Source organism: Python bivittatus, unplaced genomic scaffold (assembly GCF_059951505.1).
Source record: "Python bivittatus isolate LINGU-HERP-01145 unplaced genomic scaffold, Pbiv_v1 ctg000350_np1212, whole genome shotgun sequence".
Classification (NCBI taxonomy): Eukaryota; Metazoa; Chordata; class Lepidosauria; order Squamata; family Pythonidae; genus Python; species Python bivittatus.
The window spans coordinates 10,372,769-10,444,857 of record NW_028277074.1 but is presented as its reverse complement, the minus strand read 5'-3'; positions in this window follow the sequence as shown (position 1 = coordinate 10,444,857).

Here is a 72,089-nt window from a genome sequence, read left to right as displayed (position 1 = left end):
TGCAAATGGAGGAAGATCTACCTGATTGGCCCCCAGTAACAGCGCACAAAATTAAGATGCTTATAGGTCAACAGAATGGGGAAAGCCCCGGGAGCTGATCTTATACCCCCAGAACTATTAAAGAACAATTTAGAATGGTGGACCCCAATCTTAGTATCACTCTTTACCTTCATTGACTCCACCGGACTGATACCTGAGGATTGGGGTGTGGCAATTATAGTCCCAATCTTCAAAAAGGGTAAAAGAGATGACCCCACAAATTTTAGGCCAATAAGTCTACTAAGTATAATCAGCAAGCTCTATGCCAAGCACCTGTATGAAAAACTGAAGGTCTGGATGGATCAGGGAAACCTGACAGCAGACAAACAGGCCAGGTTTAGAGAGGGTAGAGGCACCATTGAACAATTTGTGATCCTACAGCATTTAATAGAAAAATATTTGTCAAATAAAGTAACAGCACTGTATGCCACCTTCATAGATTTGAAGGCAACCTTTGATTCAATATCCAGAGATAGACTGTGGGAGAAGCTGAAGCAATATCAATCGACCACAGGCTCCTCCATATGATTCGTGCCCTATATACCAACACAACCCTCAGGATCAGGTGCAACAGACAAGGGGCTCTCTCAAAGCTGATAAGAGTTCAAAAGGGGGTGAGACGGGTGTATTTTGGCTCCCCTACTCTTCAATTTTTATATTAATAATCTGGTGAATTGCCTTGATAAGCCAGAATTCCATCCCCCCAAAGTAGGAGAATGCAGAATTGCTACGCTACTCTATGCTGATGATGCAGTTGTTCTATCTAGAATCCCGATAGGATTTAAAAGAGCTTTGACATCCTTGGTTCACTATTGTGATAGCGAAAAGCTCGAAATAAACTATCAGAAAACCAAGATAATGGTTTGCTCAAAAAGACCAAAAAGTATTTCATGGAATATCCAGGAGCACAAAATAGAGAAAGTGGCTAGTTTTAAGTACTTAGGCATAGTTGTTCATGCTACAGGCTCGAGGACAACACACTGCGAGTAAGCTGCATCCACTGGACAACAATCAGCTAACGGTATTCTAAAATTCTCCAGATCTAAGGGGGGATCCTATGTTCCAGCAGCACTAAAATTATTCCGGGCCAAGTCATTAGTCCAACTCCTTTATGGGATCTTGGTGGGTCCCTCCTCTTCCTGTTTCACACCACTGGAAAAAGTGTAAGCCAAATTTATTAGAGCACTTCTTCAGATGCCTAGATGCATGTCAAATGTTCATCTTCAACTTGAAACTGGTACGATTAGGGTTGCAGCTAGAGTGTGTTTAGCCTCTCTAACCCTTTGGTTAAAGTTTAAATTGCATCCCCAGGGCATTATACTTTGTATCTTTCAAGATAATTTCCAGTCGTCATGGATTAAGGCCATTAATGCAAATCTTTTAAAATTAGGATATTCTCCAGCTACTCTCCTGGAGATGGATTTTAATCGAGCGAAGCAAGAATTAAAACAAAGAATAAAGGATATTGAGAGACAAGAAGATATTGGAAAGACACCACTCTTCCTGACCCCTCCATCTAAAAAATACACAGTTTCGGCCGCTAGTTATCTTGACCACCTTGAAATCACCTGCCATCGAAGAGCTTACTCCTTAGCATGCTGCCATGCCCCCCTCTGCTGTTTTAGAGGGAAGGTATAAAAAAATTCCACTGGCCGCTAGATTATGTCCATGTAACTCAAGGGAGGTTGAATCTATAGAACACGTCCTCCTGCACTGCGCCTTTTATGAAGACCCCCGTGCTAAATTTATTACACCATGGATTGCTAAACATCCTGGATGCACAGATCATGAGCACATGCAATTGCTGCTCATAGATGAATACCCTACAGTAACAGAGCAGGGAGCAAGATTTTGCGCAGCAGCAATCCGCCTCATCAAGAGACCAAAAGCTAAGAAAGGCTATCTTCTGTAATGGCCTGTATATTATAGTAATTTTTTTTATAATTTTGCCTATATATACTTTTACATATAGCATAGTCACAATGAAGATTTTTAAGTTTTATACTTCACATTTAATATACTTTTAATCAGCACATAGTTAGGATAGATAATATACTATAGGCTACATCCTAGACCTCATTTGTTGAGTTGAATAGGTAACAAGTGTATTTTTGTACTGGTCTAATTGACTGTAATAAAGATAATGATAATAATAATAATAATAATAATAATAATAATAATAATAATAATAAAAAGTGTATTTTAATATATATGCCTGCTACTACAAGTTGTCAATATTTTAAGTATGACTATGTTTGTTTTATAAATTCATGTCTTTGTACTGGTCTATGACTGTAATAAAGATTGAACTGAACTGTATTTCCACTTTAACTATCATCTGTCCTATAATCCATTTTTAAAAATTTTTCCAGTATTTCAACAATTTCTTAATATTCTAACTTTTCTGCATCAGATGTGGCTTGTTTCAGATCTTTATCCTGTAGATTTTCCAAAGTATTCTCTTTTTCATCAGCCATTTCTTCTTTAACATCTTTTGGACATAGTCTATCCATAGAAGCAGACATCATTGCTGACATTGTAGCTGCTAGTTTCTGTCCTCATTCTCCAAATATCTCCTGGAGTTTTTCAAATGTCATACCATTTTCTGTCATTTTGTCTCAATGCTGACCATAGAAAAAAAGACAAGTCTGTCTGTCTGCCTCTCTCTTTTTCTTTTCTTTTTTCCTCTTATGCCTGGAATCTTTAGTCCCCTCTGGGGTCCAATTTCTGAAATCATAAAGTTTCAAATTTTTTCTTATGACTTAAGGTAGACAATTTAGTTCCCACAAAGGTGCTGTTTATTCATATAATTATTTCCAAAATCTAATAGCAGAAGTCCTAATATTTCAAATCCATCTGGTCCCTTAATTTGTTTATAACTTTTTTTGGATTAAAATGCTATTTAGCCTTTTGCCATTTATTTCAAATTCTTTAAATTCTTAAGCTTATAGCTAATTTTTATTTTATTCTGGAATGAAGGTAAACTCACCAGGTGGCTTTGCAAACTTTCATTTTGAAGCTCTCTAATAGCCTTAAGATAGTTAAGTCAGTAATTTCTGAAAGTGATTAGAAAGTGAGGTTAGTGAACCCAGTGTCCTTTAAAAGACTCTGCCGTGGTTGATAGCGTGATGGCTTCCCTTTGTCTCCTGGTATTCAAACCTGCAGGAAACCACTATCATATGGTCTCCTCACAAGGAGCAGCTGTCTGGAGCATAAGTGTCTAGAGCATCTCTTGTCCTTTCCTTATCCTTCAGTCATGGTGGTGACATCATTTTCATTCATTCAGAGACATGCTAGCTCCCCATTCCTCATCCAGAAGTCAAGATATCTCTTAATGTTAAATTACTAATTGATCAACAACAACAACAACAACGGGCAGTAGTAATCTCATTGAATGTAATATAGACTTTCAATATAGAACTTGTAACATGTTTTGGCCAAATATGGATTCCTTCTTTTTTAAATTAATTGGACTAAAATGTAGCATTCTAATGTCTTATACACTTATCTTATCCTTATGCTATAATATATTAAAATAATAATAATAATAATAATAATAATAATAATAATAATAATAATACGCTTCTGTCAGACATCTGCATGATATTTAGTAGGACTATAGTAGCTGGGAAATACAATACAATACAATTCAAATCAATACAATACAGTTATTTATTTTTCTTCCCTCTACAAATTTTGAATATTCAAATTTACTATATTTCTAGTGGAGTTTAAATTTCCAGTATTACCTAACTACAGAATTTTTTTTCCACTGTAGCTGGAATGCAAGATGAATTACAAAACTGCTTGTAGTATGAATCTGTTTTCACTCAGCATGAAACACCACAAGTATTGTGTGAAATTTTTGAAATCTATAATAAAGGATCATATTTTTCATTTTTTTTGGATAAGCAAAAGAAGATAGTGATACTTATTTTTCCAGATCTAGAGTGTGACAGGCAGTGGTTGGGTCTATGCCAAGGTAATGGATTTTTTTACGGAAAGCAGATGAATCAGACCAAGACCAAGAGCACAAAGTCAGAAAAAGGGGGAAATGCTAGAATGCACCTGTAAAGTGGGACATACATATGTTAGATATGGAATATAAAAAGAAAAAGAGAAAGCAGAGAAAGAGAGGGATCCATATTTCAGAAGCTGCAGGACATGCTGCTGGAGAGGACATGACCTCATTAATGTGGAGTGGAATAATGATCCAGGTTGCCAAGTCCAGAGATTCAGTCTTGGGATGTGGTAGAAAACTAGGAGAAAAAGTCTAGAGTGGCTTGTGAGAGTAACTGAGATATGGAGGGATAGAAGAAGCCATAATAACTTACATGTGGAAAGTGAGGGAAAGAGACTTGAGAAGGAGGAAATTAAGTAGGTTAAAACTGATTTCTTATATTTCTTACCCTATTCTGTACATACATAGAAAAGCATACTGGTTTTGTAAATAATGCTTTCATATACAGTACAGTGCAAAAGTTTTAGGCAGGTGTGAAAAAATCCTGTAAAGTAAGAATGCTTTCAAAAATATATATTGTAATTGTTTATGTTTATCAATTTACAAAATGCAAAGTGAGCGAACAGAAGAGAAATCTAAATCAAATCAATATTTGGTGTGACTACCCTTTGGCTTCAAAACAGCATCAATTCTAACACTTGCACACTTTGTACACTTGCACAAAGTTAGGGATCTTGTAGGATTAGAATCAGGTGTATGATTAACCAGTTATACCAAGCAGGTGCTAATGATAATCAATTTCATATGTAGGTTGAAACACAGTCATTAACAGAAACAGAAACTGCTGTGTAGGAGGCTTAAAACTGGCTGAGGAACAGCCAAACTCTGCTACTAAGGTGAGGTTGTGGAAGACAGTTTCATGTCACAGGTCATACACCATGGCAAGACTGAGAACAGCAACAAGACATAAGGTAATTGTACTGCATCAGCAAGGTCTCTCCCAGGCAAAAATTTCAAAGCAGACTGGGGTTTCAAGATGTGCTGTTCAAGCTCTTTTGAAGAAGCACAAAGAAATGGGCAACTCTGAGGACTGTAGACGCAGTGGTCGTCCAAGGAAACTTAATGCAGCAGATGAAAGACACATCATGCTTACTTCCCTTTGACACTGGAAGATGTCCAGCAGTGCCATCAGCACAGAACTGGTGGAAACCAGTGGGACCCAGGTAAACCCACCTACTGCCTGGAGACGTCTGGCCAGAAGTGGTCTTCATGGAAGAATTACAGCCAAAAAGCCATACTTCCGATGAGGAAACAAGGCTAAGCGACTTAACTATGCATGAAAACATAGGAACTGGGGTGCAGAAAAATGGCAGCAAGTGCTCTGGACTGATGAGTCAAAATCTGAAATATTTGGCTGTAGTAGGAGGCAGTTTGTTTGCCAAAGGGCTGGAGAGTGGTACAATAAGGAGTGTCTGCAGGCAACAAGTGAAGCACGGTGGAGGTTCCTTGCAAGTTTGGGACTGCATTTCTGCCAATGGAGTTTACGATTTGGTCAGGATCAGTGGTGTCCTCAATGCTGAGAAATACAGGCAGATACTTATCCATCATGCCATACCATCAGGAAGATGTGTGATTGGCCACAAATTTATTCTGCAGCAGGACAACGACCCCAAACATACAGTCAAAGTCATTAAGACTATCTTCAGCATCAAGAAGAACAAGGAGTCCTGGAAGGGATGGTTTGGCCCCCACAGAGTCTTGATCTCAACATCATTGAGTCTGTCTGGGATTACATGAAGAGACAGAAGGATTTGAGGCAGCCTACATCCACAGGAGATCTCTGGTTAGTTCTCCAAGATGTTTGGAACAACCTACCTGCTGACTTCCTTCAAAACCTGTGTGCAAGTGTACCTAGAATAATTGATGCTGTTTTGAAGGTAAAGGGTGGTCATACTAAATATTGATTTGATCTGGGTTTTTCTTCTGTTTGCTCACTTTGCATTTTGTAAATTGATGAACATAAACAATTACAATATATATTTTTGAAAGCATTCTTACTTTACAGCATTTTTTCACACCTGCCTAAAACTTTTGCATATATATATATCAATCAATCAATCAATCAGTCATACTACTTCATTAGTATAGGTATGCTTTCCAGAATAAAATTCCTCAGTTCTTTAACTAAACTCTCTCTCTCTCTTTCTCACACACGCATTTCTGCTTATTTCAGCTTATTTCAGTGTGACTACTGAAGTTTTTCCACACTCATTCACCCTATATGAAATGTTTGAATGGTTTCTATGTGTCTACTGAAAAAGAAGCCCCAATTAATTTCTGATAAATAAGTATAGGACTGTAGCCATTAAGATTTCATTACCTTTAGGTCTACCAGAGGTTATTAATATGGTTTTATAAGATGTACAGTACCAAACATTTCTGAACTTACAGGAAAAAAAAATCATTATAATAGCCATCCTTTAGCTTGATAAAATGTTATACACAAATTGAATCTTTACTTTAGTATCCTTATTATCAGAACTGTTTCAATCTTATTCAGTTTAAGAATCTAACATTATAGTCTGTAAATGCATAAATAGGTTTTAAAATAAGAGAGCTATGTAAAAATTCAATATTTCATAATTCTCAGATGGAATGATTAGTATAACTTGGAATAGATCCCCATCTTTTTTTATCAATTATGCATTTATCTCCATGTTGCATTATTTAATATTCTGCATCAAGCAGTCCCATAATCATATTTTGCTCAGTTTTGTTTACTTCCTTTTGTGTGTGTGTTTGTGTGCATTAACTTACCTTTCCAATATAATTGACATCAAATGCAAAAACTGTACCTATTAATTCACTTAATGAACTCTAGCCAATTTTACAATTTTTTTCAGAGCCTGTTCTAGAGACTGATTCTTTTTTGCTGCAGCTGATTCCAATGTTGAAGCTTCATTCTGTTTCTGTATCTCAAAACTCTAATTCTAATTACAGCCTCCTAATCATGTCACAGACAATGAGTGGAAGAACAGAAAGCTGAGTGGTGAAAGAGGACTAGGTTGCAAAGCTAGGTTCTCTAGAACAGATAACCTTTGGGAGTCACTCAGAGGAAAGCCATCTACTGTATGTATGGGAATGGTTTCCTATTGGGATCTTCTAAGCATTATCAGAGGCTAGGGCAGTTGCTGAAGGCAATATGTAGTTTCTTCTCATGCTGTACTCTCAGAACCCTGACTTGGATTGCTTTCTTGTACACCTCGATCCTTGTCTGTATGCCTTTAGCTCAACCCCTTTTAAGCTAAATAAACACCCTTTTATGGTGCCTATTTCTTGGCTTTTGACGTATGAATATGAATTAGGTTTTTCTTGTAAGACTATGTGCATAGTATTAAATCCCCTTATACTTTCTTACTCTATCTTTAGGCAAGAAAGAACAATATAAAACTGCACAAATACTTCCATTGCACCATAACAACATAGTAGTACACATATTTGATTAGTCTACAAATTAGATGTCTGATGCAGCATTCCTCAACTGCTTGTTCATTGTTTTAACAATAATTCTTTATGCGAGTGCTGCAATTCAATTATGTTTCTAGAATTCATTCTGTGTATACATACATGTGCACATATATACATACGTATGCATGTGACATAACGAAGGCAATATTTTTGGCTAATAATATTGTACAGTATATGTTTTCCAGAATTAAACTTTGCATTTTACCCTAAAAATGTATCAAATGGCAAATGCAGCTACATAATTAATCTGTATTTTAAAAATTGAAATAAATGTATTTCAGTTTATTGTGAAGTTAAACCGGGACTAGGCTAAAAGGAAGATTGACTAAATATGAAGCTTTGCCCTCAAGAATAAAAAGGAAGAAGAACCAGAGACTGCAAGATGTTAAACTAAGGAATATTGTATTGATTATTTATTTAGAGAAGCAATCTAGATGATTATGCTGATATTTTTTTCAGTCTAGTATTTTGATAAAAAAAGATCAAGATGGGGGGAAGCTGTGTATGTTTTAAAAATGATTAAGAAGATGTGCTTTGGAGTTTAACCAATTGCAGCACATCTTTGTATCCTTTAAAGTAGTGCTGGAATTTTGGACAATATTTATTCCTATGTAAGGCTTACCAAATGTAATTAGAACTCTTTAACAAAATGAACAATTGTTTCTTGAATCTTACTAGAAAATTAAAGTTCCTAAGGATTACTAAAATAAGGAAATTAAAATGTAATTTAGGATGCTGAGATTAATTTTAGATTTAGAATATTGAGTTTGTACAAATATGAGTTTGATTAATGCAATGTTTGAATTACAGGCTTTCAAAAAGTCTTTCAATTATAATTATTAATATTAATACTTTTACAGTATAAATTTTTCCATTTTTTTTGCCCTAAGGAAAATGTATGAATTGTTATTGAGTTTTGTGACCTCTTCATTATTGATTGTAATTCCTGGTTTATAGTTTATCGCTATTAATGCATTCATTAATCATTGTTGAATAATCTGTGGTTAAATAAGCCAAAACTTAGTTTGACTCAGAATGGTCGCATTAAAATTTGGAGAAAAACCCTTTGGACTAGACAGGGGAAAAAAAAAAAGGAAATACACATAGTTTTCTTTAAAATCTCCCTCTCTCACACACATATTTCCATATATAGGTCCTTATTTCCCACCAAATTAACAAAAAGCATTGATATGTTTTTCTATCTTTTTTTTTTTTTTTTTTAGTCCCATCATTCTATCACTATTTTTCAGGGCAAAGCTCTCCTGAGACTGCCTGCATGCTTTAATGAAGATGATAAAACAGCAGGTCAGTAAAACATTTTTAAACCAATACAGCAATGGTATAAGCAATAATTTTCCCAAGAAACTTGTTCACAGTCTAGAAATTGTGGCATTTATATACATATCTATCCATACAGAGAGCTACACATGACACACACACACACATACATATAGTACTCAAATGCTTTTTTTCATTAACCATTGAAATGAACTGTAAGAGTGTCTTTTGTTACAGCTTGGTATCAGATAAGCTGATATATTAATATTTTGTATGTTAGTTCTAAATTTCAATGGTCAGCAGTGAATTGCATTGAAAAATGTTTTTAAAAACCCATATTTTTCTTCTATTAAAGCTCAACTTTTCTACCTCTTTACCCCTTCTTAAGGAAGCTAAAGTTAGTAAGTTATAATAATTTAGATAATTACTTTAAAAAAGGAAAGAGAGAGTCAAGCTCTTTTTCTTGGGTGTGTTTTCAAAAGCATCTCATCTCAAATCTCATAGATAAATAGTTTCAAAAGAACATATCAGACATGGAACATAAAATTATGGTATCTTCTTTGGATTAAATATTGCCTGTAAAATGCCATCAATAGGATAATTGCACAAAAAAAGTTTAATAAATACAGCTTGCACAGAATCATTTTATGAGCACTGCATTGTAGATATAATTATTCTTGAACTGATATTTAAAAATTAGCCCCACTTCCCTACTCTTCATATGTATCAGAGTGATATCTTTCTTGTAAGTCTATTTTTATCCTTATTGATTTTATTAGCAGCATTTTTCAATCGCTTTTTTACTTCCTCTTGGATCAGTCACATTTTTGAGTCTAAAAGCACAGTTCTGGCTTGCATAGACTATTGCAATATATGAACCTTGTATCATCGACCCTGAAGATAATTCATGTATTCTTGATATACAGCTGGAAATATGTTAGCCTTTGGGTTGGCTGAATAGAGATCTTGAATTGTACTTTGCCTTCAAGGAGAAAACCAATGGGAAAGTAGAAAAATATAGTCAGATGGTTAATGACTTTCAGATGCTTTTTCATGTTACTCTGATTTTGAGCAGGAGAACATTTGGCTTCCTGTGAAGCAGGATATTGATTTTTAAACCTAGCATTTGCAGACCAAGCAATATGTGGCTCAGGTCCAGGCTTTTAGAAATACTTAAAAAAAAAAAACATTCCTACACAATCTATTTATTTTCAGAAAATCCTCTATTCCACTAGCCTTCTATGGTTACTTCCTGGGGCTGATGTTCTCTCTTTTATCTTCACATCTCTTTTCTTTTCAAATGGACCCAAAATAAGAACTGTTATGTTCCCATTTATGCTGAAATGGATATATTAGGGAATAAAGCCATTACCATTTGGGGTGATAAACAACCATGAACATGAATAGATTATGCATCATTTTAATTCTCGTGCCATTAAGCAACTACTTCTCTGGGAAGATTGGTTGCACTGATGGATTTGTTATGAAACATGGGACATCCAATTGTTCACAGGCACACAAGAAAGCTTCCAACATTTGACTGCTTGCATAAATTTCAAAGGTATGGGTAATGTATTCTTTAAGTAATGCTAACCTTGAGGATAAATTGATTTTCCAGCTACCACAATTAATAGGTGATGATATTGCCTTAATATTGTGAATAACAGATTTGCTCTGCAAAATTGCATCTTAGTAGTTCTTGTCCCCTTTCCTTGTCCCTCTATTAGTACCGCACATAGCATTGTTGGGGCTTCCTGCTGATCTTTTTCTTTATACATCCATACCTCATTTTTCTAATCGTATTTTTAGTTTTTATTTGGCTCCCCTCTATCTTTTCTTTCCCAGTTCATTTAGATCTCATCTATACTTGCCAACCCATTAGCAACCCATGAATCTGGTGAAATAGACTCTAGTCCAGGAAATATAATCTATTATGCATTTGCTAGTCCTTTAAATGACAGGAAATTCTTTGTAGTTTTTTTTTTTTTTTGCAACTGACTATCATGAATAGTGCAACTGGAGCTTTTAATAACATATTAGATCTCTATAACATGAACATATTCATTTTATTATTGAATTAAAATGGGTATTGCTTATTTTGTCATTTGCAGGCAGCAAAATTATGTTGACATTTTGTGATTTTCAAAATAATACTAAATTTGTTTGTGGGGATGATTGGAATTCTGTTTGTTGTTACTAAAAGTCAACTAACCATTTTTAGAACCAGAAATTTTGGAGAATGAATCTACTGTTGCTCTGATAGAGGCTTCTGAGTTAAACACATAATGCTTGACTGGTCTTTGAAAGTTGTTCTTGAACCTCTGCAAGTTATTCAAATTACTTACTAATTAGTAAAACAATTTAATTAAGAAACAGCACTGCAGAAGATTGGTATATATAAAGTGGAAGTGGCATAAAAACCTTTGTAATCACTTATCAGTCCTTCAATATCTTGAAGGTTTTTTAGCATAAGCATCCCTCTAAAATGTCTTTAAAATTAATAATTCTTAAGAAGTGAGATGCCTAGGGCTTGGGCTTAGAGTTTGATCCTGTGATGCCTGAGGAAGTGTCAAGGCCCTCCAAACTGGGAGTTCAATCACCTGTTTATTAAATCCATGTCCTTCCTGGGTTGTGAAGAAGGCTTGGGATGTGACCTGTAGTTGCATCCATGCAATGGTGTCAGCCTCTCTAAAGAAGAGTGGTCCCTCCAGGCCTGAAGGAGGTGGTGGTATGGGTGAAGTCATTTGTCAGTTTGTGGTCTGGTTTCATCAGTATACTGATGATATCCAGTTAATGCTCTCATCCCTAGATGCCCAGGTGATGCTGTCAATGTCCTGAACCAGTGTCTGGACATTGTTCAGGTCTGAATGGGGAGGAACAGAGTCAGGCTTAATCCTGCCAAGACTGAGTGGCTGTGGCTGTTCAGAGCCCTGGACCTGGGAATTCATATTTGGTCTTAGATGGGATGGAACTTCCCCATTCAAGACTAGTCCACAACTTGTGGGTTCTCTTGGACTCACAGCTACTGGTGGAAGAGCAAGTGGCGACTGTTGCTAAGTGAACTCTTGCACAGGTCCATCTTGTGTGCCAGTTTTGCCCATCCCTAGACAGGAAGCCTTTGAGAAGATTACTTGTGATCTACTTACCTCACAACCAGACTATTGTAATTTGGTCTTGAAGACCATACAGAAACTATAGCTCATCTTAAATGTAGTGATATGGGCAACGATGGATGCTGATATACCTTGATACACCTTTGTGTCATCAATGCTCCATAAGATGCATTGGTTGCCAGTTTGCTTCCTGATGCAATTCAAGGTGCTGGTTGTCACCTATAAAGCCCTTCATGGCATAGGGCCTGATTATTTGAGGTACCACTTGTCTACAATGATTTCTATCCATCCAGTAAGCAGAATGAGGGCACTCCTGGTCTGTTCTATGAAGCAATGTCATCTAGTGGCACCCTGGAAGTTCACCTTTTCTGTCATGGTGCCCTCTCAAGAGAATTCCCCCAGAGATTTACACAGTTCCACAAGTCTGAAAACATGGCTATGTTCACCAGGCCTGGGACTAGGATGATTATTTAGCCCCTGGTAGATTTTTTTGCCATGTAATATATGTTTTGTTTCTTTTTAATTGCTTTCCTTTCTTTTAATTATGTAAGCTATCCAGAGTTATTTGGAAGTTTAGAGGGTGGCCCTCTAAATCTAAATAAAGAAACAAACAAACATAATTAGCATTCATTGATCCGATGAACTTTAGATAAATGGAGTATATTCTTATGATGGAAAGACATACAACTGTAGGGGGTGGGAAAAGGGAATGAAGAACAAGAAGGTAGGTGAGAATGATATTTGTAAGGCCAGACTAATATCAGAACAATCTTGGATGCAGCATTTAGAGCAGATCAGTAGTCTCTGCACTCTTCTAGTATTAATGAATCTCTTTATGCTAAATCACACTTTTTTCCCTCTCATTTCAATTCCCCTGTCCTTCCTCTGCTTTTTGTTTGGATGTTTGGATGTAGGATGTTTGGACCCTTTTTATGGCTGTTCATATGCTCCTCATGTCACTTGTCTTCTCTCCTTTTCAACAGCATGCAATTCTTTCCTTTTTTTTTAGTGCCCCCCCCCTCCCAATTTCTTCGGCTTCTCTTAGGAGGACAGCTGCATTGCTTGACTTTTCAAGTCACGATTAGCTGGTAGCTGTATATCAGCTACAGAGCTCCCTTCATACCCTGGAATACATTATTTCATGTACATCCATCAACCAGAAAAACCTTAAGGGAGCATCTGTGGTTTAATGAAACTTTGACAACAACTGAAATGCCTTGAATGGTACATTATTTTATATCACTTAAAGCCTAAAGAAATACATGTCTTAATGAATTTCCAACATTTAAATATACTGTGTCCAATTCAGATTTAAACATATAGAGAGTAGACTAAGAAGTTCCACTGATTTCACTGCATCTGTTCTAAAAATAAATATAGACTTAGCATATGTTTTTGTTTTGTTTTTGTTTTTAAATCTGCATGATTTTTAATTAGACTATTAGTTTTTATTACTTTTTTTTCTTTTAATGACTACTGGAATTTGCCAACTTCAGAAACATGAATTCTCACATAAACTTTTTCAGTGAAGTAGCATGACCAAGTGAAAAAGAAGACAATTTCTATCTGCTACAATTCCATTGTTTATATAACTTTTAGTGTAGGAACCATTTTCCATTTGCTTCACTGTTCTAGTATGAGATTGGTTCTGGGTAAGAAACAGAGTTAAGTTCTGTTGACTTTTTAATTTAAAATCTCTCTCTCTTTTTATACAATCTGTAAGGCTGTCATCTCCCAAACAGCAGCTTAACAAAAACCAAATGCCTGAGGACATAAACAATCCAGCTCATAAAGAATAACATTAACCAGCAGACCTCACCTAACTACACAGCCCAAATACCTAGGGAAACAGTGAGGTCTTTAATACCTTATGAAAGGCTAACAAAGTCAGGGCCATCCTGATACCTGAGGGATAGTATTTTGTAGGGCAAGTTCTACCACAGAAAAGGCATGACTCTTGGATCCAACTAGATGATATTATTTGATTGAAGGGATTCAGAGCCCTCCCTGCTAGATCTGGTGGGGTGAGCAGGGACAATTGGAGATAGGCAGTCCCACAAATAACCTGGCCCTATGGCATGTAGGATTTTATAGGAAACAACCAGCAACTTGGATCACACCTGGAAGCCCATTGGAAGCCAGTGCAGCTGCAGCTTCTCAATGTTCTTCAAGAGCAGCCCTATGTAGAACACATTACAGTAATCCATATTAGAGGTGACTGAGGCAAGAGTCATCATGTGCAAGGTCCCCAGTCCAGAAAGGTGCACAAGATGAGCCTGTGTGAAGGTCTCTCTAGATTCAATTGCCACGTCTCTTCCAACAGGAGTCATGAGTTCATGAGGATCTCCAAGTTGCACACCAACTATGATTGGGAAAATGCCCCTTAAGCAGAGTTAAAAATACAAAATCTCTGCATCCTTAAAACCTACAACCACTCAGTTGAGCTGATGCCTTTGTCCCCCATCCAGTGCTATTTCACTGAAATCACTAGAGGTTACAATTGATATTAATATAGCTGGATTGAATCCTTAGCTTCCTAATGAAGCATAATATTTGCATAGATATATTAAGAAAAAATATTACTGTAGAATTACTTTTTAATATTCTGCATCAGAGGAGATCTTGTAACCTTTCAGAGGTTGATAGAACTATATTAGTCAATTGCCAAGGATGATGGGAACTGTAGTCTAACAATATCTGGAGAGTTCAATCAGCCATCTTGAACTACATGATTAATGATAACCCTTTCTTATTTTTAAAAATAATTTTAAAACAGTGTTTCTATTTTCTGTGTTTAGCATTGCATTTTCTCTATTGTCCTGAAATTCCTTGTTATGTATCCAAAATCTCATTTCATTTTATTCCTGTCTCATGTTCACCTGTCTCACAAACTGCTTCTAGATTTTATTAAACTAATTACTTTTTTTTCTTGTTAATTTTTTACATGTATTTGTATTTCTGACTGTCACTCATTATCTGATCTGATTCTCTGTGACATTTTTTTGTTTGTTTGTTTGTTTCTTTTTTATACTATCTTTCAAAACAAGCCAAAGTATATTCTGCCAGACATCATGGATAGCAACATTAGAAGCAACCCTAGCACAATTTTAGATACAGTCCCAGCATGCCATTTTCTCATGCATAGTTATGTGTCACAACATTCTAGATACACTGATGATTATATGGCTCTCTCTGTGGTGCCATTCCATTTCTATGGCAACATTGCCTCTGTACCATTTTAGCCTGATAAAACTCATTGCACACTAGTGGTAACTGAATACCTTCATTATATCAAAGAAATTGTAACATACAGCATACTTAAAAGAAATTACATAGTAGAAGTTAGATATCAGTATCATTGCAAATGTTGCATTTTTTGTTGACCATGTTGATTACTAGTTATATTAAAATATAGTCATATGTTTTATTCATAGCAGTGTATAACCAAACTAATAATACTAGTAGAGTACCCTAATCACTGAGGATAATTAATAACAGTGTGGCCACTGTCTCTATAGAGCATATCACTTATATGATTATGGGCAATTAGACTACTTTACTAGTATTACTATGTGAAGGATAGGATTGCAAGACTTTGGATGTTAACCTTTATGTCATAAGATTTTAGTGGTTTTATTTTCTTTTCACGTCAGTAAAGAAAGTTTCATTTTTTCCCCAATGAAATTTACTTTAAAATTTGGTTTATTTATTTGAAACCTTGTTTATGTTGCTTCAAAAAAGGGAAATGAACATCAGGCACACAATGCACAGATTACAGAGATAAAATTCTTCTCATAGACAGTAACACAGAAATGCTATACAGTCAACCATATATTAGTAATGCATTTTGCTTTGGCAAAAGAGATGTCCTCTGATATTAAACTACAGAGAAATGCAATGAAAATATGAAAAAAGATCAAACTATTTAGTAGTAATTGATGGGAAGACAAGCCTAATTTCCAATGAATTCACAGCATGACTATTTTGATGTAAGTCCTATTAAAATTAATATTATTTATTTCTAAATAGATGTATATAGGCTTTCAGAACCTCAGTCATATTTCTTTCAGGGGAAAGAATTCAGTCTGTGGAAGCATCTCATACACAAATACACATACAGACAAATACGCAGATACACTATAGCTAAGTACTTGGAATCAAACTTTTCTTGCTGTACAATGTGGAAAATAGGCATGGAAAAAGACATAAATTACCATAACTGGAGACAAGGGAAAAGTACAGCTTCCTGTAGAGCTTTTATTCACATGATGCAGTGATGGTAATCTGGACTGAGAATCAGAGATCAGTTACAAATGCATTGCCAAAGTCCTTAACTAGCCAGCAAATGAGTTCTCATATGAACAGTTGGATAATGCATAATGCACAAGTCATATGTGTATAGAAGTGTTGTTAAAAACAAAACAACAACAGCAAAAAAGAAGCACCAAACCAATCATGTTCCCTGATGACTGTGAAAGAGAAGATGATTTATGTATTCTTACTTATTGCAATATGAATAAAGGCTAAACAGTTGCCATGGAGATACAGTCTTTGTAAGTTTTAAAATGGTTATTTTCCACATTTGTGCAATGAACATTTGTTTTCTGTCTCTCTGATTATTCTGTCACAGCTAAATCACATTTTCAAGGTCTTTAGATTTATTTATTTTTTAAAATATTTGGTCACAATTCCCTTACTTAATGTTATATCCTCACCTCCCCAACACTTTAGTGGCCTACAAGGCTTCTAAGGATCGAGGACATCATTCAAATGTTTAGGCAAATCATTGGGGAATAGGAAAGCACAGATCTGTAACTAATGAGTGAGTAAGTAAGTAAGTAAATAAATAAATAAATAAAATCTCTACATAAAAGGTTGGTCTTCCTGACTCTGTATGGTTGCTAATGGTTGACACCAGCTTGATGGCATATAATCAATCAATCAATTCCTGACTAGCTTTTTTAAAAAGGAAATTCTATTAAACAAATGTAAGAGTTGCTTAGCTTTTGACATTTACAATATGGATGAAAGACTGTTAATCTTTTTTTTTTTTTACCTATAAGTAGTGCAGGGTTCTTTTCTGACAGGCCCATTTGATCATGCAAAGCTTTAAAGGACCTGCATATTTCAGACAATGCTTATAAGGCAGAAATCTCCCCAAATTTGAAGACCTCTTGGTCACCTCATGAACAGCTTATGTATAAAGAAATACGAACCATGTACCTGCCTTCCTCAGTAGTTTAAAACAAAACAAAACAAGAACAAAAAACTGGAAATGGCAATTACCAGCCAGACTCACTTGATGCTAGTGTCTATCCTACTGCATAGTCTAGTAGGAATAGAAAATCCAAATTCACCTCCACCAAGAGTTTGCAATTAAATTGTTTTATTTCTCTTCTCTTGCATATTTGTTTGCTAGTAGGATGTAATCATACTAAGCATTTAAACAGTCTTAAAATTATCCTTCTCTTCTTCTTTATTTTTCCTATGCCGTCTCCTTCTCCTGGCTGTGGTTGTAAAACAGCCCTTCACTACATATCTAAAGTGGCACCTTCTAAGTAATTTGCTCAGGAAATAAAGGTTTTAGAAATACTGACTCAGCTACAAACAAGAGATTTTGGCTTGGCCATGAATTTCATGCCCATTAAAACAACCAGCCTTCCAAAGCCAGAAAATTGCTGAGCTATAATTTTCTGGCTGTCTTGTTCATAGTACAACTTTCCTAAAGATTAACAGCCCTTTCCAACATTGGACTAAGTGAAGCTATGCTTTTCAGAGAAACCTTAACTAATTTACAAATAATAGATATTGAGCCAGTGATATATAGTTAAGTCAGACATTACCCCAATAAAGCACAAGAGGGTGAAAACCTGAACACTCAAGCTTGTTTCTAATGGAATTCCTGAGAAGCTATGTGAGAAATCTATATAAATATCCCAATTTTAGTGATGACCATAATAATTTCATTAGGGATAAATGTAGAGCATATAGCCACCCCCCCCCCCAAAAAAGTAAATTAATGTTACTAGTGTTATTCTTCCCCTTGACAATGGAAAAAAAACTGAAATTCCTTTTGAGGTATAGATTTTATTCTAAATTTATAATTAATTTATATTAAATTCATCAACATTTAATGTATATTTCTTGGAACAAGAATGCAATACAATGCACTTGGCATGTAAGCCTTTTTATAGCAGCCAAGGGTGAAGCAAGATATATGCCTTATTAATGGAATCACAGCATTAGAGAACTTGCCAAATTCTGTTTCTGCTGCACAAGTTAAACTGACCTCTGATGTTCTTTCCTTCACACTTGAATGCTTGAGTTTCCCTTTTTAAAATTGGAAAGAATATTTTGTTTCTGACAAATATGGAAATATTTTGTTTCCACTTTCCTAAATGTTACAAAGTCAGGGAAGAGCCTAACAGTAACCTTAGGTATTTTTTATTTCTGTTTTGAAACCCAATTTTGAGGAATATTTGAGTCATAATAGTTAGAAATGGCATGAAGCCTAACAGCATTCTCAGTAAAGAATCTAAGTTAAAGCATTACTGACAAATGGTTGTCTAGGCTCCACTTGAATATGAAAGAGAATACACTGCTTCTTTGGGTAATTGATTCCAATCAAACACATCTTGAGTCCCCTCCCCCTTATCATTCAGTAAAATTCTGCCTTCCTATAATTGTAATCTATTATTTTATGCTCTAGGAAACTCTGAAACAGTGGAAAACTTTAGGATACCTTCCATTTTCTGGCAGAAGTTTGTCAAATGAACTTGGAACAAAATGAGGCAATTTAAAACGTTATGTTGGAATATTCTGACACAGCAAAACTGAAAACATTTTCAATGTTCTGGCCATAGAAAACAGTGGAAACCTTCACTAGTACAAGCCCAGCAAAAAGCAACAGTCTATATTTTGTGCCTGCAAGGGGGGGGGGAGGGGGGACAAAGGAAAAAAATTGCTTAACACTTGCACGAATATTAACGTAACTGCTACAATAGTCAATGTTTACATTACAGTTATAACAGCATTATTGTCCTAAGTTCTACAAAGCTTCAAAACCTGCATTGCAATGTATTCTGAACCAAGGCACAAGAGCTTGCAGAAATGCACATAGATGTAGCAAACCTCAAAAATCCAGCCCATGCCATCTCTTCATAGTATGAGTGGTGATTGCGGTGTTTAGTTAGTCTTTCGTTAGTGTTTGTTTGTTTTGTTTTAATATAATTCTCTTTGTTTGTTTACCACCCAGAGTTGTTCCTTCTCCTTCTCCTTCTCCTTCTCCTTCTCCTTCTCCTTCTCCTTCTCCTTCTCCTTCTCCTTCTCCTTCTCCTTCTCCTTCTCCTTCTCCTTCTCCTTCTCCTTCTCCTTCTCCTTCTTTGGATAGACAAATATTAAACTCTTTGGCACTGAACATACATAATACTGCATATATTCCCTTCATTTTGGTATATTGTTTTTTTTTCTTTTAAAATATGGCAATGATCCTGTGATATTCAAGTTGAGAATTGACTGCACAAGCTCCATACTAGTGTCCAGAAGAAAATCAGTATGTGACATTACTGCACTATGTGATACTGGGAGAGGAGGAAACTTCCTGAAACCTTGTGATAAACAAGAATGTATTTTTTAATGTTGAGAAAACTTGAATTAAGATCTCTGGGGACATATCGCCAGAAGCAGCAATATCAACCTTGGTTAGTAAAGCCTATTAGGTAGATGGTATCATGCATGAAAAACAGTGATCAAGCTGAGAGAAAGAAGGCCAATCTTCTTATTGTGATAATTAGAAAAGAAAGAGCCTCAGAGGAACAGAAAGGTAGTAAAATACATAATCACAGCTAGGAAGCCAGTGAACATGGTAATGTGAATCCAAGAGAGGTCAGAGTACCATAGCATAAATGAAGGACTATGAAATGAAAAGTCACAACTTTAAAAATATTTGATATCACACTTCAGGAATTAATTTTGCTCTCTGTATGTTTGATCAGTAAGATGTTTATTTAGTTGGCTTTTTATTTTAAAACTTAAACTGTTATCCAAACATAGTTTAGTGGAATAGTACACCTATTAAAATCATCATAATACATACTTTATATCATCCTAAAATACATCATTAGTGGCCAAGAAAAAAAATGAATAAAAATGATGTACTACAAATGCAAGTAAATAATGTGACAAAGCCCTGCTGAAGTATGGAACTAAATGTAGTCATGTAAATTTGGGTAGTACAAATAGCCCCTTTCCCTCTGATATGTTTCTCTTGTAGAGAGTGATATCTATCAATGGAAGTGTCTCCAGAATAAAAACGTTCACACTGTACATACATTGGCTTTCACATAATCCAGGACTAGGTTAATTTGGCTCTTGATTCATATGAAAGCCTACATATATCCATTGACAAAAAGGCTTTCCTCCTAGAAGCATTTATGCGTGTTGAATGAGCAGCTGATTGTATGATACTAACATATTTTAATGTTATTATCAGAAGGTAAAACTTAGTGCTACCCTAAATTCTCCTATATCTAGTAGAGAGAATGGCTGAATATGGCTTACCTTATTGGCACATTCAACTATTGGAATCTTCCTTCCTTCCTTCCTTCCTTCCTTCCTTCCTTCCTTCCTTCCTTCCTTCCTTCCTTCCTTCCTTCCTTCCTTCTTTCTTTCTTTCTTTCTTTCTTTCTTTCTTTCTTTCTTTCTTTCTTTCTTTCTTTCATTCTTGGGGCAAATAAAATCTGTTTTAACTCAAAACTAAACAAAATCAGTATGGGAATCATCATCATCATCATCATCATCATCATCATCATCATCATCATCATCATCATCATCCCCAGTAAGTAACTACCTTGATGTGGTTGTGGGGCTTGCGTGCTCCAAGAAGAATGAGAGCTATGCCAGTGGTTCAACCATACTGGACAGGTCTCATCAGAGGAGCCAGATGAAGTGTGTCTCTCACATAAACAACATGGTGAGATGTAATTTACAGAAACTCATACCGCATCAGTCATCGGCCAGGTCAACAAGGACTGTGCTAGGTGTTCTAGTTCCTGGACATCTGGTGACTGGGGGCTACAGGACTCAGAACTGTTGGCTGAAAAAACAGGGCCAGCAGCTGCAGAACAACTAGAAGAATAGTTGCTTACCCAGTGCAAATATACAAAGACTGAAAACAAAGAAATAGTGATTTGCTATTACAAATCAAGTCCAACATGAAGAGGATATCTGAAAAGAATGCAGCAGTTCTGGAAAGAACAACACCCAGAATCAGAAATAACAGAACAGAGGCTAGCAGATCAATGTTAATTTATAACATGAAATAAAGTATTCAGAGAAGTAGAATTGGAAGAACTGCAAATGTATCCCAGGGCAAAGAAATCAAAGCCTTGCCAGATGTAGCTCAGCCAATAGAGACTTCTCCTCAGAAAGAACAAAGCCCTCTAACTAAAAAGCAAGAATAACTGAGCATCTAGAACAGCACAAAAACAACAGAATAAGGTTGCCTGCATTGAAGCTCGTTACTACATTAAAGCTAGCACATACCAAAGCACGCCCGTTGCTGCTTGCACCATGGCATTCTGAACTAGTTGAAGCTTCCAGGTAGTCTTCAAGGTCAGTCCCGTGTAGAGTGTGTTGCAGTAGTGAAGCTGCAAGCTGACTAGGCCATGAGTGACTGTCTGAAGGGCCCCTCTATCTGGAAAAGGGCACAACTGGCACACCAGATGAGCTGTGCAAAGGCCTTCCTGGCCACAGCTGACACCTGCTCTTCAAGCAGGAGTTGAAAATCCAGGAAGAGTCCCAGATTGAAGAGGGAAGTGCTACCTCATCCAAGATCAAAGACGGAATTTCCTCAGATATGGATGGTCCAAACACCTACAGCCACTCAGTCTTGGTATGACTAAATTGGAAATGGTTCCTCCCCATCCAAACCCACACAGCCTTCAAGGCACTGGGACAGAACCTTGACAGCCTCTCTTTGCTGGCTCTGGGTCAAAAGATATAATAAAATTATAACCCTAAAGTGGCAGATGACCTCACCCAATGGTTTCATGTAGATGTTGAAGGGGGGGAGTAGAACCCTGCAACACCCCACACAGGAAGGGACCTAGGGTGTGTTCTCTTCCTCCAACCAACACTGAGTGCTGGTATAATTGTGTGTGTGTGTGTGTGTGTGTGTGTATTCATTCATTCATTCTGATGCATTTTAGTGATTCAGATCTTACTGTTCTACTCCAGTAAGAAAGAAGCTGTTCCCAAGTTTTCTTAATAGTCCTTAAATCTACAACTTAACTGTACAACTTTAATACCCCAAAGTTAGCATATATATGTGAAGAATGAGTTGCAGGAGCCATGACCCAAATTCTTTCAATTTTATACTGTGCATTTTCCAATGCTCCCATGTTTTTACATTACAGTTCAAGGAAACCTACACACACACACACACACACACTTATTTATTTATTTATTTATTCATTCATTCATTCATATTCAAAGTTGTTATAGTGAACAGTTGCTGATGTAGGCAGTCACCTAAAGTTGAGATTATCACCAGTTCTGAATAGCACAGTTGTTTTAAAATAATTGAACCAGTTCTCAGTAACAGATGCAAGAAGCACAAATGGCAGAATCATAATGAGGGTGTCCAAAGCATTTAAAGAGATGCTTCACAAAGTGTGTTGGTGTCGCAATGTACTTGCTTCACATTGAAACCAAAAGACAGCTGTGTCCTCACTAAAGTTTTGCATGGCTGCTTTCAGGGCCTTTCTCAGTTATCTTCTTGAGCTTCTGAATGCTCCGCTGCTTCCCTATACAGGGAAAGGCCTATATAGGCATGTGCTCACCCACCCGTTTAATCTGATCAGAACCACGCAGATGTGCACCTAGAAAACCTTAAATATCTCTTGAAGTAGCTGCACCATGAAATCTCATCCATCTGGACAAATGACTTCCTTAACATTTCAAGGAGTGGTGGTGAAATTGCTCTTTCAAATGCTTTACCTAGTCTAGATGTTATTGCCCTTAAGTCATACTTATGGGTTTTGCAAAGCATCTGATTTGTTATTCTGGAAAAATAACACTGGATTTGAACTGATGCAACACTGCTGTCTTTATATTCTCCGACCTGACAGACTTGAGTTTGCTAAAACTCCACTTGGAGCTGTCCTGGGTCCTGTAGCTCCTTGATTTGCATAAATCATTACTATTTGTACTCTGTTTTTGAATTCTGTCCATTGTTTTTAACTGAAACTTTTAACAGCCACTGCACAATTAATTAGTAGTCTATAATTTCTCCTTGCTCTGGCTCTCCTATGAAATAATTAGAATTTCCTTTCATTCCAGTACATGTCAATATGTTTGTACATTGTGGATTTTTCTTGTTTCATATACCTGACCTGACTCCTACATTTCATTCAGAAAGTACTAATATTTTTAATTTATGATTCTTGTGACTTTGTCTCTCATTTCTTTTATTCTTTGTACTAATGTATTATTGCGGTCATAGATATGCCAATTAAAAAAAAAATATTACAGTTCAGATATCTGCATTTTCCCTCCTCTGGCTAGCACATATAATCTTGCCCATAAATTTAAATGTTTATACATTACAATCCTTTCCCAACTTTTCAAATCCATCATGCTTTTTTGTATTCGGTTGTCTTTGCCATCCATTCACTCTCAGGGGATAGATTTTCAAAGTGCTTCTCAACAATTTAAGAAATAGTGATTTTCTGATTACTATTAGTTTCTTTTCATATCACTATTTATTCCTATGACTTTAACCAGTGTTCTAGCATTCTCTTGTTGTGCTCTGAAAATTTCCCTTCCATTTTCTGTAAGTTTACAGGTACACTTATTAACTCATTTACTGGAATCTGACATGATTCTATTGAAGCCTTCATGATTAGTGATTGTACATTACTCTATCAACCGAACATTTGCTGTTCACATTGCCTACTACTAAATAATCCATAATTTATCAGCATACCACTTGTTTCCTTTGATTAGGATCTATATGCAAACACAAGGGATTCAAAACACTTATTATTCTAATAGATGCAAGTTACCTACCTGATATAATTTGTTATTAGAATAGTTAGTTCAACATATACAAATGATGAGATTAGTCACCTGTTAGGTTGCAAAAGTTGTTTTTGTAGTAGACAGGCCGGAAATAATGGAGCAAAACTGACAACTTCAACTATTGTGGGATATACATAAATAGATGTTTATCTATTTTAATTAATATTTATTTTGTTTTTACTCTAAACTACCGAGAGTCACTCTGTAGTGAGATGGGTGGCAACAAATTTGAAATATAAATACATAAATATAAGCTTTATTTTAATAGACAATGTTAAGTAAAAGGAATTCTTAGAAAAACATCATGCTTTTATTTTCATGATCTACATATAACATTTGCATGAATTAGAATTAGGATTTTTGGCCAGTTACTGTCTCTCAGCCCAGCCTATCACACAAGTTTAAAATGAAGGGAGAATCTCATGAAAGTTACTTGAGTTCATAGAGAAAAGGCAAGATGTAAATACTGAGAATGATACAGATAATAATTCCTTAAGTGAAGTATTCCCGCCCCTCCCCCCTTTTTTTGCATAGTTACTGGTTAAGCAGTTAAAATAATCTACACCTGAGTTTTATTAATGTTTATCACAATGTGGAATGGGCAATCAGACTCCACCTTTTGACTCCACTCCCAATGTCGTTCACTGCATAATTCTCATTTATGATAATATCAAAGAAGATGAATATAATGTGTATAAACTGCATATTTTTTATATAAACCTATATTTGTGTAAGTATTCTATATGTGATTACCTTATTGTCTGACACATTGTATTGGGACAAGCAATGTAGTACCACTCTATCCCTTCTCCATATGCTTATTTGATGCATGGGGGAAAAAAGTGAAGAGTGAAGTGGCTGTGCATACAAATGCATGTGGAGACAGCTGGGAGTATAATTTTGAAGGCAAGGTCAGACAGAATGCAGCTTAAGAAAACTACACAAAACAGTCCACTTTAAGTCCATACATTAAAAATGTTAGGAGTCAGCAACACATAAAGAAATAAAAAATTAATAACAAAAGAGTGATTTTTATCCAAGTGACAAAGACTTTGGAGCAGAAAAGAACTGTAATGCCTTAGAAATTTCAGACAATTGAGGAAAAGTGAACTTCCAGTAGTCACTGAGTCTAAATATTTATAACAAAAGATTTATCCGCATTTGTCTTATATTGCTCAGGCAACAGTTTATATGAATGAGATAGGAGAAATAGATATTTTCAACACTGAGGGCATACAATTTAGTCCAGCTATACCATATTGATCTTGCTTTTCTCTTTCTCTTTCTCTTTCTCTTTCTCTTTCTCTTTCTCTTTCTCTTTCTCTTTCTCTTTCTCTTTCTCTCTCTCTCTCTCTCTCTTTCTTTCTTTCCTTCTTTCTTTCTTTCTTTTTGTGGCCTTTAATACATATAACAATTAAGTATTGCAGTTGCAGCAGGGACATCTGGCATAAAATAATTAGATTGGTTACTGCTAATCATCAAACACCCTTGGACTGAAATATTTCTCCTGTAAGGTGCACATTCTTTAAAATATTATAATACATAAAATTGATGTATTTATGAATTTTATAGCATATGTATATTTGAAGTTCTGAATCACATTGATAGCTAACTAGAAGAGGTGTGGAATAAACTTAAAGAAGTCATTATGGATAAAAACAGACTGCCAAAGATGAAGAAACAGAAGGAATCAACTGGATGTCAGAAAAAAACATGGAAATTACCAAGAAGAGAAGGGAAGCCAAAGCCAAGAAATATTAAAAAAAAAAAAAATCTCAGAAAGGAACTTAATAAAGAGTTGAGAGAGCTGTTAGAAAAGCAAGAAGCAGTATTGAAACAACATCTGTAAAGAAACTGAAGATGGAAACAGACATGGAAAAACAAGGCAAGTCTTCTAAAAGATCTCTGACCTCAGAAAGAGATTTCAACTAAAGGGCTACCAAAGGACAAATGGTAACTCCTTCAAAGCAGATCAAGGAAATATGGATGTAGTATACTGAAATACTGTACAGAATTGTCAGCCTTGTGAGGTAGCCCAGACAAGAAGGAGTACTAGCTATATCTTTTTAGTAAAGTTAACAGAATCTTGCAAGTCTGAAAGTACATCTGTGCCCCCTTGCCTTTACAAACCAAGAAACTAGGGAGGGTCCCTTATGTGGTATTTGCCATGCCCCCATTCCTTTTGTGGGCTCAGCTGCCTCTTCTCTAACCATTGCTAGGTTCTAGGTTCTTCTAGTCTAAGGTCCTTCCTCCTGTGTCTCAAGGTCATTCCCTCATACCATCACATGAGGAGGTGTCAATATCCAAGGCACCTAAGAAAATGTACCCTATTTACCTCTAGTACTAGAAGAAGTTATAACAGCACTCCAGCCTTTACAAGTATGTGGTTGCTAACAATTAATATGAACTTGATGGCACATAATCAATCAAATCTATGAATGAATATACCACTATAAAATAGTCCAGTCATGTACAACCCCTTCAGAAGTGTCTCTCACACATACATAGTAATATCAGCACTAGCAAAATGTATGACAAATAGATATATGCTTTGAAGTAGCATGCACATAATGATGCATTCTTATGAGTGTTCTTATTAAATGATGTCATTTATTATTAATGAATACTGTACATTTGAGAAGATCATAGTACATGAAACATCTGTTAAATGTCTAAATAGCAGTATATTTTAAACTGTTATGGCTTATTTGTATTCTGTATGTGTGCATGTGCATATTTATATTTATTTATTATTTATTAAACCAATTTAAATAGCTGCCCATCTCACCACAGGTGACTCTGGGCAGCATACAACAAAGCTAAAAACAGTCAATAAATACATTAAACATATAAAAAGCAAAATAAAACAGAGAATAAAAGGATGTTAAAAATAAAGGAGCCACCTCACTAATTCCCCTGTCCCCTGGGGTCCCCAGGCCTGCTGGCATAACCAAGTCTTAAGTGGCCTCCGAAAGGTCAACAATGACAAGGCCAACTTCACCTCAAGGGGGAGAAGATTCCACAGTGCAGGCACCATAGCAGAAAAGGCCGTCCACCTGGGAACTGCCAAATGTAGCTCCCTAGGCAACGGAACCCATAATATGCCTTCTCTGCTGGATCTGGTAGGATGGACAGATGAAATCAGGGAGAGGCAGTCCCTTAGATAGCCCAGCCCCATGTCATGAAGGGCTTTAAAGGTCAACACCAGCACCTTGAATTGGACCTGGAAACAAACTGATAACCAATGCAGCTCGTGAAGCAGAGGTATAACATGTCTTCTAGTAGAAACATACATAACTGCTCGCGCTGCTGCATTTTGCACCAACTGAAATTTCCAGATACTCCTCAAGGGCAGCCCCATATAGAGTGCATTGCTGTAGTCTAACAGGGAGGTGACCAGGGCATGAGTGACCGTGAGTAGGTCCCTTTGATCTAGGAATGGGTGCAACTGGTGCACAAAATGAAGTTGTGTGAAGGCCCTCCTAGCCACAACTGCCACCTGCTGTTTGAGCAGGAGTCATGAGTCTAGAAGGAGCTCCAGATTGTGCATAAGGTCTGTTTGGGACTGTGTGACCCCATCCAGTACTAAAGATGGTAAAATCCTAGAACCAGAGGGGCTCAAAACCCAAAGCAACTCAGTCTTGCCAGGGTTCAGTTGAAGCCTGTTGTTCTCCATCCAGACCTCACAGCCTCCAGACACTGAGATAGGATGCCCACAGCATCGCTTAAGTCACCAGAGGCAGAGATATACAATTGAGTATCATCAGCATACTGATGATACCTCACCCCATGGTGATGGATGACCTCATCCAGTGGTCTCATGTAGATGTTAAATAGGAGAGGTGAGAGCACCAACCCCTGAGGCACCCCACATGACAAGGGTCTGGGACGGGATCTCTCCTCCCCAATCACCACTGATTGGAACCAACCCTGGAGGAAGGAGGTGAACCAGCACAGTACTATGTCACCCACCCCCAATTCTCTGAATCAGTCCAGAAGGATACCATGAGCAATGATATTGAAGGCCACCGAGAGGTCAAGTAAGGCAAGGATGGATGCACAACTGCCATTCTGCCCACACCAGAGATCATCCAAAAGCATAACCAATGCTGTTTCTGTACCATACCCAGGTCTGAAGCCTGACTGAAAAGGATCCAGATATTCCACTTCATCCAAGGTCCTCTGAAGCTGCTGTGCAACCACCTTCTCAATCACCTTCCCCAAAAAAGAGAAGTTGGATACTGGATGAAAATTGTCCAATATTGTGGGGGCCAGCTATGGCTTCTTGAGGAGGGGGTGAACCAAAACCTCCTTAAGAGGTGCAGAAACAACCCCCTCACTCAAAAAATAATTCACCATCACCAGAATACACCCACACGACACCCCCCAGGCTGCTTTCACAAGCCAGAAGGGGCATGGATCTAGAGAACAGGTGGTAGAACTCACAATCCTAAGGACCCTGTCCACTTCCTCATGTCCAACAGGTTCAAACCATTCTCAAATAACCAGGTAAGACTCCACCCTAGGCATCTCCCACAGACCTGCAGCAAAGTGCAAATGAATCTGAACAATTTTATCTGACAGTGCTGAGCAAATTCCTCCGCATGACCCTGCAAAAGGTTGTCCAGGCCCTCTGTACCCAAGAAGGCCTTTATCTCCTAAAACAGGGCTGCAGGGCAGCAATCTGTGGATGCAGTAAGGGCAGAGGAGATGTATGTGTGTGCGTGTGTGTGCGTGCGTGTGTGCATGCATGTGTGTGTGTGCATATTCATTCTCCACAACCTTCTGTGGAATCTGGTGATGGATGTAGCAGTGCCAAGTGACAGCAGCATCAGGAAGGATTATGAGAAGCTAGAGAAGTACTAGGGCCTGAAGGAAGATAGAGAGGATGTAGAAAGTAAAGGCCAAAATGGTCTTAGTGGTCATAGGAACACTCGGGCCTATGCCCCCTAAGTTGAGACAGTGGCTCCAACAGATCCCAGGAACAACATCAGAGGTCTCTGTCCAGAGAATGCAGTGCTAGGAACACCTAAGATACTACACAGAACCCTCAAACTCCTAGGTCTCTGGTAGAGGACCTGAGATTGAGGAGGACATATACCACCCATAGGGGTGAGAGGGGAATTTTTATTTTTTATATTACTGAATATGTTCATGAGGAAAGCACCATGGATGAAGCATCCTTTAAACAGCCACTTACATATATTTAAATAAATATTTTCATTAGTTATATTTTATGCTTGTTACTCTAACCACTGTGTGAACTTCCCACTATGTTCGTAGTGGTAATGTAGATGAAAAAAATTGAGCATGTGCATCTTTCCTGTCATATTCTTTTTTAATCTCATTCCCCATTGGATAAAGTGAAGAAGGCAACATCACTCAATTAATTGTTATTAGAATCATTTTGTTCTCTGAAAATTGATTAGAGAGAGTCACCAAATGTACATCTAATCTGGTAGTATAACAAATTCACCCTCATGGTATAATATGACTTCGTTTGTAAAAAAAAAAGAAGGGTTTTTCAGTTTTCAGGGGGAAAAAGAATACATTTGGAAAGTTATTTAATTAGCCCAAACAAAACAGCAAATCTACCCCATTAACAGTGGAGTAAAGCTGTTGTGTTCCCTTGGTCTTAAAGAAAGTATATTAGTAATACTTCTAAATCTGCACATATCAGTGTCACACATATTTATATGTGTACAAATGCCTTGTACTGGGCTCTGGGCTGTTGATAAGGGGAAACTTATTAAATTTGAAGATGGCACAAAGTGGGGAGGGTAGCAAACTCCCACCCTGATGATAATGAGGGAGCTATTAAAGACCCGGCTATTGTCCCAGGTTCACGGGCAGAATGAAGGTTGAGCCTTTGTTGTGGTGGGTTTTCTTTTGTTAGAAGTTGTTTTGGGGGCTGTTCATGATATTTGTGTGTTGTATATGTTGTTATCCACCCAGAGTTGTTGGGAGTCAGGTGGCCTATAAATTGTATGTGTGTATGTATGTATATAAATACGCATTAGCTGAAAGAGAGAAGATTAAAAAAAAATATTGCAGTAGATTTGAGCTGAAATGGATAGTATGGAATTTAATGGGAAAAGTATAAAGTTCTCCATCTGCATAGGAAATCATTGAGTAGACCACTTCCAATTATATGATTCTATAACTCTCAGGAAGACCCAATAATAAAATCCTCCAAACTGTTGTGCCTACTGAAACTAGTCCCACCTACAATAAGCAAAAATGTATTGTGAAGAAGATAGCGTGGTTCTCATAAGAAATGCATGTCTCACATGTCATATACAGTATGTCTCATACACAGAAGTCAGTATTCTAAAAACAAACATTCATCTTAATTAATGCCAGGTTTTTGGAAATACAATTACCAATTCATGGACCAGCAAAGGCAGTAAATCAGAAGCCAAAGACTGAATGGATGTGAATGATCCTCTTACCAATAAGCTAAAGGATGAATCACAAGTTGTAAATGAGATAGCTGATGATATCCATATTGGGGAGCTAACTAATCCAAGGAGAAGAAGACTTCTATAACTACTGTATATGACAATTTGTGCTTCATCCTATGTTGTGTCACCTTCAGGTTTCAATCAATCAAAATTTATTTATGGTTCAAGACCAAACACACCTTCAGTTTTAGCTAATTATTCGAAGTGTAGTGATGCAAGAAAGGAACAAATGAATTAATAAATGTGGACTTGTTGCCATTTAAAAAGCTCCATATTTTGTGTCATCTAATTTATAATAAAATTATTTTGCATCAAATTGGGTGTTGCTTTAATATTTGGACTGCTTCAGTATCCCTCTCTGTCAGTTCCTAGAAAAGATTTTATTATCTTGCTTTTGGATACAATAAAATCAATTAAATGGTGTTGTATATTTCTTACTGTATTCATAACTTTATTTGTCCAGTTATCAACATACATAGATGTGTGTGTGTGTATTATATAGAATCAATTTGGGAAGCAAAATTAGATGCAATCTATACATAGCATAACACTAAGTCTGTAGAATAGAAAAGAAGAAAGTTCTATTTACTTTGTTTGCTATTATGCTGTATCTCTTAATGAGGTTCTGGTCTCATTGTCATGCATCTTCCCTGTGGTGAGAATCCAATAACAGCCCTCAAAGCCTTGAAGAAGATGACCTCATTGTTTCAATAGTGATTAGAAAAAGCTCTGAGGAATTTAAGTTAAAGTAAATTAATGTGCAAAGCAAACACATGCTTTACATGTTTAAAATGATAATATACATAGTACTTAATACATGCTTTTTTCTTTCTGGTTTATGTGTATACAAAATATTCTTCTTTGATGTTACTGGCTTACTGAATATCTTTTTGTACTGCTGCATTTATACTTGAATTTTGACTCAAATGTCATGAAATATTAATAGGCAGATAGGGAGAGATTAGTTCATTAACTATAAATTAAAACATAACATCCATTATTTAGTAGGGTAGTTCAGGCTTCCAGTTGATACCATTTATATTGCTTTAATTATTACTCTGTTTTGCTAGTTGTGTGATAGAGATCAACTGAGAAGAAATGCAGTTGGGGAAAGTTTAATATCTTAGTTTATTTTATGAGGGTTGAACAGTTACATGATGGTTGATTCTTTGGGGAGGGAAGGAAGGAAGGAAGGAAGGAAGGAAGGAAGGAAGGAAGGAAGGAAGGAAGGAAGGAAGGAAGGAAGGAAGGAAGGAAGGAAGGAGGGAGGGAGGGAGGGAGGGAGGGAGGGAGGGAGGGAGGGAAAATTCTTCACATGATGAAATTTATTTTGCCAGGGAATGACACACACCAGTCAAAGCTCCTACGAACCAATTTTAGTTATAGCTACAGCTACTCCATGAGCATCCAGTAACAGAACCTAATTAAAAGATTGCCCCAGGCTGCCAGTTTCCATGGTACAAATAAATGTACATCTTTGTAACACATCTCTACTATTTATGGGATTACTATCCAAAGTATTGCAATTAGCAGCACTAAGGTGCAAAAAGTTGCATAGAAAGAATGCAGTTTCTGAAGGAAACTGCCATCCAGTGGAGACTAGATATATAAAGGCAAATAAACGTAGACTTGGTGCAGATATAGTGTATGTCATCACAATAAATATAGCAACAGTTAGGTTAAATTATAACTGACGTTTTAAAGAATTTTTGTTCTCCAATGTCACTTTGGAATTAATAGAAAATGTTATAGCTGTTATGATTTCCTCAAAAAGTCCCAGAGAACCATTTTTCACTAGAAATAATTTATTCTCCTTGCCTTTTGTTTGTTTGTTTGTTTTTTAGTTCTGTTACTTGCTGGGACTGCCAAGGTACAATTTATATTTTGGAATGTAAAACATTCTCTAAATATATGTAGAAAAGGTTATGGAGATTAAAATTTTCATCCATCTTTCTCTTTCAGTACTCCAGGAACTCAAATTTCCTCAAGGGAAAAGAGAAGAATCTCTTATGAGATATTCAATCCTTGGAGGGTGAACAGATATTGTCTTGCACTAAGAATATGTTTCCAGGTGAAGGGGATTTTCATATGTATGATTCACTCTGAACAGGCCTACCAGGCAGGAATCTTCAGATGCAATAAGCACAGAGAAGAACATACATTAATAGCTCAGTGGCAAAACCCGGTAATACCTAATATACTAAGCATGTTCAACAATGCTTTTTATTGGCTTTACACCATCATCACTTTAGGCATTTTTAAAATTTGCTTGATTTTCAGAGCTTCTTGGTAAACCAGGGAACTGGCTGAGATTGGAAACTAGCTGAGGCCTGATAGGAGCAGTCTTGTCCAACACTCTGTTCATCTCCATATTACAGTGACTGAGCAGAGGCAAGCTGGAACTCTCCTCCACTTTTTTTCTTCAGGAAAATGTCTAATAGCCTACTGGAAACTGAGTCATTCTATCAGGTGCCTTAACTAGACCATGTTAATAGGTACTCTACTATAACAGAAGTTTGGGTTGCCAGTAATTCAGTCTAGCTAGAAAGTGGCCTAAGCATGAAAATGTCAAATGTCAGTGTTCCCCATATTCTGAAATGAAAACCAGATTAAGTATAGTGGTACCTCGGGTTACGAACGCCTCTGCTAATGAACTTTTCAGGTTGTGACCAGCTCCAGCCGCAAAAATTTACCTCGGGTTACGAACCGGATCCGCGGCCATTTTCCACTGTGACACGTGGTCCGCAGCCATTTTCCACCCGTTCCACGTGGTCCGCGGCCGTTTTTCCGCCCCTGCCGCATGGTCCGTGGCCGTTTTTACGCCCCTGACACGTGGTCCACGGACGCCGGAATGGATTAACGGTAATTACATTGAACCTTATTGGAAAATTTGCTTCAGGTTGCGACCAAATCGGGTTGCGACCAGAGTCACGGAACAGATTAAGATCGTAACCTGAGGTACCACTGTATGTGCCCTTATACTTGAGTCAGGACTATCATTATTTGCAACAAGCCCATGACCACCATGGAAAAAATAAACTTACGAGCAACTCAAACTCCTTCATTAGGCACATAGCCTTGAGATGCCAACAGAGCCTTGAGATGGCATCCAGCAGCTCATGAAGCCCTACAACTGGACAGCTGTGTGGTTGGGATGCCAGCAGCACCTCTAGTTTGTCTGTGCACCCCAACTTCACAGACAAACACCTGCAATTGATAATCTCAGTGGCAGTACTACTGGTCACTGCAATTGTATTTTATATGATTGTGGTTGCCATCCTCCCCAACTGTGGAACTACATAGAAGGGCGGATTTTCAACAAGACCAGAATACTATTACTGTTTAACCAGGCCTCACTAATGTGTGACATGTCTGCATATCCATCCACCACCATATCATGGATGATTGTGGTTTTATTACACATAGATCTGGCCCTTATCAGCAGCATCCTGGGTTTGTGGTGTTTAAGAATATGGCTGAGCCAAATTATTAAGCCAAAAGAGGGATCTTTGTGTGGGATGTGGGGGTGTGCATGTGAAAGTAAAAGGAACACATCAATTTTTAAGGCAATGTTTCAAATATGTTTCAATGTTTCTGTTTCTTAAATGTTTTAAAAAATTATTAATTATTATTAATTATTATTAATTTGTTTAAAAAAATTAAAAAGTAAGACAATTAATTAGTAATTCTAGTGTTCATATTAGTCATGTCCCACTGGTTTTGCTAAATCCAATCACTTCTATGAAACCCTTTATTTAGAATAATGTGTCTTATCTATCAGCAGTGATTATTGGTAAAGCATCGCAACTTCTTTTTTCATATTTCTTTAGCCACAGAAGGATTAAAAAAAAAACTTCCTTCCTTCCTTCCTTCCTTCCTTCCTTCCTTCCTTCCTTCCTTCCTTCCTTCCTTCCTTCCTTCCTTCCTTCCTTCCTTCCTTCCTTCCTTCCTTCCTTCCCTCCCTCCCTCCCTCCCAGGACCAACTCTTTTCTATTTCTGTATATATCTCTGTCCCTTTTGTTTTATTTAAAAGGCCTTAGCCAATTTTATCACATATAAGCCAGCAGGCAAGATCAAGTAACTGATTTTCTAGTTGATCAAGAAACTAAGTAGGTGTTTCTTTGTATCTTTTTAAATTAAAAATTTCTCATTAATTTAACTTCTGCAAAAATTGCTTCCTTCTCTTAAGCCTGATTTACCCACTTCTCATTCTGTTTTTCTTATATTCAGTCTATGGCACTGAACACTATAGCTGAAGATTTCTATGTTGACCTTCATGCTGCTAGCTAATTAAGATCCTTGAGTTAGCCTTGAGATTGTTAGAGATCTCTGTGTAACCCTAAAAACATATCATTAGCCTCAAATAGCATTTCACTGTACTTATTGGTTATTAATTGTATTTTATTTTTTGACTTCCTGAAGATATGCTTCATAACCTACAGTCTCAGTCCTGGTAGAATTGGCATTGTGGGAGCTTCAGTTCATTATACCCCACTTGGAGTATTACGTGTTCACTTCACCTTGAAAAGCATATTACAGAGATGCAAAAAAAAAAAAAAGTAATTAAATTATTAGAGAGCTGGAGCAGCTAGCCATGACTATATGTTTAGCTTAGAACAAAGGAGGGTAAGAGAACACATGATAGAGGTTTATAAAATCGTGCATGGCATAAACAGAGTGGAAAGGGTAGAAAGCAATTTTCCCTTCTCTTTCCCAATGATAGCACTTGAGATTATAGAAACTAAATCTATATTCTGATAGCTGGAAAACAACAGTGGAAGGGTGCTACTGTTCTCTAGTCCAGGCTTGTGAAGTTCTCAGATATAACAAAGTACTCTCTGTGCGACACAGAATGCAGCACTAGGTCAGCTCCAGCAGCACTTACTTTAAGTTCTTACTTTAACTAGCATAATGTCCTCATCCTGAAGCAATCAAACACAATCATCACATTAAATAAAAGAAGATCAATAGGACTGACCATAGCTATTCTTTTCTTCAAATCTTCTCATAGGAGCTAGGAACATTTTCTGTACTCGGACATGCCAGAGTGCAGCAGTGGCTCTAAATATCAACATCCCTCTTTTATTTTATGCTAATTACATTTTATCCAGCTTTGTTAAAAATAAAAAAATAAAACACCTATCAGCAGAGGCAGCATTGCTCATGCATGACCACCTAATTTTTCCTGCATCAGCAGGTAGACTTTGAAATATCCTAGAGCACAAAAGGTTAGAATCACTGTTACTTTATTTGCTGGTAGAATTGCATGTCGTATATTTGGGGCATGCTACTGGCTCTGGATATAATTATTCACCTAATTTGTTAATGTGGATTTGTAAATAACAGTATATTAGATTTCAGCTGCTTCTGCTTTCATAACAAAAGCATTTCTAAAACCTAGTGCATAGATCATCAATGTAGCACGCACATTCTTGTCTGATTAATGTTTTAGTAGCATAGTCTGCCTTTTCTGTAAAACCTAAACTTTCAATTGCTACTTCATTATTGATTACTGAATAATGAAGCTAATTAGATTACATACATTTAAAGTGTAGCCCTTTTACCTTAATTTATGAAAAGAAAATATATATCTCCATCTTTTTTTTTTTTTAATAATACCCGATGAGAAAATTATGTTGACTAAAAATTTTCATGTGAGCATACTTGGGGTAAAACTAGGCTTTTGTTGCACTTATGGCATGCTGGCTAAAATGTGCCCAAACTGTTCAGCATTATATCCTTACTGGTAGCAGGGAATGCATGTATAGACATTATCATGCTGTGTGAAGGAGATTTAGTAAAATTATAAATCTTAGTGAATGATGTGGGGGTAATTCCATGAACCAACATGAAAATAATGCACAGTGGAAAAAATTTTTTAGATTTTTTATCCCACCTTTGGGGGACGCGGTGGCGCAGCGGCTTAATGACGCTGAAAGTTGCTGGCCAGAAATGGCTGACGCTTCGGCGGTTCGAGTCCAGCCTTCGCGCTAAACAGGGTGAGCTCCTGTTTCCTCCCCAGTTCCTGTCAACCCAACAGGTCGAAAACTCATGTGAGTAGATAAATGGGTACTCTCACTCCGGTGGGAGGAAAAATATTGGCAGCACCTTGCACAGGAGTCGGGAGCAGTTGCCGGTAAGCGCGAAACCACGCTCGCCCGAAAAGGGCGCAAAGCAACGGAAACCCCGCCTCCTGCGCTCGCCAGCTGGGCTCTGCTCTAGGAAGGAGTCTCTGGCAAACCACTTCCGAAACAATTGCCTTGAAAACTGCAAGGACTCATCCAAGCAGTCACTGCAGGGTCAGTAATGACTGAGCGCAGACCAAAAAAATAAAAATAAATCCCACCTTTATTATTCTTTTATAAATAACTCGAGACAGCGAACATACCTAGTACTCCTTCCTCCTCCTATTTTCCCCACAACAATAACTGAGATGAGTTGGGCTGAGAGAGACTGACTGGCCCAAAGTCACCCAGCCAGCTTGGCCAGAAGATAATTATAACAATTTAATTCATCTTTTTAAAGGGACCTTACTGCTGCAGTTACATTCAGAGTTAGAGTTGCTCACATTGCAATATGTTGACAAGCATCAACATGTTAAGTCTCACGGTGTTTCTTATGGATGTTTTGACTGAGTTTATGTAGCTGAAGCTTCATTCATAATGGCATGTGTGAGGGCTCATTCTCAGTAAAAGGAAAGAAAGCTTTTCCACCTTTCTAGCCATTCTTCTTCCTTGATTTAAACAGGAGACATGAAGAATTGATGATGTCACAACCACAATAGTCTGAGATGAAAAGTGCTCTAGCTGTACCATCTTCACGGTATAATTTATATAGCATGTCAAACACGTTTGAGTCAATATGCTTTTTATTTGTTCCTCAAAGTTCTTGAATTTCTTAGAGTAGCATTTTTGGTTGAGGTTTCTAAATAAAGCATGCATTTTACCAAGTCTTTTTCAGGAAAACTGGCTTTGAAAGCCTTTCCAAGTCTATTTACATATTCAATGAATGTTACTTTCACCTGAGCTACCTCCAGTTCTGCCAATAGTAATATCCTTCCTTCCTTCCTTCCTTCCTTCCTTCCTTCCTTCCTTCCTTCCTTCCTTCCTTCCTTCCTTCCTTCCTTCCTTCCTTCCTTCCTTTTTTTTTTTGGTATAATTTTTTATTAAATATTTTTTAAAAAGAAGATAAAAACTAATACAAACTAATATAAAGTGAGAAAAAGAAAAGAAAAAAGTAAATCAAAGAGAAAGAAACATAAAAGAAACATGTACAAGAAACATAAAAAAAGTAAAAGAAAAATAGAAAAGAAAGAAATAAGATACAAAGAAGTAGCTTCTGATTTTCTTTACAGCAATTATAAATACAACTATACATTTACCTCTTACTCTATGGTTAAAACATACTGTAACTCTCTTCTTTCTATAATCTATTCTGTCTAATCATCAAAACCATAAATCATAAGTTCATTTTTGTTCTGTTTCATGCAAAATATATAAGGGGTTTCCAGTCAGCAATGAACATAGATAATGTCTTTTCTCTGATCAAATAAGTCAATTTAGCCATCTCAGCAAGTTCCATCATTTTCACCAACCATTCCTCCATTGTGGGTAGTGCCAAATCTTTCCATTGGTGTGCATACAAAAATATTGCTGCATTATCATATACAACAACAAAGTTCCATGACTTTTTTTTCCCAACTGTTTGTCTATCAATCCCAAAGGAAAAACATCTGGTTTCAATTGTATATTAATTTTTAAAATCCTCTAAATCAGTGTATCCAATACTAATGTTCTTCCAAACTCCCTGAGCATCTCTGTGATTTTGGGACAAGACAGACAATTAGTTGGAAAAAACAAAGATTGAAGTGTGTAATTTTAATTTAAAATTTCTTCAAATGATTTTAAAATGACCTTGCAATATTTGCTGTAAAGACCACAGTTCACTGTTGCAAATTAATTTCTGTGAGAAGCAGCAAAATCCAAGTCATGCAACAAAGTCTGTCTTCCCCAAAATTGGAATGACTAATTTAGCATCTGTAGCCATTAAGACTTGGTGATGGGTCATTCAGTGCTGAATGAATAAATCATTGTAGTGATATTTCAATCTCTGTGAAATACTTTGACAAGCAGCTTCCATTACAGACTCCTGGTGTGATATTAATCCCACAATTTTCTCCACTGGGTATTCATTTGTTTGCTTGTTTTTCAGAAGCAACTATGGCAGCCACCGTATTTTTCAGCATTACAACATTTAAATTTTAAAACATCATTGAATATCCCTGGTATCAATATTCACAAAGCAAAGATAAATAATAGCCTTGACACCATGGTCAGAACTCCAACTGCACATTAATTTAACAAACTGAGCATTTCCTACTCCTTTAATGATGTCTCTATTCTAAAGTTAGCTATCCATAGTTTTATTATTTCTTACATTTCTAGCACTATACAGCAATATTTTAAAGATAAGTTAATATTTAAGACAATTTCTTAATTCTCTACTATCCATTGCAGTTTGACGTTTGCTAAATAGTAAGCACCCCTTCATGGATCACTGCCTTGTCGTGGTGAAGGGGCTTGCGTAATTCAATGAAGCCATGAGCTATGCCATGCAGGGCCATCCAAGATGGACAGATCATGGCGGACAGTTCTGATAAAACGTGGTCCACTGGAGAAGGAAATGGCAACCCACTCCAGTATCCTTGCCAAGAAAACCCCATGGACAATATCAAAAGGCTAAAAGTTATGACGCTGGAAGATGAGCCCCTCAGGTCAGAAGGTGTCCAATATGCTACTGGGAAAGAGGGGAAAGCAATCCCAAGTAACTCCAGAAAGAGTGAAGCAGCTGGGCCAAAGTTGAAAGGACACTCAGTTGTGGATGTATCTGGAAGTAGAAAGACAATCTGATGCTGTAAAGAACAATATTACATAGGAACCTGGAATGTAAGATTTATGAATCAAGGCAAGCTGGATGTGATCAAATATGAGATGACAAGATTGAACATGGACATCTTGGGAATCAGCAAATTAAAATGGAAAGGAATGGCTGAATTTAATTCAGGTGACCATTATATCTACTACTGTGGGCAAGAAACCCTTAGAAGAAATGGAGTAGCTCTCATAGTCAATAAGAAAGTGGGAAAGACAGTAATGGGGTACAACCTCAAAAAGGACAGAATGATCTCAGTGCGAATTCAAGGCAAACCATTCAACATCACAGTAATCCAAGTCTATGCCCCAACCACTGATACCAAAGAAGCTTAAGTTGACTGGTTCTATGAAGACCTACAACATCTTCTAGAACTAGCACCAAAAAAAAAAAAAAGATGTACTTTTCATCATAGGAGATAGGAATGCTAAAGTAGGAAGTCAAGAAATAATCAGAATAACAGGCAAGCTTGGCCTTGGAGTACAAAATGAAGCAGGGCAAAGGCTAATAGAGTTTTGTCAAGAGAACAAGCTGGTCATAGCAAACATAGCAAACTCTTTTCCAACAATAAAGAGACAACTCTACACATGGGCATCACCAGATGATCAATACCGAAACCAGATTGATTATATACTTTGCAGCCAAAGATGGAGAAGTTCTGTACAGTTAGTAAAAACAAGACTGGGAGCTGACCGTGGCTCAGATCATGAGCTTCTTATTACAAAATTTAGGCTTAAATTGAAGAAGCTAAGGAAAACCACTAGACCATTCAGGTATGACTTAACTCATATTCCTTGTGAGTACACAGTGAGGGTGATGAATAGATTTAGGGTATTAGATTTGGTAGACAGAGTGCCTGAAGAACTATGGATGGAAGTTCATAACATTGTACAGCAGGCAGCAACTAAAACCATCCCAAATAAAAATACAAGAAAGCAAAATGGCTGCCTGATGAGGCTTTACAAATAGCTGTGGAAAGAAGGAATATGAAAAACAAGGGTGAAAGGGAAAGATATAAGCAACTGAATGCAGATTTCCAGAGAATAGCAAGGAGAGATAAGAAGGCCTTCTTAGATGAACAATGCAAAGACATCGAGGAAAACAATAGAATGGGGAAGACTAGAGATCTCTTCAAGAAAATTGGAGATGTTAAGGGAATGTTTTGTGCAAGGATGGACATGATAAAGGACAAAAAAGGCAGGGACCTAACAGAAGCAGAAGAGGTTAAGAAGAGGTGGCAAAAATACATAGAAGAACTATACAAGAAAGATCTTAAAGTCCCTGATGTCCACGCTGGTGTGGTCCCTGACCTTGGGCCAGACATGCTAGAGAGCGGAGTCAAGTGGGCCTTAGGAAGCATTACTAACAACAAGGCTAGTGGAGATGATGGTATTCCAGCTGAGCTATTTAAAATACTAAAAGATAATGCTGTTAAAGTGCTGCACTCAATATGCCAACAAGTTTGGAAAATGCAACAGTGGCCACGGGATTGGAAAAGGTCAGTTTATGTTCCAATTCCAAAGAAGGGCAATGCCAAAGAATGCTCAAACTACATCATAAGTGCACTCATTTCACATGCTAGCAAGGTTATGCTCAAAATCCTACAAGCTAGGTTTCAGCAGTATGTGAACTGAGAACTACTGGATGTACAAGCTGGGTTTTGAAGAGGCAGAGGAACTAGAGATCAAACTGCCAACATTCGCTGGATCATGGAGAAAGCACGAGAGTTCCAGAAAAACATCTACTTCTGTTTCATTGACTATGCAAACGCCTTTGATTGTGTGGAACACAACAAACTGTGGCAAATTCTTAAAGAGATGGAGGTACGAGACCACCTTACTTGTCTCCTGTGAAATCTGTATGGAGGCCAAGAAACAACACTTAGAACCGGTCACGGAACAGCCGATTTGTTCAAAATAGGGAAAGGAGTACGACAAGGCTGTATATTGTCACCCTGCTTATTTAACTTATATGCAGAGTACATCATGAGAAATGCCAGGCTGGAAGAATCACAAGCCAGAATTAAGATTGCAAGGAGAAATATCAACAGCCTCAGATATGCAAATGATACCACCCTAATGGCAGAAAGTGAAGAAGAACTAAAGAGCCTCTTGATGAGGGTGAAAGAGGAGAGTGCAAAAGCTGACTTGAAACAACATTGAAAAAAAACCCCTAAGATCATGGCATCTGGACCCATCAATTCCTGGCAAATAGAAGGGGTAGAAATGGAAGCAGTAACAGACTTTACTTATTTGGGCTCCAAGATCATTGTAGACGGAGACTGTATCCATGAAATTAAAAGATGCTTGCTCCTTGGGAGGAAAGCTATGGCAAACCTAGACAGCATATTAAAAAGCAAAGATATCACCTTGCCGACAAAGACCTGCATAATCAAAGCTATGGTTTTTCCAGTAGTAATGTATGGCTGTGAGAGCTGAACCCTAAAGAAGGCTGAGCACTGAAGAATTGATGCCTGTGAACTGTGGTGCTGGAGAAGACCCTTAAGAGTCCCTTGGATTGCTAGGAGGTTAAACCAGCCAGTCCTACAGGAAATCAACCCTGACTGCTCATTGGAAGGATTGATACTGAAGGTCAAGCTCAGATACTTTGGCCACCTAATGCGAAGAGAGGACTCTTTGGAAAAGACCCTGATGCTGGGAAAGATCAAAGGCAAAAGGAGAAAGTGACGGCAGAAGATGAGATGGTTAGATAGCATCACTGAAGCAATGAACATGAAATTCAGCAAACTCCAGGAGGCAGTGAAGGACAGTAAGGCCTGGTGCAATATGGTTCATGGGGTCATGAAGAGTCGGACATGACTTAATGACTGCACAACAACAACAACAAAAATGGTAAGCAAGGCAAAGTTCATTCTAGGAATCTTGATATTTGTTTGTATGTTTGTTAAATTTATAAGTCTCATATCTCCCCCATTCATGTCAATTAAACACAGGGGCAAACCATGATAATTCCCAACATACTGACATGGCAGTGATGTCATCACACAAATGTTATGGTAATATACTTGCATTTGTACATATGTCACAACATTTGTGTAATGATGCCATCATGCATGTACCCAGCCTTTGACTTTAACTTTATGTAGTTTACTGTTTGCTTTGGCCTCAATAAATTTCTATGTTAGCTGTGTTTAAAGTCTTGGACATATTTTGCATGACCTCTCAGAATGGTTTTGAGGTGTAGTTGGCTTTAACTATGTAATTACTTTATCATACGTTGCACCTTCCAGACACAAAGTATTCCCTTTTCCAAGCAATATGGAATTCAGTATTTTCTATGAATCATTCAGTGCCATATTGTTTGCATTATTAAAAATGCAACTCTCTGTGCCACACACTAGGACAATGACCAGAATACCTTTCACATGATTTCCTATTACTTGTTTGGGCTCAGTTTAAGGAGAGGAAGGAAGCTGAGCTTAATCCTGGTTCTCTCTCTGCTGCAGTAGTCTGGTCACTTTCTTCCACTTATGGATAATAAATAACAAGCAACCAAACATATCCCATGTAGTCACAACAAGCTGCCATTTCCTCTATTGAAAAAACCACACAATCTCTGCTAGCCTGGTGAGGAATCATCTTTTAAAATAGTTAATCTTAATAGGGGAAGGCCAAAACCTGTTCACACTTACAGTTCATCTTTACCACCAGATGGTGATTCTCTGTCTCTTTTTCTTTTATCACTCTCGTGGGAAATGAACATACAGATTTTTTATTATTATTATCAGAAATGTACCAAATAGCTATTTTATTATTACTTTTTTTCTAGGTAAACTATTGACAACTGTTTATTATAAGAAGAGATACATAAAAAATAATTCCAATAAATATTTTACTATTCACCTTGGGACATAGTATATCAAAATTCACTGTTCCTGTATAGTTTCTCTCCCACCCCCCTGCCTAATTATAATTATAGCCATTGGGGACTTTATGGGGGGGGGGGTTAAATTAATTTTGTTGCATACCTACTGAGATACCTGTGACCTCCATCCTGTCATTGTTTAAAAGCACCCTGAAAACCTGGCTCTCTCCAGGTATTGTTATGGATGTTTTTCTTTCAATGTTTGGGTTTTTAAATTGTATTTTATATTTGCTTTTACTCCATTCTGCTAGGGTCATTGTACAGTTAGGCAGCCTTATACATTTCTAAAAGAAAGAAAGAAAGAAAGAAAGAAAGAAAGAAAGAAAGAAAGAAAGAAAGAAAGAAAGAAAGAAAGAAAGAAAGAAAGAAAGAAAGAAAGATTGTTAAAAAAAAGAAGGAAAAAAGAAAGACTTTGAATTTAAACTAAGAGATAAGGCATAATGAAATATGTGCAAAAAGTGCCACTTAAACTGATTGCTGTTTGTTTACCTTACCTTTCTATTTAAAAATAAAAATCTCTCCCCTTTCTTTTGTAAGCTTCTGCAGCATTCAGCTTCAATCTCTTTCTCTTACTCTTATCAGATCCACAGATTTCTCCAGGCCTACACTTAATATCTCCAGGAAGATATTAAGCAGTTTCTAAGTTCTTTTCCTGCTGAAAGAAGCTTATGTCTTTCAGTCTTCAAGAAGGCTATTTGGTATTGCTATTTAAAATACAGCTGCTATATTATGCCCTTACTGGAGCACATTGCCTTTCAACATCTGGTGAGAATCCAGGCAAGCCTTAGCAAGCTTCTAATGAATTCTTTCTGCATTAAGATTTATAGGCGAAGAGTTGTAGAGACAAAGAAAAAAGGAAACATTTACTTTACATACATACATACAGTACATACATACATACATACGTACGTATATATATATATATATATATATATATATATATATATATATATGGCTTTTATGTATGTAAAATCTTTTAATAAAAGCTATTTTAAAATATTATTTAAAGGATAAACTAAATCAGCTTTCTGACTTTTGTTGTCTGCCAGCTTGTCTCCTATCACATTTGAATAAAAGCTGACCATGTTGAAATGCCCCATTAAGTGCTTTAATCTGCAACTAAGTCTTTAGTCAGCAAAATATCTTAAATGATTGTGCCTTAGAAGGTTGCTCTTGAAAGTGATCAGAGGAGAGATAATGCTACTCTTAATTCTAAGTGATGATAGCTATCTGATGCAAGATGTAGTCCTATAACATCCAACATATTTGATTAGAGAAGAGGACACTTCAAATAGATAGATAGATAGATAGATAGATAGATAGATAGATAGATAGATAGATAGATAGATAGATAGATAGATAGATAGACTGACTGACTGACTGACTGACTGACTGACTGACTGACGACTAGAAAAAAGAGTTAAGAGGACCAAATTGCTTCATAATGCCTGAATGCTATTTAAAACCATAATCACTGTCTCAGATAAAATAGATTCCAGATTATAAGAAAGAGTCAGCCAAGTATAAGAAGAGGCTAACATGGGTTTTTGAAGAAAAGTAGAGGAAAAAAAAATGTTTTACATACCAAAATATGTAATTTGTTCATCAGATTGTGTTTAAAGCTAGATGACTGGAAGTAGCTAATGTGACACCAATTTTAAAAGAAACCCATGGACAGCCTGGAAAATGATTGGGTGTTTGGAGAAACACGACAACAATGATAATAATTATAATGATATTGATAATAATCACCACTACCACCACCACAACACAACACACAGAACAAGAAGTCTTGATGGTGGAAAATCAACGTAGATTCTGCAATGTAAATTCTGCTTCATCAGTCTTCTAGAGCTTCTTGATACTTTCAGTAGGAATGTGTATGAAGCTGATCCTGTCACCATTGCATTGCATTGCATTTTCAAAACCCTTTGATAAAGTTCCTTTTTAAAGGGCATAGATGAAGATATGTTCCCACATCCTGCTTGCAAGCGTACCAGAGGTTATATAAACTAATGCCAGGATTTAGTTTTAAGAAATACTTTTTATTTGCAGCAATTGTCATTGAACAAAGGCTTTTTTTTTTCTTTTTTTCTTCAAGAGCCTACTTTCTTATATACAACAAAATAGAACTTAGGATTCCCTTTCCTTTTTCCAAACTGTTCTCTTGTGTTGCTTCCCAAACCCAAATTTTGGTGTTCAAAAAATAATCCAATGATCCTACCTAGTCATGAAAGATCAAGTCACCTGCTGACTCCCAGCAACATTTTCATCTTTACCAAGTTGCCAAGCATTTGAAAACAACTGCATTCCTGAGAGAGAGGGAGAGAGAGAGAGGGAGAGAGAGAGAGAGAGAGAATATGCCCACTTAATGAAGTCCAGATCCATGTTCATTTTTCATTTTGTTCTCAAAGTGAACTAAGATGGAATTTGGCTTTATCCAGCATGGCTATTGTTGTATTCTTATGTTCATACCACTGAAATAATGAAATTGTATTCTTTTAAAACAAAGTGGCAGTTCTATTTCATTACCTGATTATACTTACTGAATTTACAGCATCATATACTTTGGCTCTTGTGAAAAAAGCAAGCCTTTAATTGCTTCCTTAATGCACTTTACCTGTTTCCTAGCAGAATAAATGGTAGAGATTGCCAGGTTTTACTTGATCTGTGTTTTAAAGTAATTTACTGTATTTAGTAGTAAGTTTTGTAATAAAAGTAATTAGATCACAAAATACGGTTGGCCATAGATATTACTGCCATTATTTTAAATGTAGTGTTTTAGCAGAATTCAAATGCTTACATTTTTGGTAGATAATAGTATAAGCTACTACTGGAGATGAAAAAAGAAGAAAGGAATATTAAATGATATTAACATTGCATCAAAACTGTGTTACTTCTACAAGTGAAACAAAAATGAATCCAATAATACAAGTTCTACTAAACTATAAATGTATTAAATCTAATAATATTCAGTTACTGTGTCAATCATAATTTATTTACCTTTAAAATATTCTATTATGTTCTGTTCTGTTATATTCTATTGTTTGCACTAGGTCTCCGATTTAGCTCTAGTGTCAAAGAACATTCCCTTATCAGCTTTAGAATAGCAGCCAATTTAAATCCCTGCAAGTTCAAAATAGGACAAATTAAAATAACCAGGGTACCTGACAATGTGTTCCTGAATGACTGTTGAGATTTTACAAATTAATAAACAAGAGACAAAGATGTTAACAAAGAATATGAATATCAAAAAGCAAATGGAATTGATGGGAAAAAAAACTGATTTTAAGACTGAGAAAAAAGTGAAATACTTGGATATTACTATCACTAACATGAATTGTATGTTATACCAGAATAATTATGTTAAGACATGGAATGAAATTAAGAAGGACATGTTAAGATGGGAGAAATTACAACTGTCATTGTTGGGGAGAATTTCTGCAATAAAAATGAATGTTTTGCCAAGGATCATGTTATTGTTTCAAACAATACCTATTCTGACAACTGATGTACCATTTAAATGATGGCAGAAAAATATAACTAAGTTTGTATAGCAAGGGAAAAAAAAACAAGAATATAAAATACTTCAAGATGCAAAGGAACAAGGAGTATTAGAACTTCCTGATTTGAAACTGTATTTTGTAGGCTTACAAAAATATAACCCCTGACTGAGCCTGAAAATGCCTTTATGGGTCTCATCACAAGAAGAATTTTACAGGAAAGAAACAGTAGGTATAGAAAAATTGTTAACTTATCAAGAGTTGTTAGAACAGCAATATGGAGAATATAAGATGAAATCAAAATAGCAGTTGGCTTCACAGGGTTTTAGTTTTCAGTGGTTTTTGTATCCATAGAAGAGAAAGATTTAAAGTAGATAATTGGACATTTGGAATTGAGCAGCAGAAGACAAAATTTGAAGTTGAACTATGTACAAACGATGAACACGTAATTGCTAAAATGTATAAATTTTAATGAAATTTGAAATGAAATAGGAGCAAGCGAAAGACTGTATGATAAAATGGACTAAGAACTTCAGACACAATATATTGATGGAACAGTGGGAAAATATGTGGTTAAAGGGATTGAAATTTACATTATGTTATAATCTAAAAGAGAATTTTTATAAAATGATGTACTGTTGGTATACAATTCCAAAAAAAATTGTCTAGAATGTATAAAAGTAATTCAAATTTGAAATTTACATTGAATTATAATTAAAAAATTTTATTAAATGATGTATTGTTGGTACTTAACTCCTGATAAGTTATCAGAAATGTATGCTGGTATAACAAATGTTTGTTGGAAATGTTTGCAGGGTGAAGGAACCTTTTATCATCTTTGGTGGACCTATGAAAAGGCTAAAAAATTTTGGGATCAGATATGTACTGCTATTCAAAAGATTCTTAAAGTGAGCATAAAAAAAACCCCAACTACAACAGTTTTTATTGGGTTTGATGGAGAAAGGACTAGAGAAACAACATGGAACTTTGCTTTTGTATATGATCACAGCTGCAAGTCTGTTATATGCACAAAGTTGGAATGATCCACAAATACCTACAGTGGAAGAATGGATCGTTAAATTAGTGGATTTGGCTCAAATGGTGAAGTTAACAGCATTAATAAGAGATAATACTATTTCTAAATTTGTCTCCTCATGGCAACCCTTCTTAGATTCCATGCTTGTGTGGAAAAAAAATGAGGCTCTGATTGTGGGTTTTAATGATTAGATGGTTTGTGTTGATAGAAATAATGAGAATTTGAATTAATTAGTGGTAAGAGATTAATTTTCTTTCAATTTGTATCTATATCTGTATTGGAGATAGTCAGAAGTCACTTTCTGTTTCATTTTTCTATCCTCACTATTTTAGTTTTTGTCTTTTTTCTTTCAGTTCTATCCTCTTTCTTTACTGTACTCTCTGTTTTGTATTTTAATTTACTTTTTATATAATATAATAAAGTTTTTATTAAAAAAAATAAAAGTAGTTCAAGTTATGTTGGAAATATGGACAACTTGAAGGATCATTTTATCATGCTTGGTAGACTTGTAAAAAAGCCAGAAATTTCTGAGTTCAAATACATATAATGATACAAAGAAATTTAAATACTAATATTCAGTTGAAACCAGAACTTTTCTTGCTGAAATTAATGGATACCCAATCAGAAAAGAGACATGGAAGATTATTTTATATATGATTACTGCTGTGAGACTATTATATGTGCAAAAATGGAAAGATTCTGAAATACCCACAATGGAAGAATGCTTGGTGAAGATGGCAGAACTAGCAGAGATGACAAAATTAACTTGTTTGATTAGAGAAAGATCAACAGCTATATTTATCAGTGACTGGAAACCCCTTATGGACTTTCTGCTGAAAAAAGAGAAAAAATGAGCTTGTGATTTATGAGTTTAAAGATTAGAAAGGATAGCTTATGGAAAGAAGGAAATTATGATGTATCTTTAGAGAGAGAAGACAAAATATAAATACGTTTATAAGTATTGTCATGAAGATCAGAAGCTGCTTCTTTATAGTCTTCCTTTTCCTTTCCTTTCCTTTCCTTTCCTTTCCTTTCCTTTCCTTTCCTTTCCTTTCCTTTCCTTTCCTTTCCTTTCCTTTCCTTTCCTTTCCTTTCCTTTCCTTTCCTTTCCTTTCCTTTCCTTTCCTTTTTCTTTTTCTTTTTCTTTTTCTTTTTCTTTTCTATTTCTTTTTCTATTTTCTTTCTTCACTATTTACTACAGGTATTTTCTTTATTTTCTTTTATGGTTTTTATTTTGTTAAAAAAAATCCTTCAGTATTTATTTATTTATTAATTACAGGGCACATTCTCAGTTTGGTACTCTGATTTCATGTACCTGGTCTGAAAATGGAGGAGCTTTGTGTTTCTTCACTATAATGGGCAGATCATTCCCTTATCAACTTTCATTTGGCAGCCAATATAAACCCATGCAGGTTCAAAATAGGACAGATTAAAATAACCAAGGTACCTGACAAATATTGATGTCTTCCTAAATGACTGATGGAGTTTCCCACCTTGTCTATCAGTAATAATTTTAAAACCCTGCTGATTTGTGGTATAGAGATGGTCTAGATGATTGACATTATCGCTCTTAAGCCCTTTCTTCCTTCCCACAGATCAAAATGAGTCTTATTGTTTACTGTGGAACTTACAGAAATAAAGCAGATGGAATATCAGCTGGAGACAAAGTGAACTCTTGAGATGAATGAGATCAAGAACAAAATGAGGCCTATTTATTTTGGAAGGTAATTCCATGCAATGGAGGCAGTGAAGAGTATTTGCCCTCTCATCTACTTTTTGCACAGAGTAGGCTGGCAATATTTTTCCATATTGTGAAGCAGATACATGAGGCAACGCCTAGATATAGAGGGGCAGCCAGAACAATCTGTGTCTCACTGGTTGTGATTTTCATTATTCTTTGTGGATAAAATTAATTAATTTCATTAATCTACCTCAACTTTGACTTCAATTTTTGGGTTACTGAGAGCAATCATTTGCCTGGTTATATTGGATTTTTAGTTTATATATCCCAGTGATGTAGGGCAGGCCATATAGGTAGATGGGATTAGTACCTTTTTACTCAACATTTTTTTCTCATGGCTGATTAAATCAGCCTGGGTGAGACTCATCACAAGGTTAAAGGAGATCATCAGTGTCTCTTTGAAGGAGAATGTGTTCCTCTCTGCCTAAAGGATCAAATTATAAGACCCCTGTTGAAGAAATCCTCCTTTAATAACTAGAACTGCCTGTAAAGGATAGTTTCAATTGTTCCATTCTAGAGAAATGTAACTGAGAAGGCATCCCCAGATATATATCTGAATGATTCTAATTTATCAGACAGCTTTCAATTAGACTTTATTTGTGATATGTTACTGCATTTGATTTAGTCACCCTAGCGTACATCCTGTGGTGAAAGCTGAATAGTGTTATCCTGATAATCCTCTTCAACCTCTGAGAGGCTTTCGATCCATCAACCATGGAGCAGGAGGGTTGGGTCTAGGGGACACTATTTTACATTGATACTACGCCATCTCCAAAAAATGGTGCTGAGAATTTCTGTTTGACATCTGGGCCACTGGCCTTTAGTCCCCCAAAGGTATCTATCTTGTCTTTCATTTATCCAGTATATACATAACACTACCAAGAGAAATCATTCAAAGTTTTGGAGTGGGATGCTATCATTTCTGCTCCTTACTACCTAAAATCTTGAATGCTATCTAACTTAGAAAATGGCTCATTGAGAGAAGACATATTAAATTCAGACAAAATGAAGGAGCTATTGGTCAATAGGAAAGTGGAATTTAGGAATGAAGCTTTACCTGTTTGGAATGGGCTTGCCTTCTCCTTGAAAGAGTCCATTATCTGACTGTGTTGCATGGCTGAAAACTTAAGCCCTTCTTCAAGAACTGCCTTACTCGAAAGAAGGTTTCCAGGTACAACATGACTAGATTACTTTCTTTATTGCAGGCAAGATTTTTTTTAAAAAAATGCAAAGAATATCTGCCTATTTTCCTAACTGCCACTCACTCACTTTTATCGCGAGAGAGGTGATCTTGTGAAGTTAAGGCCTTACATTCAGATATCTGGACTTCTTCCATTCATGAGCCATTCAGGATAATTAAATGTCTCTGAGCTGCTAGTGGCCTCACTCATCACTCCATGTTGCACTTCACTGCTAGGTGTCAACCTCTGCAAGGTACAAGAATCACATGATGCCTCTACTGCAAATTCAGTACTACTTGGCCAACTAGACACAGTTTAAATGCTCAATGGCTTAGAACTAATTATCTAGGGGGCTGGATCCCCCATTATGAACCTGTGTAACCATTAAGTTCTGTAGGAGTGTACAATTTGAAGTTCCTCATAGTCCAAGCCTCATTTTTTGGTGTCTCAGGGGAAAGGGCCTTTTACATTCCTCCCATGGCATGGAATACATTATTTCTCTGGACTGCTTTTGCCACAATTCTCTTGAACTTTATAAAACTGGTAAAGAGGTATTTCGTTTAGAGGATTTTAATTGTTAAGATAGTATTCCTTTATTTTTTTTTAAAAAAGAAAACTTTTATATTATATTATTTTTTATATCTTGTTAGCTGCCTGAGCAGTTGTGAGAGTAGAAATGATAAGGAAAATTGAAATTAAAATAATGAAATAAGTGATTTTAAAATTCAAGAATACATAGTATGTGGGTTTTGTTTGAATATTATCACATTGACTCTTCCTTAAACAGTATATAGACATTTATATAAAGTAAATATATAGTACATAACATTAACATATTAATGCTTTAATTCAGATTTCTTTGGGAATTAGTCCTATATCTGGTGACTAACATATAAAATGTTATCCTCTTTCTAGCATTTCAGGCAGTACTGCTCATTCCCAGCAATAACATGGATGTCTGCTGGAGAAAGTCTAAGCTTACACAAACTTAGTAAGTCTTGCTGAACAAGATTCCTTACTGTTTCAGGTTTTCTCTGTGTTGATGTCATTGGAGCTAAAATGCACACAAGGCTAATCTCTACAGAAGGTTTTGAAAACTTTAATACAACGTAGCTGCTTGCATGCATCTTATAATAACCATAGATGAAACAATACAGCAATAATGGAGCTTGTATTGTCATTTTTTAGGAGAATCAGTTCATATTTTGGACTGTAAGTCATATGATGACAAAAGTCATTAAAAGCAATGCACGTACATATTTCTGAAAAACTTATTCCAAGAATACCTGAAGTGCTTATTTGTGAAAGGTACACTTGATTTTATTGAATTATTGGGGAAAGCATTTTGTTTTCAATGAAATCTATGGCAAACTAGTACTAGGTGAACTCCCTCATTCTGAATTTGGCCCTAATCTTTCTTTCTTTCTTTCCTTCCTTCCTTCCTTCCTTCCTTCCTTCCTTCCTTCCTTCCTTCCTTCCTTCCTTCCTTCCTTCCTCTTCCTTCCTTCCTTCCTTCCTTCCTCTTTCTTTCTTTCTTTCTTTCTTTCTTTCTTTCTTTCTTTCTTTCTTTCTTTCTTTCTTTCTTTCTTTCTTTCTTTCTTTCTTTCTTGTAATGAGGGGAAAGCAGATATTCTTAAAAATAACATCTAACATTGTTGTACAATATAAGAAAGATAAATTATATGATTGTATATGTGCATTTTATTGTGTACAATTATACTGTAAAGATAGTAAAAATGGTCTATTACATATTAAGGTCATGATTATAAAACCTATGAATATGAATTGCCCTAAGGCATCTGTGGGACTAAAGGATTGTCTTAGCCTTCACTGCAGTGTTCAGTTAGACCAACTTTTATGTGAATTATTGAGTTCTGTATTGATACTCAACTGTTTGTTTATTGTGTTGCCTCACACATGAGCATGATTTTTATGATTTCATCAGCATAAAATCACTACAGTGGAAAATTAAAAATTAGCTCTTCTAGCAGAGTTTGGAGTGTGGCTCTTAAAAGAACCAAGAATGCTATTCAGAAGGTTGACAAAGTTGTTTCATGGTTTAAGATTGCAAACAGATTTTATACAGCAAAAGGCATTCTGGTTTTCTGGCTGAACTCCAGTTCCCCAATCTCTTTGAAGTTTTGATTAGGTACAGTGATTTGAATTCCTTTGCCAAAAATGCTTGTTGAATTTTGCTTTAGTCTGATAAGTGCTTTGTTGTGTTCCTTTCCAAGGGAGTTGCCTTTTACTTTCAGTAGAAGTGACTTTTGTTTGTGTAGTCTGTAATTAACTAAAGTGCTTGTAGCTTTGTAAATGCTATTATAGAAGGTTTTTATGTATGTTCATGAGTGATGCAATAGTACTAGAAATAATAATATTTTGCTCTTTCATTTATTGTGTGTACTAGTACGCCAATATTTATTAAACTACTTTACCTGTAGTGCTCTTAGTTGTTGCTTTTTTCTTTTTTTCACTTTCAAACTCAGAATTGTTCTCAACTGTTATCAGCAGTAGTTAAGACACATTTATTTGATTATATGTTTCTTTCAGTAATGGCTTTGCAGTGCTTCTATGACTAAATTCACTGGATTATTTAAGTGCTTTTTTGTTTGTTTAGTGCTGCTTATGATTCAGGCGTATGGACGTATGAAGATTATACAAAAGCTGAAATTGTTATATCACTGAACAACTGATTAAAAGGCTGGGTACATAAATATCATCAGAGGGTAAGAGAGAGAGAATATTGTGATTATTGGTGTGTCAATAATGACATGGATGCTATATCTGTTCCAGTAGTAATATCATGAGTGTTAGGCATTTTGGGAAAGTTTATAAACATTCTCAACTACAATTTTATATATATAGAGAGAGAGAGAGGCACAGAGAGAGAGAGAGAGAGAGAGAGAGAGAGAGAGAGATCCATATGTGTGTAGTTAGTTATACTTATAGTTAGTTATAGTTATAGTTATAGTTAGTTATAGAATGATGGAGTTTGAAGGGACCATTAAGTCTGAATCCAATCATTGGTTCATTGTAGAAATGGATATTAAAGCATTGCCCACAAGATTATCTAGGCTTTACTTGAATAAATTGAGCAAAAGAGAGCCCACCACTTCTCTGGCTAACTGGGTCCACTTTGTTAGAAAAGCTTCAATGTTAGGAAATGTTCATAATCTGCACTGTGTAACTGAAATCCATGATATAATATCATGCAGTCTGGAACAATACAGAGCAGATCCTGACTTTCTGTCTGACATGCTTTCCTATATTAAAAGGTTGCTATCATATTCTCCTTTAGTCTTCCTAAACATTCACAGTTCATTAATCTTCTCTTCATAGAATTGATTTCTTACTTCTCTTATAGTCCTAGTGTTCCTTGAATCAGATCTTCTCTAAAACTATTATTTACTGCCATATGAAATGCATAGGCATACAGTACATGGATAGGAAAGGGTAGCACTTGATGAAATCTCTATCATGATATCATACATCACTTACATACTTGCATCAGTTGTCATGATGCAAGTATGTAAGAGCAGAATTTGCATCATGATACCCCCACACATAAGTTGTCGTTGAGGGCTTTTTTTTTTTTTTTAATGAAAACTCAGTTGTCTTTGAATGCCTAAGACAAATGTGTTAAGTTATTTTGTGGGAAGCAATGAAGTTTGGATAGTTAATTAATCTTATTAGGGTAAAGCATTTAAATTCAATAACATTTATGTTGCCCAACTCTCTATTCTTTATGCAACCAAAGCAATGGTTCATCAAGGTTGTTCTGCTGCTCACTTCTTCCCATTTAGTTTATGTATTCTGCTGTGCCTATTTCCCCCCATTATCAGTTCAGTTGGTTGAACTGAACCTTTTCAATTATTATCTTTCTTTTTTAACATATTGTGAAATTGGAATCTAATGCAATTTTACAAGCATTTCTGAGATACACACAAGGTACAAGATGAATTGCTTATTCATGCAATACTGAAAAAGTGCTTTTTGTACAAATCAACAACTCAGGGTTGATTTTTGCAGTTAGAGTTTAAATGTTTCCATTTAGAAATTCTAGAACTATAATAAAAATTGATAGGTTTAACATGAATATTCCAACTGAACCATAGAAAGTCAATAAATAGGGGCCAGGCCGGTTGTGAGTGACTAACCCAGGCCCTGGCAAGCAATGTGACTTCTAAAGGACTTGGGAGAACCTGAAGAAAGGCCACAATAGGGCCATAGATGAAATCTCTGTGGTTTACCAATAAAAGTACCTGATTATGGAGTTAGACCCATTCAGTTTGTATGTATGTTCAAGAACCTGTGACAGAAAGGTGGGATATGAATAACACAAACAAAACACAAATTATGGTCATTTATGCAATTAACATTGAATTTTGTATAATCATTACTCTCTTAGATATATATAGGAAACAATTTAAAAACAATGAACTGAAACTCTTATTCTATTGTCCTCAAATGCCAATCAATCAATCAATCAGTCAAATGAATGAATGCAGTCCAGTGGGACCAGTGAAGACCACCATATTCTTTTAGTGTATGCATTGGATTTCTGGATGCATACATAGTATATTGTTTTCTCTGATTTTAGATACAAAGCTAAGGTTTGAGCAATGTGACATTTCAAAGGCTTTTGTTTGATTTACATTAACAGTAGTGCAACAAAGTTATCTGTAACATTAATAAAGATTATAGTGAAAATAAACCACCAGTCTATCTCAGAAACAGTTACATTTATTTATTTGTGTTCTGTTTTGCACTGATGTTTTTGAACAAAATTATTGATGCTTACATGTTTGAAAAACATGTTTCATCACTGATAATACATAGTTAATAGTCCAAGGAAATTTATTTTATTTATTTGTAAGGATATTACAGAGGTTGTAGGGGAAGGAATGAAAACAGTGAAGAGAGTTATGTGGAAAAGGAGCAAAAGGAGGGAGCAAAAACTGCTGCAAGCAATATTTACCATGATCATTCAAGGAAGACTTACAAAAGGATATTTTAACTACTTGGGAGACCACTGCCTAGGGCCATTTTGGCGGGCAAAGGAGGAAAGAAAGACTGTAATACAATAATACATTATAATAGGACTTGATCATAGAGAAATATTTAGAAGAAAGAAAATGGGAGGAAATAGCTGAAACTCAATAAATGCTTATGATTCCCTCCCATAAGTGTCTCTTGGTTGCACAATTTTTGCATTTCATTAGATGTACAGATGGTTTTATAGACACAATCTATATAAGTTTAAATCTTATGATCATAATTCATTTGCCAGTTTTTTTCTTTTTCTAGATATAAATGAAGTGAAAAAAGTCTTTAATTTTTAGAAAAATCCTAAACTGTTGTATTGACCACAGTCCATTGTATAGATCCATTCTCTAGATCCTATAGGCTATAGTATAGAAATATATTTTATTTGATTATTACTATTATCAGAAATACTTTCTTAGCTCCAGATGGTATCTACCATTTTATATAAACATTATTAGGCCTTGTCATTAAAAAAAAAAAAACACCTTCCCTTTAGTTATTCTTCCCCTTTTTCCTTGTACCTGCTCATAGTGTGCTTCCCTATGTATACACACACACATGCACACACACACACACACACACACACTGTACTTTCAATTAAATCTACTTGACAAAAATTTATCAGACAGTTCCCTGCATTTGTTGCCATGCTGTAAATCACCAGAAGCCACTGAAAGCTAAATAGCACACACAGAAATCCAATGTGAGCATTTCTTTTTTTAAAAAAAGAATCATTTCTATTTCAGAGAAGTAGGGGGAAATAAAGGCCCTTCTTCATTATCTCTAAATGGACAGGTCACACATAAAGAAACCAAGGTAATAAATAAGTATGCATGTCAGGATATTCTAGAAGTGACCAGTCAGCATTTTAAAAGACCATCTAGGGAACAAAATGCCTTTGCATGTGCAAAAACTGTACAGTGTAACCATATGATGGAAAAACATACATCGACCCAATGAGAAATGGATACATTGTACCATGTATGTTTGTAAGTACTATAACCATCCCAAAGCTTGTATCTGAACAGATCCAACAATCGTAGCTGAATAACCTTTTCTATTGACATGCTTGCCTTTCTACTCATTGGCCATAGAATCATTATTCCACAATAGATTCAATTTCCACTGACGAGCGTGTGACTATATAGCTGTTATACTGGAGCTTATTCCTTTTGGTTTCAGTGAATATTGATCCTTCCTCAAACAGGCAGACAAACAAACAAAACAAAAAACAAAACACCCACCCACACAAAAACACAACCATAATGTAAGGAGCTTTTTCTATAATTACAGTAATATGTCAGTGTTTATGATTGCAGTAACTAGAATTAAGTTGCATGCATGCTTGGATTGAGTTGGATGTAACTATGTTTAAGTTGAATGCAAATTTCACAGAAAAGTAAAGCAGTCAACGTACAGAATACAATGATCAAATCAATCAGGAACCCAGTGCGACAGCTAAGCACAAAGGACAGTTTTTAGCTACTGGAGTGCCATGTGATGGCAGAAGTACACATTTAGGATGCCACAGAAGAAAGCAACTGTCCCTTAGTGTCATACATAATGCTTTGAAATACTTGGAAAACAGCATTCCCTGCATAAAAAGGCACTTCTTTAAATATTGGCTTTCAAGCCAGTTAGGGCTTGACAGGTAAGCCCTTGACCTTGGGAAATGTGTTGATGCAGTCCTTTCAGACTCAGTGCGATATGACTCCATCTGGGTCCACTGGTTAAAATTTAGAAAAATGAATTCTATACTAGCAGATGCTGCAGGTTATTTTGAAGAGTTGTCCCACAGTGCAGTAGAGTAGCCTAATTTGTTTAACATTGCCCAGGAAGTGTAAGAACTTTAAACTTAGATGGGCTCATGATGAATACTCCTTTGAGTTTAAGTGACCAAGGAGTTCTCCAAGCACGAATCTATTATTTCACTGGGAATACATTGCACACACAATTCTAAGATATGTATCACCTACCCATAGTGTTCTTGTATGGCCGGGCTCCAGTTTACTGAACTTCATGCATCCCGTTACCAAATTCAAACACTGACTCTGCATGTGCACAGCTTTACCTTAACACCAGTGACAGGAGTATAGGTCAGTCCAAAACTCTGATGACTTCATCTATCAGATTCTTACTGTCTTTATTTTTGGTCAGCATATTCTGATAACAGAATTTATTACTGTGCATATTTTGTCCCAATGGATTTTCCTGCCATATATGTATGATTGCATTTAGATTTCATGTTAGTTACTCTGCTAAAATTATGGAGTGTGGTTTCTGATATGTTTGGGAGGTGCCTTCTTGGGATGCTCCTAAATTTGGTTGGCTGTATATTAAAATAGCATAGATCTTTGACAGAGAAAGTGTTATACTGTTATGGTTATGCAGCAGGATTGAAAGTGGAGTAACGATGTCACTTTTCTTTTTTTAACCAGGAATTTGTATTTTTTTCCTTTCCTTTCCTTTCCTTTCCTTTCCTTTCCTTTCCTTTCCTTTCCTTTCCTTTCCTTTCCTTTCCTTTCCTTTCCTTTCCTTTCCTTTCCTTTCCTTTCCTTTCCTTCTTTTAAAATTGAAAAAAATAGTCTTGTGCATACAGCAGGGCTGTACAGAACTTTGTACTCAAAGGGAAATGTGCCTTTGGAGGATGCATGTTGCACTTATTGGAAATGCACATTTCCCTGGATTCACATTACAGCTGAAGAGAGCAGTCATGTGATTCCAGGAAAAAGACGCAGCTGCTTTAAGGAATTACTTTCAAAGGTGCTCTATGAAAGCACCTTTTATTTTTCAAACCCAAAGTGCTGCAGAGCCCTAATACTTTTTATGAATGTATGTGTATGTGTATGTGTACACACACACACAGTCACACACACACATAAAATATGAAATAATATTTATTGCTATTTGGTAGAATCCATTCTTTTCATCTTTCTTTCATTTTTGAGGTGCTTCTTGACTTTAATTCTAAAATGACCTTGGTTCCTTATTTAAATCCTTGTTCAAACTGCATATATATTCAAGCAAACAGTGCTGCTATCTTAACATTCTGATTTAAAGTTCAAAATCAGATTTTTTTTCCTCTAAATCAGCACAAAACAAAGGGTCATTTGTTTTTTTCTCAGAACTTTGTGAACTTTTTATCAATTACAATTCTTGAGCTGAGTTACTATACTCAGTGTTTTAAATGTCTATACTAATTAGGTTTTAGATTAGCTTTTACCATAGACTGCTCAAAGATTTATAACTCTGAGGATCAGAAGGTTGAATCAAGGATTTAATAAAATCTGTTGGACAGAGAAGTTGTATAGCTGCTCAGAATAATAAAGATTCATTTAAGCATTGCTGATGTGGACATAATGATAATTGCTGTTCATCTACTAAATTGATTTAATGTTTAGCTTACTTAAACATCTGATTAACTAATTACTTTAACTAAACAGATTTAAAGTATTGATGGCAAATATCTGAAATACATATATTAATAAATATTTGAAGAATAATTTTGCTAAAAGAAAATCATTATATGAAAGTCAGCTCTACAAACATTGCATTTCTTTCTCAACAGAAGATTAGGGACACTTTTTCCTCCTTAGTACTAATTTAGCATCTTGCAGTCCATTGACACAAATATGTATATGTATATATATATATATATATATATATATATATATATATATGTATGTGTGTGTGTGTGTATGTATATATGTATGTGTGTATGTATGTATGTGTGTGTGTATGTATGTACAGTATGTGTGTGTGTATATATATGTGTGTGTGTGTATATGGGACCTTGGTTCAAACTGTACTAGGAAAGATGAGAAGAAAGACAGGACCTTAAATTAACAGATTGTATTAAATGCTAGGCTGAACTAAGGATCTAACATTTGTGAAAGTCATTTAATATTACCTTTTTTTCTCTTCTGATAAAAAGAAATCTTATGTGCTTGCAAGTGGCATGAGCCCTCTTTTTTTCCCCCTTTTTCCTTTGTAAACAAATTTAATCAGGTTCATTGTTTTAAAGAGAGATGTGCTAGGAGGAGATCTATGCATATTCTTGACCTCTGCATACAGGGGCTTATAATAAAGAAAAAGGGGAAAAAAAGTTAATTGATTCACCATCATTCCTGCCTGCCTGTGCTTCTCTCCCCCCCCCCCCTGCCCCCGTCAGTCTTCTGTTTGGAATTCTATACCTATGCTCTTTCTGTTTCTTCCACTTCAAAGCCATCCCTTCCATCTTCATGAACTGGATTAATTTAAAGTAGACTGAATGTTCAGCTCACCAATAATTGTATTTCCAGTCTACAAAAATCCATGTTTCCTGCAGTGATGTAGAGGAAAATGTGAGCAAATTAATGGGTTAGGAAATGACTATTCACTTAACAAGGACAGAAAGAAAAGAAAGGAAGCAAAGAAAGAGGGAGGGAAAAAAACACAGATAAATATATTGCTCAGAATAAAAATACAGAGAAAGAGAGTGGAATCCATTATAATAGTTATCCATGCGTGACTGATGAGACTGTCCCAGATGCCTCTATCTATATAGTCCTGGGCTAAGATCTACATATAAGGTCTCATTGTCTCTCATCCCCGGTTGTGAAGTTACTGGTCAAATGCTACATGAAGCTGAAGGTTGCTCTTCTCTTTCAGATGTCTTCTCAGGTTTGATCATTTTATTTACAATGTTTATTTATAGTCCTTCCAATCTCCAGGATCTAAAAACAATATTACCCAGAATAATTTCATGTAGACAGTTTTTATGCCATAACTATGTTTTTATTGGAAAAAAAGTTGTTCTCAATTATGATTTTGAATAATACCACAGTGATCTTGAAATATATCTTCTCTGATCTATTAAAATTGGATCTATAGGATATGTGATTATTAATATGTAAGAAGCTTAGAAAAAGTAATAAACATGGGTGAAAGTAATATACATAGGTATTATCATGGGTAAAGATCTATCTTTGACCATAGGTTCTAAAATACTGAATATTAATTCTTGCTGAAGGTTTCCAGGATAAACTCTAGTTGGATATTACAGGCAGTTCAAAATTCAATCTCTCTCTCTTTTTATTTATTTATTTATGTCTGTCATTTTACTATTCTTATATTCTAGTGGAGATCTCTCTCTCTCTCTCTCCCCCTCCCCCTCTCTCTCTCGAAAAATGAGATAGTGTTGGATCATAGTTGGAATAGCATTATCTGATGGAAACCAGTTTGGCAGAATGTAATCAAAACAGGAGTGGGGGTTCTCTGGAGAAGATTATAGAAACTGTTGTCAGTAACAAGTACAGGACCATTTGTTATTCACCTCTATATTATAAATATAAACATTATGTGGATATCCATATGTGGATATCCCACTTCTTTCAAAGGAGTTTGCCTATATATAGCACTTGTCTTATTATTGGTTGCTATGTTCATGTCTGTTGTTCAGTTGTTTGGTTGCTTCTGACTATTTATCACCTGATAAAATTTTACCATAACTGTCTGCCATTAATAGCTTGCTTTGGTTCTTGAATACTTTTGGTTGTATTTAGTCAGCCTTTTTTATTCAATAGGCATCAAGGTCTTCTCTAGTGACTCTTGCCTTGCATTATATATCCAAATATTCAAGCTTTAGCTCCATGATTAGTTTTTCTAGTAATCAGTCTATTTTTAGTTCATTTGGCATTGAATGCTTTGCTTTTTTCTTGTGATCCAAAGAAATTTTCTTTGGTGTCAGACTTCACAGGCATCAATTTTACTTAGTTTAGCTTTTTTAAATAGTCCAGCTTCCACAGTCAAATGGTACAACTGGGAAAATGATTGCTTTGACAATTTGCTCATAGTATCTTCTAATATCTTATCTGTAGTATTACCTAAATATAAAAGTCAAATTTTACTAAACCCCATTGAAGAAAAGCCCTTCTGTTTAGCTTCAAATAATAAATAATGCTAATTTTTGAAGAAAACAAATACAAGAAAATGATTTTCTTTGAAACAGTGTAAATAAAGAGCACATTTAAAAAATTGGAAAAGACAATGGGAGACTCATAAGTAAATTCAATAAATGTATATTATAGTCATCTGACCTCTGCAGGATGGGACAATAATTACTTGAAATATTGCTGTCTGTACACTTAAATGCAATATTGATTTTTTTCCCCCTTTTTTATAATGCTTATACTCAGAAAATGGTATGATAGTAGCAGTGGCTCGATAAATTTCTATTATCAGAAAGAAGAAAATCTTTTCATATTGTGAAAGGCTAGTAGAAATGTGGCTTGCATGGCTCACTGCAGCCTGTAGCTGAGGTCAATAGAGTCATGCTAACAGGGCATCTGCTATGTGGAATAGTTCAGTTGCTCTATTTAGATTCCATTTAGATAGAAAGTCAGTCAAGATGATAGTGATAACTGCCACTGCATTCATAGAGACAAATCAGTTCATTTTTTTCCCATTTGTAGTAGACAAACTAATCATAGCCAGGCTCTCTATTTCTTGTTGAAGATGAGTCTAACCTAGAGATAGAGAAAAGAGTTTATTTCTTATCCATTTCACTTTCATAACTCTTTGTTAAAGCTTTTCCACCTATTTCTTTATTGACAATTTTTTCTAAAAAAAAAAAAAAAAGCATTTATATTACTGAATAGGTTTTGCTAATATATTTCATTTCAAATATGTTTGCTTGCTTGCTTGCTTAATGCCAGACCATCTTCTGAGAGGTTCAAGGCAATTACTCTTTATTTTATATCCTGTGTTCTTCCTTTTTAGATTGGGCTCTAAGCCATTTAAGGACATGTAGACTAAGGTTAGCACCTTGAACTGGGTGCAGCTGATGCAATACATTAAGGATGGGTGTTATGATCATATTAATCATCATCTATCAATATGGGAGTTGCACACTATATGAACTTCAGTTTTAAGACTGTCTTATAGTAGCCTTATGCAGAGCATAAGTTCATAAGTACATTACATTAATCCTGTTGTGATGTTACTAATATATGAAGAATTGAAACTAGGTTACCATGATCCAAGAGGAGCCACAGCAGTTGCACCAGCTGAAGCTGGTCATACAGTAGGTCTTAATTCACATGTGTCTGTGTTTATATGTGTACACACAAACACATACATACATAGTCACAAATATAAGTAAAAGGCAATTGAAAACTTATCACTAAAACACTAACTACAATTCAAGTCAGCAAACATACCCTTTATGAACTTTTTTCCCCAAATAAATGTTTGTTTTTTGTATATGAGCAGAAAACAAAAGCACAATATGGTGCCTCTGATAGCTTTGTAGCAAGTAAAACACTTTTCAACAGATCCTTGTCAATAGTCTAAACACAGCATTTTCGACAAACTGCAAATATATAGTATCTGAATTCACATTTCTAAATTTAATTTTTATGGTTTTTTATTCTATTATTTTTTAAAGAAAAAGTCAGAGAAGAGCAAAAGCTGATGATCATCAGCCTGATAGCAATGAGTACGCAATTTTTATAGAAATACACAATCAATCAATCAATCTTATTTTTCAAGTATCTCTAAACTAATCTACCAAAAGAAGAAAACAAAAATCATAAAAAATATTTTCAGTTTTTCAAATACAAAATAAAAAAGACTGCTGAACCCTGCTTAGGAATTAGTCTCTTTATAAATCATTTTCTGTCCCTTTTGTTCTTTGAAATGAACCTTGAATATCAAAGAGTAAAAATAAATAAATAAAATAAAATGAAGGAGCAGACACTTCAAGTCTTTTTTCCTCAGTTAGCTAACTTGGCAGTCTGCCCTTTTCTTTAATGAACAAGCAGAAGTACTGATGCAATTCTACCTGAAGACAAGGAGATTTGGGGCATGACTTTTAAACTAGTAGGTATCTGTCTACAAGATATCTACTAAAAGCAGAAAAGCAGACACAGAATCCATAATGTGGTCCTACATATATAATTACGTTCTTCCCCAACCAATGTTTAGTAGATATGAAATGCATACACGCACACATTTTGCTAAGTTAACAATACAGCTATTTTATAAAGTTGAAAGACTGATGCTTTGTTTTATCCCCACAGAAGGCTAACTGAAAAAAAGGAAACAAGTGATTCATTCTGTTGCCTGGGTTATTGTTCACATGCAGCACGGTGTTGCGCATCAGTATCTCTGTATCAGAGTAGTATTTTCAATACGGAAAGTATTTCACTAAGATAATTTACTGTTACAATTACCTATGGTGATAGTAGACTTTGTCACTTGTACATTATGAAGAGAGGGTCTATAGAAGCTGTCCCCCCATTCCAAAAGCTAGATAGCCACAACTTATACAGATGAGCCAGAGAAGATTAACTAAGGTAATAGAAGCTTGTCAATGAGATGTCTTTTCTTACAAGAACTTTAATAAAATCATGAGACCTGTTTGGAACACCAGGAACCTACTACTAAGCAAATATTGGATTATACTATGATTATAAACCTCAGGCATGATGCAGTTTTGTCAATTATTCACATATCAAAACTCTAGGGGATTGTATGTTAGGATAATGGGAAAATATGCCTTGAAGCATATAACCATGAACTTCTTGTATTTTTAGTGAAGCCACTAGTTTAATCTATAATAATTTGTTTTAAATAGTCCTTTAGGAGGTAATTATTTATACTTTATCACAAAGTTTATATCTTGTTCTTTTTTGTCTCTATTCTCATATGGAACACAGATAGTTTTAGAAACTTGAAAAGCTATATTATATAATAAACAATAAGGCTTAATATTATACCACTTGAATTAATGATTTATCATAATAATGAAAGTGTATTTTTTTGAGACCCACACAGATCCACAGACCCACAGACACACACAGACCCCCCCCATATATATATATATATATATATATATATATAATTGCAAAATTTAGAGAACTGCACATTTTGAATTTTGAATTATAATTAAGTCTTCTAATGTAAAATAGAAAAGGTCAGCATTCAATGAAAAGACAAAGTAAATAAATTTACCCATACTTTAATTTTATATTGGAATATTTTATTGATTACTGATGCATATGCAAAATATACATTAGTGAAAAGAAAATACAGGTATTTACCTTTAAAAAAAAACAGTGCAAAACAGCATTTTATGGCATGCCAATACCAGAATGTAGACATAAAAATAAGAGACCATAATTAATAGACAGGTGCAAATTATATTTTGCTGTTAACCAAGAAAAAAAAAGTCATGTTGGACAGAAATAAAAGAGAAATGAAACAGAGGTAGATATCTGTCTTTTCCAAAAACCCTCAAGCAAGACAGTAATTCATTGATGGTAAAGGCCATTAAAAGCACTGGGCCTACAATTTTCTTAGGCTGACAAGGTTAAGGAGATGGTTCCAGGCTTGCTGGATCCATAATTACATTCCAGTATTGAATTATAAAGCCTCACAGGAAACTATGAGATCAAAACCATCCAACGCCTGCTTAAATGTTTCAACACATAGAAGCTGTGGAAATATATGATATAAAAATATCTTGAAAGAATAGGGTTCAGTAAAAATATTCAGGTTGTTGTTTGTGATGCCATACTTATAACCATGACCACAGGCTACATTGAAGACTGTTTTTAACAAGAGTGCATCTAAAATGTTAAAAGCTTTAGACATATTCAATGTTCAGAAATAGAAGAAATTACAGATAACAATCATTCTGATGAAGTTCATGGTCATTTGACTGATATCTAATACATACAGTAAATAGCCTCTGGTCATATGTGCTTTCCCTGAAAAATCTTACTCTTTTCCCCCATGCATCTACATCATAAATCAGACTGTACAAATTCCTTGGCAAACATTTTCACAGCAAGAGAGTTAAGAAAATAGCATGGACCTCAATGATACCTGTGCAGAAATAACATTAAAACCATTGCCAAGCAGGTAATCCAGTCAAGGAAACAACGACTTGATGAGAACGGATGACCTTCGCTTTCCTATAACCTCATTTTTATTCCAAAGGCAACAAGACCAGTAGTATCTTTGAGCACAAGTTAATGTTTCCATTCACAATCTTAGTTGTACGATGTAAGAGAAAACAAAAAGAACTCTTCAGTTTAGTGGACTGGAAAAAATGTCAGTGGTCTCTTTAAACAAAGATCCTTCAAAAAACTAAAATAAATGCAGATATACTAGATTTAGTTCAGTCATATACAAAATTCCTCACAATAAACTAGCCACAACTGCAAAGGTTGTGTCTTTTCCAAGACATAATTTCATTCATTCCAATAAATATTTGTGTGTGTGTGTGTGTGTGTATACACACACACACACACATACACATATATAATGTCCAGATAGCCTGTCATCTATACAACAAACAGATGCTGTCAGTACCATCTATTGTTTCAAATGGTAAATGTTTTACTGTTGTGTATAACATTTACCGTTCCCACATTGGAATGTACAGATCTGCATGTACTGAACAATTTCAGTGTCCAGAGCAATGTATCACAATTCTTTTTTTCAGTAAAGCGGGCAACCTAAGAGCTAATTCACCTTTAGGGTCTTAGAAACTATGGGCCTGAAAAGTTTGTATTTTTATGGGAGTTGGGTAGTCTTAAGTATTGAAAGGTTCTAGTACCTCTTAAAAATGTTTACACCAAAAACTGAGCCAGACATTGACACTCTGCCAGAATTCCTCCTCCCCCACAAAAGGACAATTTTATTTTTAGATCCTTCCATTAATGTAACCAGCCACATTCCTTCCCGCAGCCAGCCATTGCAAAAAGAGAGAGGGTGGCATTCAGCCCAAAAAGATAGCATTTTCCTACTTTAGACTGTAGACCATGATCTATTTTACCCTCTCATGCTTATTTTTGAAATCAAATATCGTCTAAGATCTTAATGTATTGTTTTACTGTAGTATATACTGATTTTCCAGAAGAGAATTTGGGCAGAGAAAAGCTATTCCTATTATGCTGTATAGCTGTACAAAAAAATTCTACACATCCCAAAATAAATTTTTAACTACTGATGTTTTCAAAGAATAATGCATATAACTGTACTTAAACTAAATAAATAAATAACAAGACCAGAAATAAAAGACAGTATATAAATAACAATAACAAAAGTATTTCTATTTTTGAAATAATCTTGTTGCAACAAAAATAATGCAATGAAGGAAGCATTTGCCTAAAGTTATTAATCTGTTTTTCATGAAGAAGTATCAAATAATGTATCTAGTAAAATATGTAATATAACTAGTAAAATGTGTGTGTGTGAATGTGTGTGTGGTGGGGGGGGAGAGAGAGAGAGAGAATATTTTGAATAGTATATTTAAACATTTATTATGTTTTGCAGCACATCATACTGCATGTACTGTACATGTAATAATGAGGGGAATTCAAAAGTTCCTCTGTAGAACAAATAAAGTGGGTATAGTCAGGCATAGTGAAATTGAGTGACAGTCTTGCCTGCTGATAAACTGCTGCTAATTTATCATGGGCCATACTACTTCTGTCAAGGATACAGTACCCACCAATGTTTTCTTCACTTTGAGGCAGCTGTAGAGTGTAGGCATTAGGAACCTACAGCAGTATTTGCATTCTCATATAGAATGAATGCAAGCTGTTATGTATTGGGAACGTATGAAGACGTATCACACTGAGATGCTATTTTCCATGAACTATAAGAAAAGGCTGATTTGAAAAGGACTACTTCCATCAGAATTCCTAGGTCAGCAGCACCTAGCTGATTTTGGCAAATTCTGATGAAGTTGTGCTAGGTTGATTCTCATTAGTACTTGAATAGAAAACAGCCAGGAAATTCAAGGCTGAAGACTAGATTGTAAAGTTGAAAGCATATCCAAGAAAAGGTATTACCAAAAGAACTACACAATTTTGCCTAGATATACTTGGATGTGCCCTGAAGACTTGACCTGCTTAACTCAAGGGAGTCTTTATATCTATAATTACATCAATGGAAGGCAAATGCTTCCCTTATGCAATTGAGAAAGTCACTGTTCTTCAAGTACACCTTCCAACATTGTTTTCAGGCAGCAGCCCTGACTTTAGAAAGATCCTAATGTGCTTTCATTTCACAATGCCGTCTTTAGTCAATCAAGAATGGCTTCCTTACATACAATGTATTACCCACCAAGGCAAGCTATGACATTTAGAATATGGCTTTGAAGAAAAGAGATAAATTGATTAAAAATAATTGTACAAAATGATTTAAATAGATATAAGCAAGAATCATTAAGGTTTAAAGTATAAATAAGTAGTACTTAGTGGTTGGGAAAAGAAAATGAGAAGAAGGGGAAAGTGCACTACAGTACTGAATATTTTTCTCATTTATTATTGTAATATACTATATTTTACTTACTTTTTTTTCCTATGTACATCTCTATTTTTGATCTTTTACTTTTGTACAATGCTTATGCAATAATACAACTAATTAAAAAGAAAAAAAAAGACAGAAAGATTTGATCATTAACCTCAAATACAAATGTATTGTATAACATCACTTAGATTTTGGTATAATAGGAAAACCTGCAACACAGAAATAGTAATAAGTATGTGTGTTTCTCTTTCTCCCTGTTTTTGTTGAAATGTTTCCCAATATTCTGAGCTGCAGAAGGAAAATTACAGTCTTGTACCAGGATTTAGCTCTTTCCCCTTGCTGGTTTTTAAATATCAGGATTATTTTTTTGTGACCAGTATCCCAATTACAGAACAATTTTCTTCCAGTAATTATATCTAAAACACAATTTACGTTTAGATGTTAAGGAAAAGTTCCAAATACCTGTGATAAGAATTGCAACTCGTTACATTATGTATAATTACGTTAAGATAGTCTGACCCTATCTAAAGCGCTAGAAAGCAATCTTCTGCAGAACAGCTGAAAAAAATCCATATTGATCAGTACTAAGCAATAAAAATTTATTGCAGTGTTGTCAGTTACTTTATTCCAAATCAATACAAACATTACCTAAAACTTCTTAAATGCAGTAAGAGAATAGCAAGGTGTTTTTGTCACAGATTAGTGTTAAAAAAAAGAAAAACTGTATTCAGGCCAGCCTGCATATCATTGATTCTGACCATGAGTTCCTCAGTAGGGAAAACATCTTTATTTAGCAAAGTAGACTCAAACATTGTATCTCAAATGCAATGCAAATGAGTGTGGACTTTGGTGCTAAGGATGAGTCATTTTTGCCAGGTTTCTCTAGATAGAAGATAAAAGAAAAAGTAGTTAGCAATTAAAGGGAAAATTATATGTATATGTTTGTATAGGCACACATACATATACACACAGACACATTTTGAATTCCTATCTAATGCCTTAGTGAATAACAGGAGAATCACAAATTAAATCTTGGGAATGTAATTTCATTCACAGAACCTACTATAGTAAATTTGAGGCATTTGCTTCATACTAGTATGAAAAATAATTCTTCCCCCTTTTAGTAGCTATGTTCACTCTGTGCTCCTTTTAGAATGTTTTCAGCTCAGCTGCAATTTAAATGTAGATTGTACAATATGAGGCAAGTACCTAAAGTAGTAGAATCTAATTTGAAGCTACAACATAAACCAAACAGAAGCTTTTAGATCTTTGACATCAGTGATATTTCATGAATCCTGATTCTGCTAGAATTCAATAAACTTGGCAGCTTTGATATGTTAATTTATGTAAGTGTGTTCATGGGTATTTCCTGTTTTGATGGTCATTTTAATAGCTTTCTAATTATTAGGGGATCAAATAAACACATAAACCTTCATAAACATCAAATAAATATGGTATGATAAGCACTCAGGAAAAAAAAGTATGTTCCCACCAAAGCTTAAAAAATAAATCTTTGAAAATAAATAATTGCATTATATTTCCAGTGAAATCTTGAAATAAGTACAACATTTAATCATCCACTCCTTTTTATATATTATGAACACAGAACATCTAAACATCCATGTAAATTTTTTTTTTTTTTTTTTTATCTGCGCTCAGTCGTTACCGACTCTGCAGTGACTGCTTGGACGAGTCCTTGCAGTTTTCAAGGCAATTGTTTCGGAAGTGGTTTGCCATGGCCTCCTTCCTAGGGCAGAGCCCAGCTGGCAAACGCAGGAGGCAGGGTTTCCGTTGCTTCGCGCCCTTTTTTTTTGGGCATGCACAGTTTTTTTGCGCTTACCGGCAACTGCTCCCGACTCCTTTTTTGCAAGGCGCCGCCAGCATTTTTCCTCCCACCGGAGTGAGAGTACCCATTTATCTACTCACGTGAGTTTTTGAACTGTTGGGTTTACAGGAACTGGGGAGGAAACAGGAGCTCACCCTGCTAACGCGAAGGCTGGACTCGAACCACTGAAGCGTCGACCATTTCTGGCCGGCAACTTTCAGCGTCATTAAGCCGCTGCGCCACCGCGTCCCCTCCATGTAAATTAGTAAGCATCTAACAGAGTAATGGTTATACAAAGTTTTTGATAAATCATCTTCAGCTTTCTGAAAATGTGCTATGCCTGTGGTGAAAAAGATAATCCAAATTTGGGGAAATCACCACCTATGTAATATTCAGGTGTGAACACTGTGGTATTGGTTGTTCAAATAGAGGGGAAAGAGAAAATACTTTCAACTAGGTTTCTTTTATATAATTAATTTATATATCACCTTTCAAGGAGATTAAGTTTACCATATGTGCTTCCTTAATTTTGTTCTATCTGCGTGTTCATGGATGTCCAGGAAAGGGGGTCAGAAGGAAGAGATGTCATCTTATCATGATGCAAATACTATAAATTACATAATTCATATTATTTGCATACTGTGATGTTATCATGACTTATAAAGGATGTGTGACTAGCCAGTACTATACACAATTACCCAATCAGCTTCTTATCTGAAAGGATATTTAAATCTTGGGTCTTCTTAATCTGTATATGATATGTTAACTAATACTGTATGTCACATGATTTGTTGAAAGGATTACATGTCTTATTATTTTTTGCCAAATATATTTTTTCAATAAATCTGTTCTTAACATTCAAAATGGAAAAGTGAGTGTGTAATCTAGTGAAATACTGTTTAATGACAGCTATTTGTAATCTCATGTCTTGTGACATCATATCATCTGTGATGTGATGCAGTAGTGTGAAGGCCCTCCAAAATTTATTGTTTGTAAGCTAATCCAAATATAATGCTAGTTTAAAATAAAATTTATTGTGACATCTTGCTTTGTTCTGTCTGTAATTCTATATCAAAATCCTTTGTCTGAGAACAAATATTTGCCTTGTCCCAAGGGCATCAGCATGTTTCATGAGCAAACGGACAGGCAAACATATATGATTGCTAATCTCATAATTAAATCACACTTAATTTGAGGCCTTACTGTTTATATCAGGAAACTCATAATAATTACTTTTCTTTCAATAATACTGCTTGATTAATCTGGGTATTAATAATTAATTTTCCCTTAAGAATGTCAAAACTTTAGATGTTTTTTTTTTAAGTTGGAGTGAGTGAGTGAGTGAGTCCCATCAAATAAGTATTGGCTTTTTTTTTTTTTAATATTTTTTTATTTTTACAACAAACACAAAACATACATGGACAAACAAAACCATAAAAAGGCATAAAAAAAGAGCATCTTCCATTTTATAGCGTGTGTCAACCAGTTACCAACTCGTTGGTGCCCCTTTCATAATCTTAAATTCTCATATCATCTATTCAAAATATACTTGTATACTTATCAATTAACAATTATTAATCATTCATAGCTAATCTATAAAATCATTTATTACAAGAAATTTTAACTTTCAATAGGATTAGTAATACATTTTCATCTATCGATTATATGTGTATATATATAATAATTAATATCAAATTTCTATTATAAAGTTTCCTAATCCATTACATTACTATATTTTCTCATCCAATCATTAATAAAAACAAGTTACTTATCTTCTTACTCTAATTTCAAATCTCAGTTTAACTCATCTCTGCACATTTCATAATTTTCAATAACTTCCTCCTGCATAAGTAATTTTTAATTTTTCCAATTCTTAAAAGTTACAGTTCTAACCAGTATCAGTTACAATATCAGTTACAGTTCTAACCGGGTTACAGTTCTAACCAAATTCTTCACTACATATTTCAACAAAAAAATCTCTAGTTTAAAATCTATATGTTACTATATTCAACCATATGTAAATGTCTAATCTCTTAAAACATTTAGAATCAAATACAATTTTTAACTATATATCTCAGATTTATACTTTATTCCACGCTTGCATAATTTTGAGTTCACCCTTTTCATTCAATATCCCAAAATATCTAGCTGTTTATTCCTTTTTCTATATT